The sequence below is a fragment of the Gopherus flavomarginatus genome, chromosome 8 (assembly GCF_025201925.1).
Source record: "Gopherus flavomarginatus isolate rGopFla2 chromosome 8, rGopFla2.mat.asm, whole genome shotgun sequence".
Classification (NCBI taxonomy): Eukaryota; Metazoa; Chordata; order Testudines; family Testudinidae; genus Gopherus; species Gopherus flavomarginatus.
Window position 1 is genome coordinate 41,629,012 of NC_066624.1, and position 51,398 is coordinate 41,680,409.

Consider the following 51,398-nt stretch of genomic DNA (forward strand, 5'->3'; position numbering starts at 1 on the left):
AGTTTGCTGCTCATTTTGGATGAGTGGATGTGGGGCATCCAAAGACTTACTGGCCCAGGACATGCTCTCTGCTGAACTATCAAATGGTCACTATTATAACAATAAACCACATTCAGACTTTCACCAGCAACTGTTAGGCCTAAACTAGTACCTGGTTAGACATCTTATTTCAGTGCATTACAAGCAGTAGACTCTGGGTGTATAGAAAAGAACAAGCTACTATTCAGTGATGCTGCGGCAGGGCAAATGAACTATTTACATGTTTGAAGTAGAAAATTCTAGGACTCAAAGAACCTGCAAGTACTCTACATAAAGAACCACCTTATCATTCTGCCATCAGTGTTGATTCAGCCCTTTGTCTTCCTAAAGTTCCATGTTGTACGTAGTTTGTGACTTTAATCAAGGACTCATCTATTCCACATGGTTCTGTGGCAGTTTGCTGCAGTATCCTTCCCATGTCCCTCTGTTGTACAGTGTGCTCTGTATTGATGGGTTACAGTGCTCTAGCCCAGAGGTGGCTGCATTTCTGTCTATGTATGAAGTTTGTGAAGCACATTTGATTGAAAGATCTTGTATAATTAGTGTAAGGAGGAAATTTACAACCTTCTTGGTAGTCAAATCAGGTTTTTCATGTAGGGAACCACCCCATAGGAAAGTAAGAGGCTTTCAGTACAATAGGGCAGGAGGTGGGGAATCCTAGTGAGCATATGGCTGCGACTTTTGTACCTGGGATGGTTATGCAAATAGTGGGGTGCTGTCTCCAACAGAACTGAAGGGTGGCATGTAAGCAGTGTTATCAGGAAGGCTGTATTTGTGCTGATTTTACGACTTGCATACATGCTCAGCACACCAAGAGTTATTAGCAATGTGCTGCATTTGGCTGGGCTAGAAGGGTCTCTGACCTGCAGAATGATCCAGTTGGAGCGGCTGAGTGGCTGTATCATAAACTGAGATTCAAATGGCCAAAAGTGATGGCCAAATCACAACTTCAGTCCAGAGGTTGGTGGTGGTGTGGGGGGAAGAGTAATTTATGGCTAATGTGCCTACCCTCCCACATCTGGTCCTTGCCTGGTTTCCTGCTGCGATCTGTGTCGTGGTTTGCTGAGTTGTCCTTTGCTGTATGTTCAGTAATGACCAGATCTGTGGTTGATGTTGAAACTGGAGGCATGGCAAATGCACGAGGCTAGAACTAACTTGACTGGGGGAGATTAGATCAGTGAGGGCTGCAGGTAATGAGGGAGGTTTGGCCCTAGTAAATCTGAAGCTCTGTGCCACGGGAGCAGCCATTAAGCTGGTGTACCCATTGTGGGGTGACTTGATTGTATTCACTTAACACAGCAAAGAGGAATAATGCTCTCCACTGCAGCAAATACTAGCGGAAATTCTCTGGCCTGTGTACTGTAAAGGGTCACAGTGGTGCCTTCACTGTCTTTTCAGCCTGGACTCTTAATACCCACCCAGTGTTACTACCTCATATAACCATGCACTCTTTTCCCCAGCAATGGTGTGCAGTCAGGACTGAGCTGCTGGAAGGAGTTTGTCCACTGGAGCACAGTTGTAAAAGTTGGACATTTTGGTTTAGGAGTTGGGAGACCTGAGTTCCATTCCCAGCTCGGACACTGCCTCTCTGTGTGACCTTGGGTGGGTCACACTGTCTCTTTATGCCTCAGTTCCCCCATCTGTAACATCAGATAAGGACAGCTTTCTCCCAGCGGTTTTGTGAGTGTGAATGAATTTCTGTGAAGGACTCTGCCCTCCTCTATGTCCTTCTGCCGGAGGATCACAAAGTGTTGTTGGGTTTAGCATAAAATGGAGTGAGGGAAATGGGTTGAGATGGCCATTGAAGGAGAGGCTTAGTTGTGTAACTGAATCTTTTGGGTTTGTGTTGCCACCATGTGTGGCATTTGAACAAACTTATCTGGGAAAATGCATCTTTCTAAAATACTACAGGAGTTATGCCAAGAGGCAGGGTGACGACTGGGAAGAAGGGGACTCATGCTTTTCTACTTAGTAAAGCGTTTCTACTTAATAAGCAATACTGAGATACTTGTCATGCTGGTGTTCAACTGCCAAGATACAAGTTCAGGGGCAAAAAATCATTTAGAAAAGGCTCATCTAATTATTTTTAAAAAACCCAATGCCTTAGGAAGCAGCCACGCTGACACCACCTTTGTACTGCCAAGGCAGATGGGCAGAGTATTGAAGTATCAGTGCAAAATGATGTATGCTCTGCAGAGACAGGCATTGGAGAATAGATGGCTCTGCTCTGGGACAAAAAAAAAAATCAAGCTCAGCCCAGTTTAGTGGTGCTAGGTCTATCAATGGCTAATAGCCAGGATTGGCAGGGATGTAAAACCATGCTCTCAAGTGTCCCTAGTCTCTGTTGCCAGAAGCTGGGAATGGGTGACAGGATGTATTGTTTGATGATTACCTGTTCTGTTCATTCTCTCTGGGGCACCTGGCATTGGCCACTGTTGGGAAACAGGATACTGGGCTAGATGGACCATTGGTCTGACCCAGTATGGCCGTTCTTATGTTGCTGACTAGCACAGGAAGATGGCATTCAGGAAAACGGAACCTTTCCAACCATTAATGGGAGGTGCTGGGCTATGATGCAACTCAAGGTTGAGATTCACACTTGACACCAAGGGCAATGATGCTTTGTTATTTGGTGACTTCCCTACACGAGCCCAAAGGTTTGCTCATAGGACCGGCCCCCTTTGCTGAACCAGGATGACCCAGACATTGCTATTTGGATGTTTTCCACACAGCTAGAACTTCTTGAAGCACATGCTGGATTTTCTCAGGTGCTTGTTTCCCTGATCTGATGGCTGTGACCTGGTTATCTGCACTGTAACTCGTTATACCACCTTTATCACTGTGGTATCTGAGTAGAGATGTCCATTCATCTTGTAAGCACATGCATATCTTGTGTGTCACAAATAACATTGAATAAAATCCTCCTGGCGTTGCTTTGGAAAGCAGGTAACCTGGCCCAGACAGTGGCTGCCACTCAGGGCTGGTCTACACTAGGGGAGGGGATCAATCTAAGATACTTCGACTTCAGCTATGTTGTTCACCTAGCTGAAGTTGCATATCTTAGATCAAGTTACCTACCGTCCTCATGGCATGGGATCGATGTCTGCAGCGCCCCCTGTCGACTCCGCTACCGCCATTCGTGTTGGTGGAGTTCCGGAGTCGACAGGAGCGCGTTCGGGGATCGATATATCATGTCTAGATGAGACGCGATATATCGATCCCTAAGAAATCGATTGCTACCCGCTGATACAGCCGGTAGTGAAGACGTACCCTCAAAGTTAACTGGTTCAGCCGTTAGCAGTACTTAGGATCATGAGAGCCTGATCTGCCTTAAACAGGATTTTAAATCCCTTAGTGGAATTTGGGGCTTTTAGCCATAGGCTTGTGGTCTGGATCTAGCCAACCTGAGTCTGTAACTAGTTGTTCTCAGTCCAGTTCCTAATGGACAACAGTCTACCTCACAAACAGACTAGTGTGGCCACACCTAGCTGCCTGCTGACCACTTCTTTAGGAGGCAGAGAGAGGCCATGCAGCCAGAATTCTCCCCTAGCAGGGTACTGTTTGGGGCAGGCTTGGGGAAATTTGCCCTGCTGCTGACCATGCTTTGCTTCCATTGTAAGTAAATAGCATCTATCTCCAGTGCTGTGGAGCTGGTTCCTAAATCCACAACCGTTTGTTAATGAAGGGAAGAACATGTCTTTGCTCTTGTATTTTACAAGCACATAGAAAGCAGAAGAAATGAAGGCATTTGTATTTATTTTATGTATTTTAAATCACTTATATAAAGCACCAACTCTATGGGATCTAGGAGACTGGTTAAAATAAATAGAGGTAACAGTTGTCCCCAGTCCTTGCTGGCTGAGTTTAAGGCTGCAGTGGGGAGCTGCTGAAATCCTGTGAGAAATTGAATAAAGCACTGAGAAACTTTGCTGGAGCAGCAGCTACACTGGGAGGCACTGCTAGCATATAGGATGACTTACAGCTAAGGACTCAAGGTGGGGTGGGGTGAGCCCTTTTTAGACAGTAGCATCACCCCTACAGTGTCCAAGGGCCTTTTGTTCTCAACACTGCTTGATGTGGGGGGCAACACACATGCTTCTTGTCAAGCTTTCCCTGCCCCAGAATTACTTGCAAGGTGGATTTAAGCAGGTGATGCCCGGGAGCAAGGTGAAGCTGCTTGGATGGCTCTAAGAGATGAGCTCCAATCCAGGTACAAACCTTCCATTCTTATTTCAGTAGCTTGGAGAAAAATAGGGAGGAAGCAAGTAAATAACTTAGGCTTCTGCTCTACGGGGCTGCTGAAACCTCAAGCCCCGATTGGTCTGAGCTATAACCAATGGAAGGCGTGGCTGCTGAAAGCATCTATGGTGTTGAAAGCATCGCCTGATGGCCTCTGCAGAAGAGCAGTGCTGGTTCCTGTGGCTGGAGACGCACTCAGCAGCAGATGGCTGCTGGAGAGACCATGTGTGTTAGCTTAAGAAGTGCTGCCTGGAAGATGTATGTCTCTCGTTTCTAGTAGTCTCTGCTGAATGGGGATGCGTGCACCTCAGCATCCCGTGAGTGGTGCTTGGCACACTCCCCCTGCTTGTGGCTGTGCTTCTCACAGTGCTTGTTGCAGTTGCCTCGCTTGGATGTGGAGGAAGTGGAGTGTGCAGGTGAGGCGGGTACCACTGGCCTCTCTTGGCTGTTGCAGCGATGAACAAGGATGGGCTCCTTGGGGCTGGCCTTGCTCTTCAGGAGGCGCTGAAGCAGCTGCTTGTCCGACCGCTCCTTCCTGAAGTCATCCTCAAAGATCTTAAGCTGCAGGGAAGGCAAAGGAAAAACAAAAATGAGCAGGGAGAGGCAGGTGAGCCCAGAGGTGGCTCTGGCCAGCTCTGTTCAACTTGAGGCACTAGCTATTGTGCAGCTAAAACCATGAACCAATTTTGAACACAGTTTAAACTGCATGCTGATTTGGGGAGGATTGGCAGGGATGTAAAACTATGCTGATTTGGGGAGGGAATAATTCCCATCCCCTCTCTTCTGATCTGTTTTCCCAAGTGGCTAGTGCTTTCCAAAGATCAGAATAACAATTCCAGCTATTCAACTACCTAGCACTTGGCATAGTGATTGGATTCTATATAAATACATAGGCCAGGCCTGACCCCAGCTCATTCCCCTGCAGCTGTGTTGGTCCACAAAACTGGGTGACTGGGCAACCAAATCACAGATGAAATTCAGTGTTGATAAATGCAGAGGAATGCACATTGAAAAACATAGTCCAAACAATACATGCAAAATGATGGGGTCTAAATTAGCTGTTACCACTCAAGAAAGAGATCTTGGAGTCATGGAGCAGATGTTTTCAGAAAGCTATCCACAATATGCAACAGAAGTCAATAAAGTTAGCAGGGATAGATAGTAAGATAGAAAATATCATAATTCCATTATTTAAATTCAGAGTACACCAACACCTGGAACGTTGTGTACAGTTCTAGTCACCTCATCTCAAAAAAGATATATTAGAAATGGAAAAGGCACAGAGAAGGGCAAGGCAACAAAAATGAATCAGACTATGGAACAGCTTCCATAGGAGGAGAAATTAAAAGGATTGGGACTTTTCAGCTTGGAAAAGAGATGACTAAGGGGAGGGGAGAATATAATTGAGGTCTATAAAATCAGGAATGGTGTGGAGAAGAGGAATAAGGAAATGTTATTTACTCCATCATATAACACAAGAACTAGGGGTCACCCAATGAAATTAATAGGCGGCAGGTTTAAAACAAACATAAGGAAGTGTTTCTTCACAGTCAACTTGTGGAACTTGTTGCCAGGGATGTTGTGAAGGCTGAAGCTATAGCTGAATTCAGAAAATAACTAAAGTTCATGGTGGATAGGTCCATCAATGGCTATTAGCCAAGATGGTCAGGGACGCAACTGCATGCTCTGGGTATCCCTAAACCTCTGACTACCAATGACCAGCCTTTGACATCCATTAAATGCCTACAACCCCATGCTATACAGAGACAACCTCTGCTGGGACTGGGCGACAGGGAACGGGTAACTTATAATTGCCTGTTCTGTTTATTCCCTTTAAAGAATTTGGCATTGGCTGCTGTTGAAAGACAGGATACTGGACTAGATGGACTACTTGTCTGACCCAGTATGACAGTTCTTATGTTCTAGATTGCTAGATCATCAGGGATTAGGAAATAATCCCCTTGTAGCCTCCTCATCCCTGGTTAGTGAGAATCCTCTGGCTTCAAGAGAGTGTTTCAGGACAAGTGGGACAGGCAGCCTTGTGCCATTAAACTGCATGGAGCCTGGCAGTGCACTGCAGCGATGAACGGTTGGTACAGACTCGCTAAACCCTGAAGATTGGGGGAGGTTGCAGACGTAAGAAGAGACTAGCTGGAATGAGTTTCTTACATCGCTTTCAAAAACCAACCCTTTTCATTTTTTAAGTAGCCTGGGGCTGAAAGGACACTCGGACTGTGGCTGGTTCCTCCATTTAACTGCTCACAAGGAAAGGGATGTCTTTCTAACTGCCAGTTCAGCCTTGTGCTGGGATTAGAAAGTCAAGCAGGGTTCTCCTCTGCACCTGTTGTATTTACTGGGAATATTCAGTTCTAAACTGAGGACAGAGCATGTCACTTTAGAGGGACCTTAACTAACAAAGTTGCTGATCCATGAGCCAGACCCAGCCCCAGCTCATTCCCTGGTAGCTGTGTCAGCTCCCCGGTAAAGTTTTGTCATCAAAAGCAGCAGATCTAATCTCTATAGCACCAACTGGTGCTCAGTGGTGGCTCTAAATACACATCAGGAACAGATCTGTTGAGTGGGAAGGTGCTCTTCTATCTTCACTGCACTATAAGAAAATGGAACCTGCTAACAGTTGTAACTTGCAAACCAATAGACAGTATGGAGAATCACATCTCATGCTTAGGGTGGTTCCTTCAGGGTTGAGAAAGGATTCCCCTGCACATACAGCTACACTAACTGGAGGCAGAAAAACTTGCAAGGTATATCAGGGAGAGTCTTCCCCATTTTCTCACGCTTCATGCACTGGTCAATGCCAGAGGAGCCTAAATCAGCAGGATCAGGATCTGATTCAGTATGGCAAGCCCCATGTTCCTAAATCCATTCTGCCCCCATTGAGAGAGCCTCAAATACAGCCTAGTTGCTGGCTGTTGCTGTTCCTTCCCTGCAGCTGAGTTGCATTAACAGGCTGACCAGTGCACTCAGGAGACTCACCTGCTCTTGCAGAAGTGCCATCTGCTGCCTCATCTCCTCCTCCTTCTTCCGTAGTTTCTCATTCTCTGCTTTGATTCGCTCCCGGTCCTTATGTTCTGTCCTGTAATCCGCCTCATAAATTTTTGTCTGTGAAAGCAGGAAGAGAAGCCTGTCAGTAGGGCCTTGGAAGCCGTGTCACGGCCGGGTACCAGGCCAGTACACTAGGGAGGGATGATCATGCTACAGTCTTATGCCAATTGTCATGCAAAAGTCATTGTCACCTTTTGGGGACTGGTCATGTTAATGTCTTCCCTTTGCCACTCCCAATAATACTATCTCATTCTTATATAGCCATCTCAAAGCACTTAGGGATCATTATCCCCAATTTACAGATGGGGAAAGTGAAGCAGAGAGACACAGTGACATGCCCAAGGTTACCCAGCAACCCAGTGGCAGAGCTGGGACTAAAACCCAGGTCTCACAAGTCCTAGTCCAGCATGCTGGCGACTAACCAACACTGTCTGAACTCTAACAAGGTGGTGCTTCCAGGGTTGCTCCAAGCTGGGAGGATGGGGGATTAAAATGATGCAGCGGGGTGGTGTGAGCGGGTGAAGGAGCAGAGCACAGCGCCAATACTCAGTTCCTCCTGCAAAAAGTTGGAGAGGAGTAGTGTACCACTCTTGGATGTTCGCCTGAGACTAGCTCCCCGTCCCACCTGCCTGAGTAAACGTTTCAGTGAGGTCTCTTTTCTCCCCTCCTCCTCACAGCAGTCCCTTTCCCCCTGAGCACCCATCGTTCATGACTGATGCTGAGTTACCTGCAAGGGTCAGTATCGCCATGCTTTGCGATGGACACTTGACAAAATTACGGTATTTAGTGATGGACATTGGCGGTGGGGGGGGGGGTGTTATGTCATTGTCATTCCATTTTTGAAAAATTACCACAGACTTCAAAATTTTTACCACGGACACATTGCTGACCCCTGGTTACCTGGCATTTCAAGGCCTCCAGCTGGTCCTTCAGGTCAGTCACCTCTTTCCCAGGATCCGAGCTATTATTCATCTGGGCCAAGTGTTTGCACTTCCTGGGTTTGTAGGTCTCACCCCCTTGCACTTTCTGACTGGCTTCTTCGTGCTTTTTGGGTGAGCTCTCCTTCAAGCTCTTCCTGGGAAGCGGGAACTGGGCATCTACAAATTCCTCCCAGGGCACAGATGCCAATACCTCAGAGCCCTAAGGAAGGAAAGGCCTAAAGGTCAGCTGCTGGCATCATCCAGCCCACTGGTGACCAGCTTCTTAGAAATGCTAAATGGTCACACTGGGCCCTGGGTGTTTCATTCTCTTCCTGGTCACAATACATTAGGATAAGGGACAGTAGTTTGGTCTCTAGGTGACAATAGGGGGAGGGGCTGGGTGGGGCTGTGTTTGACACTGAATCTGTTGCTTATAGTGAAGTCATTCTTGGGCAGCAGAGCCTCACAAGCCACCCTTCCATTCCTCTAGCACTGCTGCAGGAGCCAGCCTACAGCCTTCAGGGAGCCAGCAAGACAGGCCAGTTCGGAGTGGCTGCATGTGGCACCGTGATATGGAAACAGCTGAGAAGCCCTAAATTAGGTCATGCCCATGGTAGGAGATGGTACCATGCATGAGTCAGCAGGTAAGAAAAGCATGAAATAAATTTAAAGTCTCCAAGTGCCCAGCCTAACAAAGGCGTTCTGTGCTACCAGAGAAGCTTGCTCCAGAAGACCTACATTTACTGTCAGTCTCTCCCGGGAGCTTTGAATCTCCTTTGCATTTTTCAGTTCGTTTCAGATACAATTTTGGATCATTAGCTGTTTCAACAGGAGGGCAACTGAACTGTTCAAGACCACATCTCTCTGCTACCAGCAACTCCATCTAAGAGCCACCTGAAACAATGGGCTTAGCAAAATAAGGCTATTGTATGATATAGGGAAACAGTTGGTCCAGTGGATAGGTGTGGCCTGGAAGTTGGGAGGTGTGGATTCTAGTCTCAGTTCTGCCACTGACCTGCTGCGTGAACGTAGGCAAGTCACTTCCGCACCCTGCCTCAGTTTCCCCTCCTGTTTAGAATGTAAACTCTCTTGTGTATGGCCAGGGCTTAGCAGAACAGGGACACAGCCTGGGGCCCATAGATGTTACTCTAATACAAATAACAACAAAATAAGATGTCTGCACTGGCTCTCAAGCAGTGTTTAAAAGCTTCAGCATGTCTGTAGCTGAAATAATCTAGTACTGTTTGGCTGGCCAATGTGGATGGGGCCAAGCTATAGTGGAGCCTACATCTAGCCTCGATTCCTAGCCAGGTTTGAGCACTGTTGTTTTAACACAGTTGGATCCCTATCCATGCTGGCCAGCCAAACTCTGGAGCACATTTGGGTGCAATTGTACTAGGTGTGAGTTATCTATACTTCAAAGCCAGGACAGATGGAACTGGAGTCCTTCGGAAAGTCAGGAGAAGAAAGAGAAATTATAGGTGCTGACTGGCTGGTGAGGTCACATGATGAGGCATATACATGGTCAATAATTCTTCCACTCTTGTTCTAACCCCACCCAGAGAATGCTGGTGTAGGCTGGGTGTTCTGATCTCCATATCCTCTAAACCCACTCTCAGCACCAGGCCGTCCCCAGTTGTTAGAGGACGGGATTGTGGTGGGAGCTGGACTCTTTGTGCTGCTGAGAATATTTCTTTGCTTCTTTCATTCTAATTTTTGCATCCCGAACCTCAGTAATTTTGGCTGAGTCAAACTTACTTAAGGTAATCAGACAGCAAGTGTGAAAAATCGGGATGGGGGTGGGGGGTAATAGGAGCCTATATAAGAAAAAGCCCCCAAAATCGGGACTGTCCCTTTAAAATCGGGACATCTGGTCACCCTAAACTTGCTTAGTGCATTGTTGTTAATAGAGTTGGCTACATGCTGCAGCAACTTGCATGGCTCTGGGACACCGTCAAAGCCATGGCTGTGCATCAGCACTGACCTGGTGTCTTTCACACCTAGCAATATGACAAATGCCAAGCACAGGTGGCCTTTGAGTCTACAGCTAGGAGCTGGTCTAAAGGGTGTGAGGTTCTCTGCCCTCCCTGAGTGAAAATGGAGGTGGTGGCTGTTTTCTGTGCAATAACAAAGCTGGATTCTTCCAGCCCAATGAATCACTTTCAGTTGTGTTTGTAAAACTGCAGCTTTGGTACAGTCCCCGTTCTTAGACTCCTTTATGGGAGCAGGAGGAGGAGGGTTTACAATTAACTTACAGCCGAGGTCCTCTTCTCCCTGCCGTGGTGCTGTCTGCCTTCTAGCTGCCTCACGTACTCCTGTAAATGCTGGTTCTTCTTGAGCTCCTGGATGAGGGTTTGTTCATAGTACTCCCTCTTGTTCTGCAAGGAGGATGGAACAGTCAGAACAGCATCTAACATTCAAAGGAAGCAGACAGGCCCTGGATGCTACTTGCAGCATCCTAAATTCACATGTGGTAGGAAAGGGGTTTCTGTTCATTGATCTTTCTCCGCTCAGCCTTACTGTGCCACTTCCTGGAAATCTATGCTAAGAAGGGAGCTGCAGTGTGTCTTTCGCAAGCAGCAAACCTATGTTCTTTACCTTCCCACCTCCCTCATAGTCAGCTAACTCGCTGGTGTCTTCGGCGTCACCGAGGGGATAATACACTGGACAAGCCTCTAGCAGTGGCCAGCTTCATGACCTTAGGCAAGTTGCTCTGCTTCTCTGTGCCTCAGTTTCCCTAACAAGGAGATAATGATACTGACTTTCTTTGTAAAGTGTTAAATAAAAAGTGTCTTCCGTGGGCTCTGAATCAGGCTCGCTGGGCTTTTCTCTGTCCCCGTACAGTTCCTCTAGATGGTATGACTCCCTGAGGAATTTGATATTAGATATGAAGAGAGTAGGTTTGGAAAACGAGCTGGGTATTATGTATCCCTTCCTCCTGCCACCAGTATTTTTAGGATTAGGCAAATGCCCATCAGATTCACTTCTCTTGTCATCTAAGACAGAATTGAATCAGGGCTTTTCCCAGTGCAAGAGAAGTGCAGTAACCCAGGGGCTCACCTACCGCTGTAGTTCTGACTGCAGGGGAGGCTGGTGCCTCTACCCCAGTGTCTCATTTCTACACCACGTAGTCTCTCTGCATGAACACAGCATGGCGCTGCTCTGCTTTGAAGGGGCAGTAGGGAAGAGTCCCTGGGGGAGGCAAGAGAATATTGCTACTCAACGGAAAAACTGACCTGCCAAGTAAGACTCGGGGGGAGGAGATTGGCTGACTTGAAGTTCTACACCAAGCCACCGTCTCAGGATTTGCTGCCTTAGTCCCTCCCCTGTGCTGGCATGTGCTCTCAATACAAGCCTAGCCCTAGGTGCTCTGCTGAACGCCCAGAAAGTAACAGGGGCTCCTATGCTCACCTGTTCGTGCTCAAGCTTCATGGAGAGCCTCTCCGTCTGCTGCTTGAGGATATCCACCTCCTGCTGCAGGGCCCCCATCTTCTGCTGCAGCCCCAGGGTAGTGGTATGGTAAATTTGGTCCCACTCCTGATTTAGCTTCATGAGCTGCAAGAATGGGGCAGAAAAGCCATGGGTGAGTTTAATTGCCCTTCTGTCCACACAGGGAGCGAGTGTTCTCTGCGCCAGACTAACCCCTGACAGGTTATGCTGCGCTAATCCATCACAGGTTAACGTCACTCAGCCATTCTGGGCCGAGTGAGAAATAGCTTCTCGTGTTGGAGCTTCTGGGGAGATGATGGGGACAGAAGGGATTGGGGATAGGACCTGCCCAGGACACTTGTCCTAACAACTCTGCTCTGGCTATGGGCTATTTAATTATTATAGATTCTAGCCTCAGGGCACTTCCTAGGCATGTAACAATGGAAGGTCCCGACTCCAAGGGGCTTCCATGGGAGCAGGACGGAGCCTGGGAGATGTAAGTCTAGGGACTTGTCTTCATTAGAGCATTGACTCCTGTTGGTACATGACACTAGGGAGTCACGGTAGCAAACATGATAGTACCTGGTGTAGACTAGGGCGAGCTGTGCTCAGCATTAATTCTGGGGCTTGTGGTTAAGCTCATGCAATTGTAACCCACACATCTCCTGAGTGTGGTGATTTGTCCCCTCTAGTGGCTCTGAGACCACTTAGAGATTAATGAGTCTGCTACAGCCTTAGCTAAGAGCCATGTGGCTTTTCATTCATGCAGTAGAAGCTCATGCATTTAGTTCCACAGGGCCCAGGTTGGATCCTGCCCGCTGACAACTGGGGTCTGTTGGTGTTACACAATGACGAGCTGGCAGACAAGATCCAGCAGGATCACAGCTTGATTTGATACAGGGGAGCTCACCCTCTGCCAGTGCTGCTGCCTTGGACTCTGTACTCTAAGTCCAGTATGTGACTGCATTGTCACCTGGTGCTGACCAGTCAGCTGCATGGTCCCATGGGAGGGAAGATACTAACGATGAAGACGTGGTTCCTATGGGGATGTAATTGCACCCACTACTGTGATAGGCGTGGGGCATGACTTGGAGATCAGAGCACAGCCAGACCCACACAGTGCTACTGGGAAAAGGGGCAGATCTGGAAGGGCTCTTAGTGTGTGAGGAAGACTGTACACCTGCAGGCAGGAGCTATTCTGCCCCCACCCCCACTAGCCAAGGAGATAATGAGAGAGCTGTTCATTTGGACTAGAAGGGACCTTCTGGGTCTTTGAGTCTGGTCCTCACTATCATGGGCAAACCCTGGAAGGATCAACAGTTTCCCTTTGGCTGGCCCTGATTGACATAGCATAGCTCAGTACAGGGCACTGGAGAGGAGGGGCTGAGGGTTGATCACACTGCAGGGGACAGATGGGGTGTGGGTGTGCACCAGCCATGAAGAGAAGGCTCAGAGCACGCCTGTAGCCAGGGGCAGCTCTAGGTATTTTGTCGCCCCAAGCACGGCAGGCAGGCTGCCTTCGGCGGCTTGCCTGCGGGAGGTCATTGGTCCCGCAGATTCAGCGGCATGTCTGCAGGAGGTCTGCCGAAGCTGCGGGACCAGCAGCCTCTCCGCAGGCATGCTGCAGAAGGCAACATGCTTGCCGCCCTCGCGGCGACCGGCAGAGCGCCCCCCGTGGCTTGCCGCCCCAGGCATGTGCTTGGTGTGCTAGTGCCTGGAGCCACCCCTCCCTGTAGCTTGCGTGGCCCAGGGAGCTGAGGCGGAGGGTGCCTGTGCTTTGTTCACCTCCTTGTTGATGCGCCGCAGCTCCGTGTTCTTGTTGAGCAGCAGCAGCTTCTCCTCGTCAGCCGAGGTCACCGTCATGCTCTCTGAGATGTAAGTGACGATCTCCTCCGAGTCGTGCTGGTTGGAGATGACAGGCTCGCTGAGCACTCGCGGGTCGCCCTCCCTGCCAGCATCACCAAGAGAGGAGGAAAGTCAACAAGGGGAAAAGGAAGAAATAGGCACAAGTCCCATTCTTAACTGAGGTGTCTGGCTCCAGACTAGCGGCCCCAGCTGCAGCACCTACTCCTCTCTGGGGCCCTTACCCCAGGGTGCCCTTCTCCACCCACTCCCTGTGCAGGCACCCTGCCAGCACTGCCCTGATGCTCACATCAGCGTCCTCTCCAGGGAGTGACATGAGGGTCCCAGCTGATGCCCTGCTCTTCCCCCACACTGGCTTCCTAGGAGCAGCACCCAAGAAACACAGCAGGGCTAGAGATCTGTGCATGGAAATTTATCTCCTTACCTGGATGTCAACATAAGGGGCTGTGACCCACCCTAGCTTAGCAGGCTCCTCAAAGCCTCCAGCTAGAGAACAAGTTCTCTCTGGGCTGGTCTACACCACGGGGGAAACTCGATCTCAGATACTCAACTTCCGCTACGTGAATAACGTAGCTGAAATCGAAGTATCTAAGATCGAATTACTCACCGTCCTCCCGGCACGGGATCGATGTCCGCGGCTCCTCATGTCAACTCCACAACTCCATTGGGGTTGGTGGAGTTCTGGAATCGATATAAGCGTGTTTGGGCATCGACATATTGCGTCTAGATGAGACGCGATATATCGATCCCCGAGGAATCGATTGCTACCCGCCGATACGGCGGGTAGTGAAGACGTAGCCTCAGATGCATTCCTTGTCCACTAGAACACAGTCACATACTGAGGAGGACTCAGAGTAGTAGAGCTCCATTGATTTCACACAGAAATTGGGGAAGTTCTTAGTAAGTGGTATTTGCATATGTTAGATTTGCATAAACAACTTCATTGAAAAGGGGTTTTGAAGGGGAATTCAGCTAGGGAGAAGTCTGTGAGACTGAGACACTATGAGCCTAGGTTCGCTCCTGCAGGCCTCATTCTGCAAGCTGCTGAGTCCTCACATCTCCCAGGGCCACCCCTCAGCCCTCACACACAACAATGTGTCACCAGAAACTGTCCCTTGGAAGGTTTGCGAGTGGAGCCGTGAGTGGGATCCAACAGGTCACCGCTAATGAGCAAGCTCTACCCACTGTCATCCCGTACAGTAATTCTCAGTGTGTTAACGTCACACTGGCTTTGCGGGTTATCTGATTGAACTATGACTATGTAGATCATCGTTGCTACCACTGTTATATAACTGCAACAAATCTTGTACAAAATGTGGCATGTAAGATGTCTATGGAAAGGCTATGGTTTGCTCAATATGATTGTGCTATTTGTGTGCATGTATCATTCTTGTAGCTGAAGTTAGGAATACTAACTATGTATCTGTATTTTTAAGGTGTTTGCTTCTGGGTGTTTAGCCAACAAGGTGTTTAGCCAGCACATTATGAAGGAACTATTCAAGTAGAATGGCACATTAGAGAACACTTAACTTACAACTGAAGATGCCTATCTACACTTAATGGACTTTTCTGCTATGACTAAGCCAAGTCATGCATGGACATGTGACTTGCCTATGTAACTCCAAACTCCATCTTTTACCTGTAATTTTCCACAGTAAGAACAATGGGATTCCCTTCCCTTGAGAAGAACAGGAGTACTTGTGGCACCTTAGCGACTAACAAATTTATTTCAGCATGAGCTTTCGTGAGCTACAGCTCACTTCTTCAGATGCATAGAATGAAACACACAGACAGGAGATATTTATACATTCAGAGAACATGAAAAGGTGGAAGTATGCATACCAAAGGGAAGAGTCTAATCAATTGAGATGAGCTATCATCAGCAGGAGGAAAAAAACTCTTGAAGTGATAATTAAGATGACCCATAGAGGGTGTGAGGAGAACTTAACATAGGGAAATAGATTCAATTAGTGTAATGACCCAACCATTCCCAGTCTCTGATTAGGCCTGAGTTAATTGGATCTAATTTGCATATTAATTCGAGTTCAGCAGTCTCTCTTTGGAGTCTGTTTTTGAAGTTTTTTTGTTGCAAAATTGCCACCTTCAAGTCTGTCACTGAGTGGATCAGCCACGCCATCAGGGGCTCGTTCACCTGCACAGCTACCAACATGATATATGCCATCATGTGCCAGTAATGCCCCTCTGCCATGTACATTGGCCAAACCGGACAGTCTCTACGCAAAAGAATAAATGGACACAAATCTGACATCAGGAATCATAACATTCAAAAACCAGTGGGAGAACACTTCAACCTCTCTAACCACTCAGTGACAGACCTGAAGGTGGCAATTCTGCAACAAAAAAACTTCAAAAACAGACTCCAAAGAGAGACTGCTGAACTCAAATTAATGTGCAAATTAGATACAATTAACTCAGGCCTAAACAGAGACTGGAAATGGTTGGGTCATTACACTAATTGAATCTATTTCCCTATGTCTCTAAGGTGCCACGAGTACTCCTGTTCTTTTTGCGGATACAGACTAACACGGCTGCTACTCTGAAACCTTCCCTTGAGAGGAGCTATAAAAGGCGCTGGAAATATCTCCATCAAACTTCTGGACTATGGACTTATACTAATGAGAGCATTATAACCAAAGGACTGAGAACCTTCCAATGATTTGGAAGCAACCAGAGACTTGTCAAGCCAGTAGTTTATTCCATCAGGGCTACAAGCCTGATCCAAGAACTTTGCATTTATTGTATGTATTTGATTCCTTTAACCAATGTTAACTCTCACCTTTCTTTTTCTTTTCTTTTCTTTTCTTTTCTTCTTTTTATAAATAAACCTTTAGATTTTAGATGCTAAAGAATTGGCAAAGGCATCATTTTTGGGTTAGATCTGACTTATATATTGACCTGGGTGTGTGGCTTGTCCTTTGGGATCAGAACAACCTTTTATCTGATTAAACTGGTTTTAAAGAACCACTCATCTATAAGGCTAGTGTTTTTGGTGGTGATACAAGGACTGGATTACCTAAGGACACTGCTTTTCTGACTCTTGTTAGTAAGTGTGGTGAAACAGAAAGTTGCTGGTTTGGCATATCTCATGGGAGAATAATCACCAGTTTGAGCGGGGTGGGGGAGGGTCCTGCCCTATTTTTCGGCAGTTTGTCCTGAATTTGGTATTCTCAGTTGTGACCCACTGAGGCACAGTTACACCCAGCCTACCCACCCCACAGCCAAGCACAGTGGTGTAGTGAAATGTCCTCTCACTGACTCCATGTGACTTTTGTAACCTAGACAACACCACGGTGCCTTTGCAGTTATGCTATGGGGGTACTGTAGAGTGCACATGACACAGCTGGAGCATCAGGTTACATTTGGGGGTCAATGGGTGTTGATGACACCTGAGATATTGTTCAAATCTCTATACACACACACACACACACACACACACACACACACACACACACACACACACACACACACACACACACACACACACACACACACACACACACACACCAGCCCTAAGATTTCAAAGGATCCATTTTTAACTTGTTCAGGCTCCTAAACAGTTTTACTTCTAGCCTTCCAAAAAAACAACCCATCTGCTTATGAGTAAGTGGTTCTGTCCAAGAGGTGTTGTCATGTCTGACAAAGGGATTTAAACCTCTCTGTCACTGAGCACACAATAGCTGTGTCCTTTCCCCACGTGCTTCCAAAAGCAGAACTAAAAGAGGATCTGTCTGCAAATTTACCTCTAAGTGGGGGAGGGGAACGGTCACAAAGTTATGAATCAAAGTCAAATCCCTTCTCAGTGCCAGCAGGGCAGCCCCATAGAGTCTTTACCATGAGCTGAGCTAGCTGGGGACCATCAGCAATGGGAGAAAACTGCCCGGTGGAAATCACAGTGTGATCTCTTTTTTCCACTTTATTTCATTATTTCAGCTGCCCTTGATGATTGAAACTGGAACTGCTTAGGACAGCAGCAGCAGCTGCCTCGTGGGACTCAAACAGCCACTCGCAGTTCGCTGGAAGGGGGAATTGGAGCAGAAGTACAAATATTAACATATATTTGCATTTTGTGAAAACACCGAGAGGTTTGAATTTCAGTAATGGGCCAGGGCTTGAGATCATGGCACTAAAACCAAGTCTGAGGGGTAAAGCAAGATGAGAATAAGAATGTTATGGGCTGCTATCTCTTGGCCTGCCAGATCTGGAAAGGATTGCTTTGTACCAGCAGGGAGCTGGATATCCCAAAATCTTGCCAGGCAGATTCACCCATCTTTCCCGCTCCTTCTGGTTTATGTATTGTGAGACCTTGCAACCTTCTTTTGTCTCTTGGACTAGCTGGCCAAATATAGCAAGTGCTAGACCATATTCCAGTGTAATCTTCAATTACTGCTGTCCCAGGCCTTTTGGGATTCATTCAGGTGTTGATGGAAGAATGGCTTAAATTGCAACAGTGTTTTCGTTAGGCACAGCTTCCCCGGTGGTCACTAATGATGGCTGCTCTCTCAGATGAAACACACCTACTAACATCCAGCACAGTGTGTCATCCCAATTTGCCCTTTGGGTCCCAAAAGGTGCAAACTGAGCTGATAAGTGCCCAGACCTTAAGGCACTGCCAAGCTTGTGTGTCTTCCCAGGGAGAAAACCCAGCTCTTGCATTTCTAAGATATGCATTGTGCCTAGCAAAACTGTTCTAGTACCAAAGCAGTATTTCCACCATTGATACCCATGCTCCAGACAGGAATCTCTACTGTGGGCTATTGCTTTTGCCTTCCAGAGGTAGGTGTATTGTGGGCTTGCAAAAGGTAACAGCCCGTTGGTGCAGTGAGCCCATGGCTCTACTAATGTTTCTGGGCTTGTTTCTCACATGTACTGATACAAATCCTCCCTCCTTTGCTTGCAGCCCAGTGAAACCTATATTGCTTCCTTGGCCTAGGCACAATGCCATGCATACAGACCAGGCATGTAGCAAGTGGACAGCGTCGCGACTCTTTCCCTTCATGCCCCTGGGATGGGGATGGCTTGAAATGTCTGTGTTCCATTCCCAACTCCCCTTCAAACCAGCCCAGTCTAACCCAGGTAACTTCACTGGAATAAATCAGCATGGATGAAGTCTCTCCCACTCCAGTTACCAAATGCATGTGTGTATTGGATGCCAGATCAGTCCACGTACCCAAGCTCCTGGGCATGAAACCCACCTTACCCATCACTGAGTTTCTGCATTTGCTAGGAGGCCACCTGGCTGGACAAGATGGGCTATGTGTGTGTTGCACTTAAACACAGATGTGCAGGCTCAACTCTGAGATCTTTACCACCATGTTTATGTTGGATCTCATGTCCAAAGTCTCATTGCCCAATTCTTCAGTCAGCATTTTCTCCTGGGTCCTCTGGTGGGATTGACCATGGGGATGCTTTGCCGGATCTCTCTGAAGCGTTTCTGGTACTGTCTTTTCCATCGAGGCAGTGCTCAGTGCAAGCAGCATTTGTCTCATACACGTCGTAACTCTTAGAAATGAGCCAGGCCTTTCACTTCTTTCCAGGATGGTCCTTAGACCACACACCAGCCAGTCATTAAAGCCTGGGCCAGATCTATCAGAAGAATGGGAAGCGGGGTTTGGGAACTGGAGCTGATCAGAACTGTGATCCTGCAGGTGTGCTGAGGGGTAGCACTGAAGCAGGTTCCCCCGACCCCCCCCCCCCCACTGTTCTCAAAATCAGCAAGCTCTCTGCAAGCAGGTACTCAGATACCTCTCAGACTCCCCCACATGCCCTGTGCCTCCAGCCACCCCTAAAACTCAGAGGTTACATTATTGGCAGCACAGCTTCCTCTGCCCAAGAATCTGTTTCCAAGGCAGCAGCTTCACCAGGCCAGTCTCATGGCGGAAGGAAGTGGTGATGCTGATACAGGATGCACAGGCCTCAGTGACAGGAAACTCTGACACGAGACAGTTAGGACTTGAAAAACCCACCCTGTTCCCAGTTACTTGAGCAACGATGGGGTTCCCCCTGCTGGGTAGAAAGCTCCCCTACTCATCATACTTCCAGTAAGGCACACTCACTACAGATCTTGCCAATGAGCCCAGTAAATGGGCAGGAAAAGTCCACTGGGGTGGAAAGGTTCCTGTGTAAGAGGCCAACCTTTGTTAGTTATGTGGCTAGCCAATACAGCCTTTATTTTCTGGCTTCTAAGCTAACCTAGTGCTGGAGGAAGAGATCCTTTTATCTCCATGGGGACTGCAGACCTCTCCTTATCCGCACAGCAACCTTCTCCCATGCTGCCCTGCCATGATGCCTGTGCCCTGGGATGCTGTCACCTGGTGTAACAATACTGAAATAACAGCGCTGTTAAGAAAAAGCAGCCTGTTTGCTGTTAACAGCATGGGACTGCAAATGGAGGGCAGCCCCTGGGCTTGGATCACTTGCCAGATCATCCCTTGGTGACACAAAGTCTGGCCAGCTTGTGGCCCTCGTGGAGTCCTGCATGGGGAGAGTCCTCGGCAGTAATGATCGGAGGAGATCTTCCAGTAGGGGATCTCAAAGCGCTTTACAGAGGGGGCTTGGTATTGTGACGCCAATGGGAAACAGAAAGGCACAGAGAGTGGCAGGGCCTGACCTCATGCAGGGAGATACGGATAGAAGCCAGGATGCCCAGCCCTCTGCCCTGCCCACAGTAGCATCAGCAGAGCTGGTTCTCCTGCAGGGATGGAGACTGCACTGGGGACATGCCAAAGGCAAAGGAACAGAGCTGTGTTTTGGTTTATTTTGGAGCTGGTGGGTGCTGTCTGTTTTCTCACGCCGCTCGCTGATGTGAGGAACTTGACAAAGGGGATGGGCTGTCATTAGCTGGTACATTCTCATACTCGGTCTTTCAAACCATGGCAATAAGAGAGCAGAGGAGTCTGGGTTCCCAGCAGGTGTAGCAGGCAGAGTCCAGGCAGCTGGCATTGATATCTTGTGCTGGTTTTCCAAGTCCTTATTCCCGGTGGCTGAACCCTGTCCTTCCTTTGTTACTTACACCATGCCAACATGGCTGGCTGGAGGGACGCAGCTTAAGGGAAGAGGCAGAAAATGTGTGGAGGCGGAGGGGAGGGCAATACAGCAAGGAAGGCCAGCAGGGTACTCCAGAGACAGAGGAAGGGGGCCAGTAATACAAGGAAAGACACTTTGTTTTTGGAAACATGGAGTGTGAAATCCAGACCCCATTTCCACGTTCCTACCAAAACTCAAAGGCTTGGCGCTGGTTCTCATGTCATGCAAACCAGCCCTCCCATCCCTAAAACTAGCCTCTCTACTTGAGTCCGTGGGGGGAGTATCACGGTAATGGTGCAAGTGACAATACTTTGACTGGGTACCTGGCTGTGTTGTGCTACAACAACCTGTTGTGTGAGGGAGCTCCAAAGTGCATCTACATTGATCTCCAGCACCCAGGGGGTTGTGAAGTCAGTAAGTACATCAGTTAGAGCTCAATCTTCATTGTGTAATTTGTTCTCACGCAGCCTGTCAGTGGAATACTCAGTGACATACCTGGTGGGAGGAGGTGTGTTACTAACAGGGAACTGGTTATATATATATATGTGTGTGTGTGTGTGTGTGTAGTTTGGCGATCCTACTATCAAACCTGATGGACCAGGGGAATTTCACTCTCTCACTGGCTCTGCGTTGTTCCTGGCTGACTCACCCCAGACACAATGAGCACTCAAGTGCTTGCCTAAGAAAATCTATTTAAAATTTGAGCCAGTTAAATGGGTGCAAACCCCCAATACAGACACATACGAACTGGTTTAACCCCTGCTTATATCGATTTCAGCTTAAATCGGTAATTTGCTGGTCCACCTATATTAGGGAGCTGCCCTAGTTTGTCTAGATTGAGTTTTAAATCCTATATATCTCACTGTCCTAGTATGGACAAGGCCACACGGTTTGTTTCCGCTCAAGGCTGACTGTTCGCTCCTGGCATGTGTGTTCTGGGCACGTTAGTTCAGATGTTTAGAGGGCTGGCAGATTAAGCCCATCTCTAGCTGGGAGCTGTCATGAGACTGCTGTGTGTAGGGAGATGTAACCATGTATAGCTATCTCCCTTTCCTGTGAGTTGCACATGAATGTTCAAGGAGGGCTAGGGTGAGCTAGGTGCTGGCTCTGAACTGAGGGGCAGATAGACACCTAGTGAGTTAGTGACTTTCAATGGGAATTAGGTGCCACACCTGTTATCTGCACCTTGAGGCCCCTAAATCCCTTTGGAAATCTGTCTCTTAGGCACCATTGACACTACCGTAAGCAACCACCCTTTAAAAGGATTTAAACTCCAATGTGGTCAAGTAGGGTTGTAAATGGAGATGGGCCTGAGCCAAATCCACACCCCAACATGCCCAAACGTAGGGGTAAAATGGAATCTGGGTGCCACTTCGGCCCATCTCCCACTCTAATGACAATTTGGCCAGTGTGTTACACCCAGAGAGGCACCATCTGCAGGCTGGGATAAGATAACCAGAGGAAACGAGGGGTGGGTACGGTTAGTACTATCCATGCTGTCTGATACAACTGTATGTTCCCTTCTAGTGGCTGGCTGAATAGAGGATAGTGGCCTACTACTATTACTAACTAGTGGAGTTATTCCTTTAGCACAAGTGGTAGAAGTTTGTGCTTTTGTCAATGAAGATCCCGGAGGATGATCCATGGTGGTGGGGTTCTTATGTGTATTAGACACACCAGGCTTCAACCTGAGGGAGGGTTTAGGATTCTTGAATGATACTCACATAGTGTTAGCCCTTCACACACTACGCTGCCAACCTGTGATCAAGCCCCACTGAACCACAACTGTATTTAAACTGGGCTTCAACTCAGGCTTGTAGTTTGAGACACTTCAGGCTTAATGTTCAACAGTGCGGAGCATCTTCATCTCCCGCTCACTTTAGGTAGAGTTACGAGTGCTCAGCACTTCTTTGGATCAGGCCACAGTGTCTCATGTTGAGCACCCAAAATCACGAGGTCAGTTTTTTTTTTTTATGTGGGCTTAATTCTGTCTGCCTTGTAAAAGCAGCCTGGGTCTCTGCTTGGAAAGAGCATATAACATTCACCCCATCAGTTCCTTAAATATCAGCTACTACTACCATGATGTAATGAGACCAGTCCTGCACACCCTGACTCTTGTGGGTAACCCTCACTCGCACAAATAGACGCACTAAAATAAAGCCAACTCATACTTATAAGAGCTTGCAGGATCTGGCTCTCTCTCTTTCTGTGTAAGTGAAACAGGATTCTAATCAGAATGATGTGATTTTCTCATCTGGCATCTTGTGATCTACTAGGATCAGAGCCACCTTGGTGCTTTGAAGATGTGCAGTAAAGCATGGAGTCAGTGCTGAGCAGTGTTAATACTACCTATGATTTCAGGAACAGTCAAGTCCTTCAAGTATTAGCCCTGGAACCTGTGATTGGAAAGAACTAAATAATTGCTGGTTGCAGGTAAGATTTCACCTGTGCAAAAGAATCTCTGTTGTTGTTCAAATAGTCTTGGACACCACAGCTGGGAAATCCCCTGACAGGTGCCAGAGCTTTAACTGCAATCATGTCATGGTGTCTATTTGTAATTCGGCATATTCTCAGAGGCACTCTAGCTAGCTTCCCCCCAGCACACCCTGCATGAGAGTAGCATGGACTACATCTCTAGCTAGATTAGCATCGCTGTGGGTTATTTGCCCAGGTATAAACCAGTCCAAACTGAGAAGTAGGACCCATGTGAGGGCCTTCAATTTTTGGAGTGGGCTGTGAGGTTCAGTCTCTGCTATGGGCAGAAGGCTTAGACAATGACTCCCCTGTCCACAGGGTTCAGCGAAAAGCTGGAAGGTAAGAAATGTCAATGCATATTAAACAGATCAGTGAGTGCATGTCCAGTGAGCCCTATGATTATGCATTGTCACAGGAGAGGCCTAGATGTGGGCTGGGGTTTTGGGGGGGGGGAAGGGGGTTCTCACCACAATTAGCACTGACCCTTCCTCCACACACACACTGCATACATGCCTTATAGGCAGTCCCAGCAAGGAGGACAAAGATCGAACTGGCTATGAAGACAGAATTCCCCTGTCATTCTCAAAGGGTCTATCCACACCAGGATAAAAGGTGTTTTTAAAATGAGTGGGCTGTTGGCAATAGGGAAAGAACCTAGCATCTCTGGATATACAGGCATGAGCCTCTACTTGCCTGAGCTAAAAGGCCTTGTTGGGCAAGTCAGGGTGTAGCCGGAGATGACCCTGTATGTGACACAGCCACCACTAGGGGGTGACACACACAGTGAAGCCTTGAGTGGGAGTGGCTTACACTAATACTAGCCCATGTGTTCAAATCCTAGTGTAGACAGGATAGAGTAGCAGTTTACCGGGATTGCAATGTGGGTGTCCCCTAAAATCCCTGCTAGGGTTTCCCTCGCCTAGGCACCAACTACCACGTGCCGTGGCTGCACTAGGATTTTATGATGGGTTAGCTATCAGGTTTTACACACACACCTAGTATGGAGAGGCCTAATGGTGCCATTAGGGCAGGAATGATGCACACTAGTGGGGAATCTTAGACACTGCCTGCGTTTGCTGCCCCTGTTCTTGGGATCAATAGGACATCAGTCTCCAGGGCTGCCCAACCGTGCAGCACCTTTTACAAGCACTGCAGTCTCTCCTGCGTCATCTCTTCCAGGCAAGGGGCCATTTTTTGTTACGTGTTTGCACAGCACCCAGTACAATGGCACAGGGGCCTCCAGCTGTGGCTGCAGCACAAGCAGTAACAATAAATACAAATAGGGTTGTCGAATGTTGCACAGCTCACGTGGCAGCTATGCATTAGGCAGCCCTGTCACACATTCCTGCATCTCAGCTGACACCTCTCACATTCTTCTAGGAGGATTTTTCTGCAGTTGCATCTTTTGGCCACTATAGGCTGCTGTAGCACTCACTGAGCAGTCAGCCCCCCACTCCTCCTTCACTTTCAGCTTTGCTGCCCCCCACGCCTCCCTAGCCCCAGCAGCAACCCAGCCAGCTTCTCACTCGGATTCCCACTCCCCTACATCATCAAGCCTCCACCTCAACCACTGCTCAGAGCAGGGTGTGTTGACCATAAAAGCTTATGCATAGTCAAATTCCTTTCAACCACACACATGATCTTGTTAAACCACTTGCATGAAATGTCACAGGTGGAGCAGAACAAAACTTGGCAGGCAGGCTGGCTGGAGACTGGGCATCTTGGAACTGGGAATGTGTCACCACACTGGCCTGAGACAAGAACTAACCTTCCTTCCCAGGGCCTCCTTGAAACTAGAGGGGTGAGGAGCTGGCCACTCGATTTCCTCTCCCCTGCAGTAGCAGCTCCCACTGCCATCCCAGACTGGAGGGGTTGTGGGAGAAATCCTGGTGATGGTGGAATCAATGGGAAAACTCCCATTGAAGTCAATGGAGCCAGGATTTTACACCATGTTTTCTTTTTCTTTCTCCCATGACCTCAGCCTCTTAACATCTGCCTTTGCTGATCCCTACAAATCATGCCCAGCTGGCACTGCTTAGGCAAATGGTCACTTGTGATTACTCCCTGACTACTAACTTATACGTACTCACTTGTCTCTAGTGGAATCTTATTCTCCCAACCTGTCCTCCATGACTGCCCATTCACCTACCACCTTCTGTCTAAATTTCAGATTGTGAGCTGCCTAGGGCAGAGGCTGCTTTTGTGTTGTCTGTCCAGCGCAATTGTCATTTGTATTGCGATAGCGCCAAGGAATCCCAAGCATGCCCCAGGACCCCATCATGTCAGGTGCTGTACACACACACAGTTCTATTCGGGCCCTTGTGCTGCCTTCATCACCGCAGTATCTGACCTTCCAGTCATGTATTAAGCATGTGGTTTGTTCTCTCTCGCATCCTCTCCCCAGGAGAATTGTGGGCACAGTGGAATGGTTGGTTTTGGGAGGAGTTTGGTTTGGGTTTTGTTTTTAAATCCTGATGCTGCTCTGTGTGTGCCAGAGAAGGCAGGTAGGAGTAGTCCAAATCCCAACTCCACCTGGCACTTAAGAGTGGAAGGTAGCTTGTGATGGCCCTTAGTTAGACCAGCCTCTGAGAAAGGTCAGTCTCCCGCATAGACAGATGGTCCCTGCCCACGGGGGCCCTGGTCCCTGCGTGGGAGCCTTACATGCCACTGCAATCGAAATAATGATAATGTAACTCTCTGGTGATTGTGTGGTATTTTGTGTATGAAAGAAAACAGGGTGATGTGTGAATACGGGGCCTGCTTGAGTCTATGAGAACAATGGGCCTCCTAAACAATGCTTGTAGGTCCTGGAGGTTACCACACTCACCAATCATTGGCTCTGTATATACTTCACAGAGGGTTTATGCAAATCACTTCTCATTGATATGAAGAATGTACAGGCTCCATCTGCCCAGAGGCATGTAGATGGTCATTTTTGTTTGACTTTCAGGTCAATAACAAACATTGCATGTGGCAGAAAGCTGCTATTTACTATCTTCAAATACCTGAACAAAAGCATATGTGTGTGTGTGTGTGAGAGAGAGAGAAAGAATAAAATTTTATGGGCCAAATCCTTAGCTGCTGTAAATTGACACAGCTCCATTGAAGTAATTGGAATGACATCGATATATAGCAGCTTAGGAAATGGCTCTATCAATCTATCTAGTGGCGCCCATTGTAAAGTAAACTAAAATGTGAATCTTGGTGTATCTAGTGCAGTATAATGGTCGCCCCAGGTATTTCCAATGCATTGTGATGCCATGTTTGTTATGGGGCCAGATTCTCAAGCCATCAATTCCCATTCTGGCTCCTAAATAAGGATCAGTTCAGCAGCCAGGAACTCCCAGTGTGACTCTAAGGTCAGATTTTCAGACTGAGATTTTCAGAACTCAACATCCACCCAACATGCTTAGCTCTTTAAAAATCTGGTCCTAACTGTGTCCTTAAAATTCCAGCTATAGTGATTTTGACCCAGATTCTCAAAAATATTTAGGTGTCTCATTCCCATGTAAATCACTGGGTACCTACATTCCTTTGGGGATCTGGGTCATTCTGCTCAGAGTGAAGCTGTTGATCAAAAACAATTTACTTCCCTGAAATGTTATCCCAACTTCCAGCAAGCTTCTGTCCATGCTGCATTTGAAGCTATGCTAGGTAGAAGTGTTTGACGGGTGTTTAAGAGCAGGAACATAACTACAGAGAAAAATTACCCTCTAATCCCACAGCACTGTCCTCTGGGTATACTGAGAATCAGATCTGAGAACAGTAATAAATACCTAGATAGATGCCTTTCCTGCAAATGACAGTGTTCTGCTCCTGTCAGCTCAGCCAAGCCACCACAGCGATGGGAAGCTGAGTGAGGTTCTAGTCTGGCTCATCTGTCGTTATTGTTATTAATAACTAAGTTTCGCTCCAAGAATCCTTATTACGGGTGATGATGATGCACAATTTAGAAAGAGCCCAGGGTGATTCCCAGGTTTGTAAGACTGTCAGACAGAAACTCATCTCTTGACTGGGAAACCAAGCCAACTAAGACAAACAGGGATGTGCACAGAACCACTGGTTCAGTTACTTCTCAGAGACGGGCTGCCCTTTAAAACTGGTTACTGGAAACACGGATCTAGCACAGTCTTCCTGATAGATTCATAGGACTGTTTTTTCCTTCAAAGAGCTGGTCTCCAGCTACCCCAGCAACGGTGGGTTTATATTGTGATACTTGGGGAGGCGTGTATGTTGGGGGCCAGCGAGCACAGGAACCATGTTAGCAGCCACTGGGGTTCACCAGTGAGCAGGGAAGCTGCCAAGTCATCCAGAATTGGATTCTGGCTCCCACAGAACAAAACTCCCAGTCCACACCTGTTTCACAGCAGCACTGATGTCACAGCTTTGGCCACAACCACCAACCAGTGCTTGTTGGCATGGTTACATGCCTGTGTGTAGCTATGTATATACACACACGCACACCCCTTCTGCTCTGCATATATGTCACAACCTGGCAGCCTAACTCCCTATGTCTCCCCTTCCCGCACAGCCACCAGCCTCAGCCCTTCTCTCAAACTTCCTGCTGCTCTCAAGGCACCACGAAGCACCCCCTTACAAAGCCCCCCTGGAGGGGGTCTCTGACCCCTCGCACCGAAGACCAGGGCAGGGCGTTAAGAGGTGGTAAAGGCAGCCCCTGGGGCTTGTTTCACTTCCTAGTTCCCTTGCCGGCTTCCAGCTCCTCCCTCCAACAACCGGGGGGAGGGGGTCACAGCTGATGCCTGTCGCTCCCTCCCGGTTAAAGCTCTGATGGGACCTAAGACCCCCCACCACACGCCCCCTCCCAATAGCCCCCAGCCCCGGCGGAGCTTTACCTACCTGTTGAGAGCCAGAGCGTCTTGGGGTCTGGCCAGCCCGGGGCCCTGCTCTAGGCAGAAATCCAGCTGGGGGGCCCCTCTTTGCAGCTCAGGCAGGAGCTCTGCTTTGTCGTGCAGCAGGGCAACGAGGGGGCCCGTCTCCATGCTGGGGCTGAGCCGTCCGGCGCGCTGGAGGGGCGAAGCCGAGTGCCAGGCAAGGAGCCGCCGCGGGGCACGCCCCTAATGTCACGCCCCTAGCGCCCCGCTCTCTCCGGGTCGGTGGTGTCGCACGTGGGTCCCGCTGCGGATCGTAACCAGGAAGCGTCGCTCCTCGCTCGGGGGCGCTGTGGGAGTTTCACCGAGGAAGAGGAGTCATCGTCAGCTGTTGGGTGAGCAGAGAAAGTTACTCACGCCCGCAGCGCCGGTGAATTTCTCAGTGGCAGGGAGCCTGTTCCATTCCCCCTCCCCACATACCTCCGCAAAAAGGGCAGAGGGTGTCTGCCCACGCACTCAGTGTCGCAACAGTGGGAAGTTTGCAAAGAAACTCAAGGTCCCCAAGATGCGCTCACATCCCACCTTTGGCCTTTCCAGGGGTCTGCGAGGGGAGACCCTTGTTACATTTTCCAGGGACGTCATTTCTGGGCTATCTTTGTACCCTGAATATTTTCATTGAGTATTTCCCGACATAACAGTTCACACAGGATGCAGCCACATTCGCCCAATGCAGATGTACACATGTGTGGTAACACACACATTCATACACACAAGTCACACACACATACAATGCATACCTACATGCAGACTCTGACACAATTCATACACACAAACAGTAGTACCTACAACACCCAAAGAGGAACACACAATGCCCACACACACGCACAGACAGAATTCATGCAGAGGTACAATGGCACAAGTGCACATAGTTGATTACACAAATTATACTTGCACACTATAGACTCCACACAATTCATACACCAGGTGCAGACACACAACTCATCCTCATTTCATAGCTGAGCAACATTTTTTAGCTGACGCCAATCTGCAAAAAAAATGCAGATTTGATTACACCAAAACGTCAAGAATTTTTGTTGATTCTACCAAACAGTTCATTTCTGAAAATAAATGCTTCCCAAAATCTGAAATAATTGAAGAGTTTCATGCGGGCATCTTCAAAATGAAGCTTTCATTTTTCAATTTTTCATTTGGAACTAATTTTCATTTCAAATTCTCCTTTAATTTTATTTTTAAGTCAAAAATATTGAAAATTGGTCACAATTGAAGTGAAATGCTTCATTCAACTTGAAATTATTTTTCTTCTTTTTGATTGGCTGAAATTTAAAAAACAAAAACACCATTTGTTTTCAATGCAGCCTGAAACAATTTTTTTTGACGTTTTAAAATTGCCCAGTGAACTGAAAAAGCAGTTAGTTGCCCAGCTCCAGTCACAGACGCAGAAGAGCACATGCAATTCCTATCATAGATGTGGACACAATCGGTGCTTAAAGTGGACAGAGTTGCAAGGGATCCAAGGCCTGAAAAAAACCCAGTCAAGCCGGGTCACTGAAGGGTGCACTGTAAGCCCTGACATACCAACTGCATGAAAATTGATTTCAGCTGAGGTGTGCTAGACCCTCTGCTTTTCTCACACAGTTCATCCGCCACATACTGTAACAAGCAAGCAAACAACTGAAACCAATGATGATGCAAAGAGTTCTGAGTGGAGAAAGCAGCCCAGTTACCCAGTGATAATAATCTCGATGTGGGTAAGAGTGAAATTAACCACAAAGCAGAAAGGGGCGTCAGTGGGTGGCCGAAGAGTGTATATTGACAAGGCATAAAGGTTCGGTTGCCACAAAGGACAATCATACCAACCCCAAGTGATACAACTGCTCAGGATTTTGGTATGAGAAGAAACTCCAGTAAATGACGCATTTTCAGTAAGTTTGGCTGCTCCACGCACACGGCAATCCGTGTGATCCAGGCCATCCCCAGTACCATTTGTATAGCACTCTCCCTCCTCCACAGCAGGGGCTACTTAGTGGAAGCAGCACCCAGGACCATCACACTGAGGCCAGGGTGGGTCCAGTCCAAGGACAACTGAAAGCTAACAAGTAGGCTGGTAAAATCTAGAGATGGGTTCTAGCAGCTGATCCTGGATCCCAATTGTCTTTACGTTCAGGGGCATCTGGTTCTGGGGTTGTGGCTCAGGCCCTCCCTAGGGACTCCCCACCCCACCCCAAGTGTGGGCATTTTCCAGCACTGCCTAGAAGGGGTTAACAGAAGGAGTGGGGGTACACTCACTGGGGAGGGGTATCCTTGTGCTCACTCCACTAGGTGGGGCAGGTGGAGAGGGAAACTGTGCCCCCTCTGCTCCCCCCGCTCCCACCCAATTTAACTGCTGCTGCTTATAGCATTTGCAGAGACATTGCTCCCCTGAGACCCTGTGAGGGACCTTCCATGTCATGAGTGCCTGGTGCCAATAAAGCTTCCTTTAACAGAAACCTGGAACTGCTTAAACGCTGAGGGTACATCCACACTGTACACTAAGCCCAGGCTATGACCCAAGTTTCAGCTCAAGCCCCCATTTGGTCCACACACAGATCAGTCTAACTCGGGTCAGCAAGCACTCAGAACCCCTACAGCCCCGCTGGAAGCGGGGCGGGGAGCAGAGCATAAATCTTGCTATGACTTGGGTCCAAGCCCTGACATTTTGCAGTGTGCACCAGGAACAGCGGAAACCCCCTACAACTGGGATCCTCCAGGATCTGAAATATGGCTCCACCCCCCAGGCTGCTCCTTCCCCTGAGGCCCTGTCCCCACACTGTCTCTTCCTCCAAGGCCCTGCTCTCACACTGCCTCTTCCGCCCATGACCCCACCCGCTGCTTGCTCCTCTCTTCCCCCTCACCATAATACCGGATCCTGCCCCCAATCTTTACAGCTTTGCCCCTGCCCCCAACACCTGTGTGAGGTAGGGCTCCCTGAGGCTCCATGGTCCCTATTGTACAGGTGGGAAACTGAGGCACAGGATGGCTAAGCGACTTGCTGGTAGTAGAGCAGAAAACTGAACCCAGGTTCTCTAATTCTCACCCAACTACCCTAACCACTGGATTATTCTACTTCAGGACAGGAGCTACCAATCACTCACTGTGTGACTGTACAGCACCTGGCACAATGGGACCAGATCTGGGTCAAGCCTCTAAGTGCTACTGGAGCATGAATACTACCAGCACTATCTAGGCAGCAACTAGCCAGGCCATCCATGATGTGGGTCAGTGGTTGCTGGCTTTGCTGCCTTTTGTTCCACTCCCAGCACATGATAGCCGGACAGCCACCAGTTTCTGCTTTTGGGTTCTGCTTTCCTCCCCTGTCCAAGTCACACAGGAGCAACCCAGGGGTTTTGCATCTGATGAGTGGCCGCGGCTGGGAATTTCCAACTCAGCAGCCTCTGAGGTGAGAGGGCGCACACAGCCGAAATGCAGAAGCACCTGCACCATTTCCTGGAGCCCTGCGCTCTGTGATGGCCCTTATTGGTAAATAACTCTTCACGCTGGAGCGGCTGTGGAATCAACGGGGGAGGGAAGGGAAACAAGGTCTCCACCACCCACAAACCCTCCAGGCTTTGGTAGAGTATCAAGGTGAATGAGGCAATTCCCACCAGACCACCCACCCACACATATGCAGCTTATAAATAGATCAGTGTGGCTTGTTCCGCTGAGCTGGGGAGTCACCCTCTCCCCTGTCTTCTAGCAATGCCGCAAAGGGAGGGAGGGGCTGGAAGAGTCTTGGCCTTGTTTTTTATCTGTGTGTAGATATATATAAATACAGACACTTTGTATTCACATTTAACCCTTTCTGTCCTGTTCCTCCAGCTCTGTTTGGGCCCCGCCTCTTAAAGGAGAATGCCATCATTTCTTCTTGGGACGGGACGGACATTCAGGGCACTGCATTCTGTAGAGCTGATTATCAATTACTCCAGTACTGCTTGGGGCAGGGAAGCCACCCTGTATTCTGGGCTGTGCAGGAGCCTACTCAGGCCCTGGTGCAAATTAGAGCAGCCTCAAGGCCGTGCTAACTTACCCACCCTTTCATGGTCCCTATAAGCCCTGGAGAGCTGGGAAAAGCAATAGTCCAGTGCATCCTGGCCATGTCTGCAATCCCCCCACTCCATTATGCCAGGGGCTGGTGCAGAGCCTTCATGCCAACTCTGTGCTGGATGGGGACCTGCACCAGGGGATCCTTAGGGAGCCATCTCTGCCTACCTTACATTCCCTTTACACTTCTGGAGTGGCATAAAGGAGCCTCATATAACTGAGAATGAGTCCCTAGGCTTGTGGGCCCAGAACTGCAAATGTATTTAGGCATCTAACGCCCTTTGATTTCAGTGGGAGTTAGGTGCCTAAATATCGCTTGAGTATCTGAGCCGTGCTCCTTAGCACAATGCCCCTAGGACCATCTCAGCTGCTATTCAGAGCACAGTTCAAATCTCTATTTATCTGTCCCACCTGCTGGAATCTAAGCATCTCATAATCCCAAGTGGGTGTTGCGAGGCTGTATTGTGACAGTGATCATATGAGGGTGGCATGCCGATAAGCGACCAGGCATAGTCTGTATCATAAGATTCCAGGGGTGTTGCTGTGTGTGTCACTCTGAGGCCACGTCCAGACTACCCGCCGTATTGGCGGGTTAAAATCGATTGCTCGGGGATCGATATATCGCGTCTAATCTAGACGCGATATATCGATCCCCGAGCGCGCTTATATCGATTCCGGAACTCCATCAACCCCAATGGAGTTCCGGAATTGACACGGAGAGCCGCGAACATCGATCCCGCGCCGTCTGGACGGGTGAGTAACCCGATCTTAGATATTCGACTTCAGCTACGTTATTCACGTAGCTGAAGTTGCGTATCTAAGATAGATTTACCCCCCCTAGTGTGGACCAGCCCTGAGGCCTAGAATGTCTGTTGAGTCAGTGTGAAGCGATGGAAACAGTTAGCAGAATGGCTGAGAGCAATTTTTGTTCTGAATATCCCCAGGTTCAGTTATCACTGGGATCACAGTCTGGGCTTTCGGCTACAGTACAGCACGAGTCTATGTCTGCTCAGAGTCCTAGAGCATTGTGATATCACAGGTGACTCCACCAGGCACCACACTGACTCTGGAGCTAATTTGGATGCAACACATTTCATTGGTTGTGGGAAGGAGGCTCTCTCAGATGATTGCTTGTCCCAATTGCCACAGTTCCTGCAGCATGGCTTTCGGTTCCTACACTTCAAGCGCTGCACCCAGCTCCATGCAGTGCTAACACTTTGTGCCAATGCAGTTATTTTGTCCACTGTGGGAGAATTACCTCTCTGCAATCCAAGGCACAGAAGCAGCAAGACCTGATTCATAAGCTTCATGGTTGGAACTTGATCCCTAAGTCCCAGAGATCTCTAGGCGAGTCTTTCTGTCCCACAACACATCGTGAAACATTCTCAGAAGGCACTGCACTAGATGGTTGTACATAGCACACTGAGATACCTACTCATGGTGCACCACACTTTGCATTGACACGAGCACTCCTGGTGAGTACACGCAGTACGAAGTGCACAATATGCTAACTGCAGTGGCTGTACACTGACCTTAATTGTGTCACAGTCGGTAGAGTAGATGTGGCCTCAGAGATGCTGAGCAGCTGAAGCTCCAGTGGATTTCAGTGGGAGCTAGAGAGTGCAGCACTCCTGACAATGAGGTCCTTGACTAATGGCAGCTGTCGGTTCCCCACTGCATCCTGCAGCCCAATCCTCCCTACTGCTCTCTCCTCCTATCTTCCACTCTGGATTAGCCTCATCCCACCTGCCTTCGGAATAAGAACCCCAAGGCACAAAGCAGCTGATGGGATCCTGGACTGCAGCGAAGTGAGGTGAAGACTTCCTGGAAGTGGGAATTTCCCAGGGAGATCTAGCTCTGTGCTGAAGGCCAAACCACAGCTCCTCACACAGTTTCAGGCCTTGGCTACACTGGCGCTTTACAGTGCTGCAACTTTCTCGCTTAGGGGTGTGAAAAAACCACACCCCTGAGTGCAGCAAGTTAAAGCACTGTAAAGCGCCAGTGTAAACAGTGCCCCAGCACTGGGAGCACGGCTCCCAGCGCTGCAAGCTAATCCCCAGGGGGAGGTGGAGTACCTGCAGCGCTGGGAGAGCTCTCTCCCAGTGCTGATGCTGCGACCACACTCGCACTTCAAAGCGCTGCCGTGGGAGTGCTCCCGCGGCAGCGCTTTGGAGTTTTGAGTGTAGCCAAGCCCTCAGACAGGGAAGTGGGTAGCTCACCTTGGAGCTGATACTAAATGTCTCTTGCATGCCAGAGCTCAGTAGAAGCCATGCTTTGCCAAAGCAAACTGCTGCCAAGTTTCCCCAACGGCATGTGATCCGGCCTCAATCTGAACAGAAACCAGGCAGGCTTCTCTGGAGTATTTCCAAAGGCAGCGACACAGAGGGGTGATTGTTAGCTGGTGTCGAGATGTTAACGAGTAATTGATGAGGGGTCCTACACTTCATAGCCCGTATAGGCCAAGCTAGTGGCACACACTTTTTCTATCCCTCTGTTACACCTGCACACACTCCCCGTGTGCCATCCTGCTGTCCCCCTCTATTTCAGGGACTCCCTGCAACTCCCCTACCCTTTCCCCCATACCAGGGGCTTTGTGTGTCCCCCATCTCCCCTTCTGTGTGCCCTTCCACCACATGCCAGGGACTCTGTTTTCTCCATGTACCCTTCTCCCATTCTCCTCCCCTGTGAGGGATGCTGTGTGCCCCCCATTTCCCCTTCCTCCCCGCGCCAAGGACTCTGCGTTCCTCCCCTGCCATTAAGGCTTGTCTATGCATGGAATTATTCCAGAATAGCCACTCCTGATTAACTCCATGTGTGGACGCTCTTATTCCAGAATGATGGTGCTTTGTTCCTATTCAGCTTAGCCTGGTTCAGCAGGGGGAGGGAGGCATTCCTCAGTGGGTTATTACTTTGGCGTATAGTCAGTGCTAACTCAGAAGAGAGAGCCCCATTTTCTGGATCACCTGCCAGCCATCATCTGGCATAGAATTTCCCCTGGAGGTCTCCCATACCCATCCAAAATCTGGCTGTGTACAGGGAGAACCTTAAATGAAGGCACTGAGACCTGCTAGGAACTGGCATCCTGGATTAGACCAATAGTTCATCTTGCCCAAGGGCCTGGCTTTGACAGTAGACAGGCCCAGCTGTTTCAGAGGAAGGTGCAAGAAAGCCCCTGAAGGGAGTTATGGGATAACCTGTCCCCAGGGAAAGTTTCTTGCCAACCCCCATTAGTCAGAGGCTGGGGCTTATGCCTTGAAGCAGGCAAGTTTATGTCCCTTCCAAAACAATTACTTTGTTAATCCTTCCAGTTATAACTCTGGATGTTCCTATTAGCCATATAAAAACCCATTCCTTTTTAGAGAGGATTCTGCTAAGCTTTTGGCCTCCAGGAAATCTTGTGGCAATGAGCTCCATTGGCTAATTATGCACCATGTTTAAACATCCATCCTTTGATCAGCTTCCGATTTGTTAGGAGCTTATAGTCTACTGAATATATTCCTCCTATTTGTATGTATATATCTTTCTTGTATCTGGAGCTAGAAATATGAAGTATAACTCTGAGGTCCTATTGTAATTATGCAAAGTGTGGGCCATTAATGGTGGTTTGGAAGCCTGATGGCTCTCATTGACTAGGACAATTGGTTGTAAATGGTCTGTTTACTTGCAAACCTTCCTGGGTATGTGCTGTACAAATAGGAGGAATATATTCAGTAGACTATAAGCTTTGTAATGATGCTTTACAAGAGATCTTTTGCATAAAGCATATTCCAGTTACATCATATTCACACTTGTAAGCATCTTTCCACAAAACTTATGGAGTGCAGTGTCACACTAGGAACCTAGGGAGATAGCCATTGTAATGCTGACCAGCTGTGAACACATCCCAAATGGGTAGGACTGGTTACAGAGGCTAAAGATGTATACGAACTGAAGAGAAAGCAGAGTATACTAACTCCAGGCCCTACCTAACAGCACTCCCAGTCCCTCTGACAACGACCCTGGAGCAACGCAGCAGGTAAAGCCACGCTGGTTCTTCTGCTGGAGGAGATGACCAATACAGTTTGTCGTGGAATGTGCAATCAATATCATTGGATTTAAAAATACCCCTAATTACATAACAGGCTTCAACTATGTGGCTGTGGTTAAATTGGACTGGGAGACAGAAGTAACTTTCTGGGAGATCAAGTCAATCTCTCCTGGGGATTCCCCCAAACTAGGGGATTTTCCATCCCAGCAGTATTGGCTCTAGCAATGACATCATTTTTAAAGCTTCTTCCAGATGCATGAAAAATACTGAATTAGATTAGACAGAAATCATAGGGACGGAACCTCAGCAGACCAATCTGGTCTGGTATCTAGTCTGACCAGGGGGCCATCCAATCTGGAATTCCGCCTCTCACAGTGGCGCTGATATCTTTGGCACAGAACCTCCCAATTTCTCAACCAGGCCTCTGGGATGCTGTGTACTGCTGTGCTGGGAGGACTGGCAAGGGGTTGGACATTCCTTCCTAACCTCCACCCTGGAGGTGATCAGCTGATGGTGCCCTGAAGCATCAGACTCGTTCATCCCATTCTTAACATGAATATCTATAATGTTCTTTTTAGAAAAAAAATCCAGACACAGTATATGGCTCTATCACTTCCTCCAAATGAGCAGACGCTCTTCAGGCCTCGGGCCTTGTCTGTATTGGGAACTACCAGCCATCAATGGTCAGCACTGATATATTTACACCTGTGTCTCTCCAAGCACAGACAAAGAAAACTGTGATTTGAACTGGTGGAGTTCCCTCCTGCTTGGAGCAGAAACAGTGTCTCACTATGTGTCTGTAGAGAGCCTAGTGCAATGCAGCCCTAATGTCAGTTAATAAAGGAGGATGCACTGATGCAGCTATGTCAGTTGCCAATCACTGATTGCTAGACTCAGAGCAAATTCCCAGTGTGGACAAGGCACCTGCTGAGTATGTGCTGCCTGTAGGGGCATGTCCTTGGATTTCTTCTTACTGGTGGCAGATTTTATCTTGGGAAACCTTCCCCCTCCCCTCCCCCCACCAGGCAGCTTGACCAAGGATGCAGCAGAGAGAGGGCCCTGAGAATGGCTTGTTCTTGGTAAGGACTGAACAGACTATTAAGCCAAAGGAAAGACTGGAAAATTAGTTCTGGATTAAATGGTTACATGTTAAAAAAACAGACTCCACGGGGGAGGGTTAAAGCAAAAACCTCACTTGTGGAGCATATGTTTGACTGGGACAGAAGGTAAACTGAGGCAGTAGATGGTCCTGATGCCAAACTGAGTAAACAGTAATGCCCATAACACTCACTGAGAAGCAGGGCTGGTGCAAGGATGTTTTGCGCCCTAGAAGAAACTTCCACCTTGCGCCCTCCCCCGTCCCTGAGCCCCTGCAGCAGCTCCCTACCCCCAACCCTCTGCCCTGAGGCACCTCCCTCCGCCCCAGCTCACCCCTGCTCCGAGCACAAGCACCCTGAGCACGCCATCGCTGCTTCACTTCTCCCGCCTCCCAGGCTTGCAGCGCCTAAGCTGATTGGCGCCACAAGCCTGGGAGGCGGGAGAAGTGAAGCAGCCATGGCGTGCTCGGGGAGGAGGCGGGGCAGGGGTGAGCTGGGGCGGGGAGTTCCCCTGTGTGCCGTCCCCCCACCTTACGTGCTGCAGGCAGCCCTCCCCGTGCTCCCCTGCCCCAGCTCCCTCCGTCTAAATGCCGGCAGCGACCAGGGCAGCTGAAGATCTGGCCGCCGCAGTTGCTGCTGAAGAAAATGCCACCCCCTAAATCCTACTGCTTTAGGCGACCGCCTAGGTCACCTAAATGGTTGCCCCGGCCCTGCTGAGGAGTCTGTTATGGAGACAGTACCCCCCGAACTTGGTGATGTACAAGTGGAGTCTGCACAACTCAGTACAGATGGGCCCCACCGCATGTCTATTGGCATTAGATCAGCATGACAGCTAGATGACAAACAAGTCTTGTCTTGCAATAATCACCTGAAAGAAGACAACCTATGAGTGCGTTTGTTTATAGGGACAGAAGTAGGGACCTCTGGATCTAAAAGCATGATTCTATTTCCATGGGTGGCAGGTGTGTAGAAATTTTAGTGGTGCCCAGAACCCACCGTCCCCCAACTCTGCCCCCCCCAAAAACTCTGCCCCCCACCTGCCTAAGGTTCTGGAAGGGAGTGTGGGTGGGGGGTGGAAGTCTGGGGTGCAGGTTCTGGCCTGGGGATTAGCAGGAGCGGCACCAGGGTTTTTGGCGCCCTAGGCAGGGATCCTTCCACGTTCCCGGTCAGCGGCAATTCGGCGGCGGGGGGGCGGGGGGGCGTCTTCCGCACTCTGGGTCTTCGGGGCACTTCAGCGGCAGGTCCCGGAGTGAGTGAAGGACCCGCCACAGAATTACCACCGCAGACCCAGAGCGCGGAAGGACGCCCCCCACCGCCGAATTGCCGACGACGACCCAGAGCGCGGAAGGACCCCCTACCACCGAATTGCCACCGAGGGCCGCAAAATGGTGCCTTCCCAAATCCTGGTGCCCTCGGCGACCACCTAGGTTGCCTAAATGGAAGCGCCGGCCCTGGGGATTAGGGTGCAGGAGGAGTGCAGGGTGCAGGCTCTGGGATGGAGTTTGGGTGCTGGGTGCTGGGTGCAGGCTCTGGGCTGGGGCAGGGGGTGGGTGTGCAGGAGGTGGGTGAGGGTGCTGGCTCTGGAAGGGAGTTGGGGTCGGAGGGGGTGCAGGCTCTGGGAGGGAGTTTGGGGGCAGGAGGGGGTGTGTGCGAAGGGGAGGGGTGCATGCTCTGGGAGGGAGTTTGAGCATAGGAGCGTGTGCAGGGGTGAGGGCTGTGGGGCTGAGGATGAGGGGTTTGGGATGTGGGAGGGGGCTCAGGGCTAGGGGAGAGGGTTGGGGTGTGGGGTGAGGGCTGTGGGGCTGAGGATGAGAGGTTCATGATGAAGGAGGGGGCTCAGGGCTGGGGCAGAGGATTAGGGTGCAGGGGATGAGGGTTCTAGCTGGGTCTGGGGATGAGGGGTTTGGGGCATTGGAGAGGCTCAGGGCTAGGGCAGAAGGGCAGGGTAAGGGCAGCCTGCCCTGCCATTAGCAGATGGGGTCACTAGGACCCTGGGGCAGCAGACAGCAGTTGATGCCGGGAGCTGGTGTAGCGTAGGACGCTGCTCTGCGTAGGAATGTGCTACACTGGCAGCACAAGCAGGCATGGGAGGGGCGCACGCCACTTTCTTTCAGGCAGGGATGCGGTGGGGCGGGAGAGACGCGTGGAGGGAAGGGTGGCAGGCGGGGGCTGGGGCCCGCTCCAAGCAGGGCCGTGGGAGAGACCCAGCTCCAAATATTGGTGAAGCAGGGCCCTTAGCCCTGAATATTCCGGTAGGCCGGGCACCACAAAAGAATATAACTCGCCACCTATGTCTATTTCTTGTGCTGAAAACCCAGACTCATTAGCTTGGAGGCAGACTTGAGGCTTGTCTAAACAGGACAGGAAAATTAATCTGAATTAAATTTTAAAGTGGATTAGTTAAACTGTATTAAACCACTATGTGGACATTCTTATTTAGAATTTAAAGGGCCATGATTCAGTTTAACTGTATTCACTGAAATAAATTTAACTGAGAAAAAGCCACTTTAATTCTGAAAAAGAGTGTCCACACGGGTGTAATAAGGTTTAACTAATCCACTTAAATTTACACCTTTAGTTAATTTGGATTAATTTTCCTGAATGTCTCTATGTAGACAGTCCTTATAAACCTCTTTATAAAGTCCAGCCACTAAAGGGGAACAAAGACCCACATTGGGTAACAGGGGTCAGATGTTGGAACGCAGTCTCCCAAAGACCCCACCCCAACACCCATAACTGCTGTTGTCTATGCATGGAGGAACAAGTATGCATCTCAAAGCTCCCATGAGCAGCTTTAGCTGATTCCTTTTTCACACAGCTCTTGGAAGTGATCTGCCAAGTAAGTTGTTTAGTTCTGACCATTTCTCCTTCCTGGGAACCCACTCTTATTTCTTGAATTGTGCCCCTGAAAGGTGAGCCAGCAAATGTCTCCCTCTTTGCTCCTCTGAGACAACGTGGTAGCATCACTCTCGGTGTAACTTACACCCTGTTGAGATGATCAGATGTACCCTTGTTTATCCAGCACGCTCCAACAGGCTGTAGATGAGTTGTGTCAGATCCGTCTATCCATCCAAGTAGCCTTCCTGGCCAGCCCTCAACCCCCCACCTCCACCCCTATCTCAAACACCAACTTTTTCTTTTTGAAATCTCTAATTCTGAGTGGTTGTCGGTGATGACCACAAATCTATGTTGTCCGACCTCAGCAGAATTCCCCAGTTACTCTCAGTCTCTGGGCTTGCCATTGGAGGTCCAGCTCATACCACATGTTGGATGATTCATAGATTCATAGATTCATAAACTTAAGGTCAGAAGGGACCATTGTGGTTGTCTAGTCTGACCTCCTGCACAATGCAGGGCACAGAATCTCACCCATCCACTCCTGAAACAAACCCCTAACCTATGTCTCAGTTATTGAAGTCCTCAAATTGTGGTTTAAAGACCTCAAGTTTCAGAGAATCCTCCAGCAAGTGACCCGTGCCCCATGCTGCAGAGGAAGGTGAAAAACCTCCAGGGCCTCTGTCAATCTGCCCTGGAGGAAAATTCCTTCCTGACCCCAAATATGGCGATCAGTTAAGGCCTGAGCATGTGGGCAAGACTCACCAGCCAGCACCCAGGAAAGAATTCTCTGTAGTAACTCAGATCCCACCCCATCTAACATCCCATCACAGACCATTGGTCATATTTACCTGCTAATAATCAAAGATGAATTAATTGCCAAAATTAGGCTATCCCATCATACCATCCCCTCCATAAACTTATTAAGCTCAGTCTTGAAGCCAGATATGTCTTTTGCCTCCACTACTCCCCTTTGAAGGCTGTTCCAGAACTTCACTCCTCTAATGGTTAGAAACCTTCGTCTAATTTCAAGTCTAAACTTCCTAGTGTCCAGTTTGAATCCATTTGTTCTTGTGTCCACATTGGTGCTAAACTTAAATAATTCCTCTCCCTCCCAGATATTTATCCCTCTGATATATTTATAAAGAGCAATCATACCCCCCCTCAACCTTCTTTTGGTTAGGCTAAACAAGACAAGCTCTTTCAGTCTTCTTTCATAAAACAGGTTTTTCATTTCATGGGTCATCCTAGTAGCCCTTCTCTGTACCTGTTCCAGTTTGAATTCATCCTTCTTAAACATGAGAGACCAGAACTGCACACAGTATTCCAGATAAGGTCTCACCAGTGCCTTGTATAACGGTACTAACACTTCCTTATCTTTACTGGAAATGCCTCGTCTGGTGCATCCTAAAACCACATTAGCTTTTTTAACGGCCATATCACATTGGCAGCTCATAGTCATCCTGTGATCAACCAATACTCCAAGGTCCTTCTCCTCTGTTACTTCCAAATGATGTGTCCCCAATTTATAACTAAAATTCTTGTTATTAATAACTAAATGCATGACCTTGCACTTTTCACTATTAAATCTCATCCTATTACTATTACTCCAGTTTACAAGGTCATCCAGATCTTCCTGTATGATATCCCAGTCCTTCTCTATGTTAGCAATACCTCCCACCTTTGTGTCATCTGCAAACTTTATTAGCACATTCCCACTTTTCGTGCCAAGGCCAGTAATAAAAAGATTAAGATTGGTCCCAAAACTGATCCTTGAGGAACTCCACTAGTAACCTTCTTCCAGCCTGACAGTTAACCTTTCAGTATGACCCGTTGTAGTCTCCCCTTTAACCAGTTCCTTATCCACCTTTCAATTTTCATATTGATCCCTATCTTTTCCAATTTAACTAATAATTCCCCATGTGGAACTGTATCAAATGCCTTACTGAAATCGAGATCAATTAGATCCACTGTGTTTCCTTTGTCTAAAAAATCTGTTACCTTCTCAAAGAAGGAGATAGGTTAGTTTGGCACAATGTACCTTTTGCAAAACCATGTTGTATTTTGTCCCAATTACCATTGACCTCAATGTCCTTAATTGCTTTCTCCTTCAAATTTTTTTCCAAGACCTTGCATACTACAGATGTCAAACTAAGAGGCCTATAGTTACTCAGATCACCTTTTTCCCCTTTCTTAAAAATAGGAACTATGTTAGCAATTCTCCAGTCATACGGTACAATCCCTGAGTTTACTGATTCATTAAAAATGCTTGCTAATGGGCTTGCAATTTCATGTGCCAGTTCCTATAATATGCTTGGATGAAGATTATCTGGGCCCTCTGGTTTCGTCCCATTAAGCTGTTCGAGTTTGGCTTCTACCTCGGATGTGGTAATATCTACCTCCATATCCTCATTCCCATTTGTCATCCTACCATTATCGCTAGGCTCCTCATTAGCCTCATTAAAGACTGAGGCAAAGTATTTGTTTAGATATTGGGCCATGCCTAGATTATCCTTAACCTCCACTCCATCCTCAGTGTTTAGCGGTCCCACTTCTTCTTTCTTTGTTTTCTTCTTATTTATATGACTATAGAACCTTTTACTATTGGTTTTAATTCCCTTTGCAAGGTCCAACTCTATATGGCTTTTGGCCTTTCTCACTTTATCCCTACATGTTCTGACCTCAATAAGGTAGCTTTCCTTGCTGATCACTCCCATCTTCCACTCCTTGTAGGCTTTCTGCTTTTTTCTTAATCACCTCTCTTGAGATGCTTGCTCATCCAGCTCGGTCTACAACATCTACCTATGAATTTTTTCCCCTTTCTTGGGATGCAGACTTCTGATAGTTTCTGCAACTTTGACTTGAAGTAATTCCAAGCCTCCTCCGCCTTCAGATCCTCAAGTTCTTCAGTCCAATCCACTTCCCTAACTAATTTCCTTAATTCTTTAGAGTTAGCCCTTTTGAAATAAAAAACTCTAGTCCCAGATCTATTTTTGTTTATCCTTCCATCTAGTTTGAACTGAATTAGCTCATGATCACTCGAACCAAGGTTGTCCCCTACAACCATGTCTTCTGTGAGGTCCTCACTACTCACCAAACCAAATCTAAAATGGCATCCCCTCTTGTTGGTTCAGCAACTACGTGGCGAAGGAATCCATCAGCTATTGCATCCAAAAAAATCTGAGCCCTATTATTATTACTTGCACTTGTTCTCCAGTCTATATCCCATGATCACACAATTCCCATTAGTGTTTATTTCATTAAAAACATTAAAGAGGTCTCTATCTATATCCAAATCAGATCCTGGCGGTTTGTAGCACACCCCAAACACTATCTCAGGGGAGGCTCTAGTTGCTTTCTTTCCCAATGTGATTTTTGCCCAGACAGACTCTGTCTTATCCATTCCATCACTTCTTATTTCTTTACAGTTTACCTCATCATTGATATACAATGCTACTCCACCACCTTTGCCTTTATTTCTATCTTTCCTAAACAGCACATAGCCTTCAATACCTGTACTCCCGATGTCACGCCTTCCTCCACCATCCTAATTAAAATCAGAATTCACAGAACAGAGGAAATGCCTGTCATAGTTTGGGGGGTTTGACATTCCCCTGATTGTTATCTGGACTGGTGATCTATTAGGTCACTCCAATCCTTGACTCTGGGAGCCAGCCTTACACTTCTCTGCTGTGAGAACCCCCACTCCTGGGTTGTTCACACACAGCCTCTAGCATGTAAACTGCTTGGATTGTGCAACCAAATGACACTAGCCAATATCTCCGGACCTAGACACAACCCTAGGAACTTCTGTCTTGCAGTGTCCAGTTATGCCCACTGGATGCTGCAACCTTATATGAGTTCATCAATTTAAGAGAAATTGATATGCACCAGGCTTGTTATCCCAAGGGAAGTCTCTGAAACACTTCAGACTCAATGCACTGTGTGACAGGGTCAGGTCAGATGGCTACAAGAGAGTGGTCAAAGGTAGATACATTAGCTCCAGGTTAAGCAGTTCCCTTTTCCCTGGGTAAGATAACAGGGACTATTCCAGAACACTCAGAAACTTTCTAGAACTAATTAAGGCAGGCAGGCTAATTAGGACACCTGTAGCCAATTGGGAAGTTACTAGAATTAATTTAAGGCTAATCAGGACACCTGGTATAAAAAGGTGCTCACTCCAGGTAGTGATGTGTGCGTAAGGAGCTGGGAGTGAGAGGACGTGCTGCTGGAGGACTGAGGAGTACAAGCATTAACAGACATCAGGAGGAAGGTCCTGTGGTGAGGACAAAGAAGATGTTGGGAGGAGGCTATGGGGAAGTAGCCCAGGGAATTGCAGCTGTTGTGTAGCTGTTCCAGAAAGCACTCTAGACAGCTGCAGTTCACAGGGCCCTGGGCTGGAACCCCGGGTAGAGGGCGGGCCTGGGTTCTCCCCAAAACCTCCCAACTCTGATCCAACACAGAAAGATCTCTGAGGCTAGCAAAATCCACCAATAAGCGCAGGACCCACCAAGATAGAGGAGGAACTTTATCACAACTGCTTCAGGTAAAATAAACAAATAGATTTATTAACTACAAAAGATAGATTTTAAGTGATTATAAGTCAAAGCATAACAAGTCAGATTTGGTCAAATGAAATAAAAGCAAAACACATTCTGAGCTGATCTTAACACTTTCAGTGCCCTTGTAAACTTAGATATATGCGTCCCTGTGGGTACATTCGGGGTATTCTGGGCACTGAGACAGTGACACTTGGCTCTGCCTGTGTCGTCGCAACGAGGTTCTGATCTGGTACTCTTCTCCGGTCTCTGCTTCCCTCACCCTTGCACCTTTGATTTTGGCCAATGACGCCTGTAGAGGTGTGGTTGCTGCATCCTCCCTACCCATTTGCTTTAGCACTGTCACCTCTCCTCAAGGTAGTGGTTGCCACCCTTACTGCCAATCCATATCGCAGGGCTGCAGGGAAACTATTTCTGCTCCAGCTGAAACATCCGTTGCCAAGGAAACGACTTGCTCTGGGTGCTCCTTTCTCAGGAAATATATCCCCGCCAAGCTCTCTGGTTAATTATTTGCCTCAGGAAAAGAAATAGCATCTGCCCAGCTCCAGCTCAGATGCAGACCCTTGGGGGAGGTGAGGGTGGGGGTGCAATTCTGAATTCTTGTCACAAAATGAACCTCAGGTACCTGCCCTGTTTGAGAGGCCATGTTGTCTAGTGGTGACAGCCAGGTGGCCAGCTGTCAAGACTCCTGGGTTCCATTCCCCTGACTCATCATGTGATTTTGGGCAAATCACTCCACCTCTTTGTACCTTAGTGAGCTCGTTGGCAGAATTTCTACATTCATTTAGACCTAGCATTGTAACAATTGGACACACTCATTACAGTAATGCTAACACTGCAGAGGGAATTTAAATGTCCACAGTCGCTTTTCAGCCTCATAGACAGTGGGATCTCCTCACTCGCCCAGAAGCATCCTGGACTCCCTTATGTTCTGAACGACTCTGGTGCCCCCCTGAGAATGGAAGGGCATTGTTGGGGTGGTGGGGGCTGCCCTTGTGGAATGCTCTGTTACCACTTATTCCAGGCCAGCATATGGCACATATCAAGTGTATCATGGGCATTGGCAATGCCTCAGAAACATCCACTGTTGGAGACAGGAGACCAGACTAGAAGAACCACTGTCCTGCTCCAGAACAGCTGTGTGCCTATGCCCATCCTAGGTAAATCTATGTGGTTCAGATTCTAAAGCCAAGGAGGTAAGTCAGTAGCTGAGGACTGGGATAGCCTATGTCATTGTCTGCTAGGCCTGAGGTTACTCTCCTGGGATACGATGTCTGGGATATAGTTTCATTCACTTCTAAAGGTAAACAGAAACCCAAACACATGGTATTACCCTGCCTGGGCCAGACCTCTGCTCTACTAGTGACCGAGGTTGCTGAAAAGCTACCCCAGGCTCGCTCTGTTCTTGAAGCTGTGCTGCTCTCTAGTGGCCATGAGCATTAATGACAGCAGGAGACCTACCCTGTGTGGAGATGGCGTGGTTAAGGACAAGAAGGAAAGAAGCTAAGGCGATGTGCCTTGGTCAGTCATTCCCAGGAGGCACAGGGCACTGCCATGTCTAGCAGCAGAGCTTGCCCATCCTGATCCAACACCATGTGTGGTGTAGAGAAGGGTCCAAACAGCAGATCAGATTTCCCCTCCCCTGAATGTTGGGGAAATCTAGACCTGGATCCGGAACTAGATCTGACCTTTGCATTTCTGGCTATCTGAGCTCCACTGGGTCCAGATCTGCACTCCTTGACTAAGGGCCCATTGGTCCTAGCAGGCACATCTTCAGGAGCTATTACACGGAGGTGTGTGCAAGGCCTTTTCTAGCTAAGGAGGTAGAATACTTCTGCCCTCTCCTGGAGCTGGCAGGTGGCCCAGTAGAACCTGGGGTGAGCTCTGGCGATGAAGGGCAGAAATCCTGACACCCGTGCTGAATGGTTGTGCTGTTTTTGAGGAATAACACCCACTCCCCGCTCATTGTACTGCAGAATGCAAAGGGGCCCGGGTGACAGGTTATAAACTTTCATGGCTAGGTGCTTGGGCTCAGGTGTGCCATTGATCCCATGTGGCTCTCAGTATCTTCCTTTATCCTCACAAAACTACCCTCTAGTTTATCACGGCTTGCTGTTCTGTGCTTTGGACAGGTTTGCTGGGGCAGCTGGGTAGAAGGCCTGGCCTGGAAGGGCAGGATAGAGGCTCCCACAGCCATCCAGCTGCAGATCCAGGGCCGCCCAGAGGGTTCAGGGGGCCTGGGGTCTTCGGTGGCAGGGGACCACGCCGGCACTTAGGTGGCGGGTCCTGGGGCAGAAGAACCCCCCGCCGCCAAATTGCTGCCGAAGACCTGCCCCGGGACCTGCTGCCGAAGTGCCGGAAGGATCCCGCGCTGCGGGTCTTCGGGGCACTTCGGCAGTGGGTCCCAGAGTGGAAGGACCTCCCGCCACCAAATTGCCAATGACGACCAGAGCGGAAGAAGCTCCGAGGGCCTGGGCCCCGCAAGAGTTTTCCCCATGTCGAGTGAAGGACCCCAGGGCGAGTGAAGGACCCCATTCCAGGGGCCCCGAAAAACTCTTGTGGGGGCCTGGGGCAAATTGCCCCTCTTGCCCCCCCGCTCTGGGTGGCCCTGTGCAGAGCTGGAGCAGGCAGGAAGCTGAGAAGGAGTGAGAGGGGAGTACAGGGAAGTGCTGGGGTGGCTCACTGTGGCACATGCAGCTTCTGAACAGCACCTGGGATGTATGGGGATGGTGTGGCCTTCCAGGGGGAGGCTAGTAGGACAGAAGGTCTTAAAGGGAAGCCTAAGGGAGGAAGCCAGAGTTACCCTAGGAAGCGGGATGAGTTTGGACTCTAGTTCAGAGTCTTGTCTCCACAGAGGATGGATAAGGACTCGGGCCCAAATCCTCAAAGGTATTGAGGTGCCTAATTCCCTTTAATTTCAACCTTTGAGGATCTGGGCCTCAGTCTGCTCCGCAGGCCATCAAGCTGCAAGATGGAGCCTTTCATGTGCTTGTGAGCTGCGTGTGAACCGCAGCTTTTGCTGTTTCCTAGTCCATGGCCTCCGCCCCCGGGATCCTGCAGTGAGGTGGCAACGCTGAACTTGTAACAGCACAACCATTTCCATGGCAACACCAGATACAATTGGAGCTCTCTGACTGGCTGTCGGTGATATCACCTATGTGCAGTGCATGAATCTCCACATTTAGAGGGAGGTTTTCCCAAGTTGGCGCAACATGCCCGGCTTCTGCGTGGCACGCACTGATCTGCTAGGGTGTCTGCAGCCCAGTGCGGGTCTCTGTGTCCGGGATGCACTGAGAAGAGGAGGGCATTAGGAAGTGGGAATAAAGATGGTGTGGCAGGAGGAGGCCACAGACCTCTGTATAGAGATGGGCATGAACCTGCACCTGGATCCAAACCCACTGGAACGTCAGGGAAATTCAGATCTGCATGTGAACTGGGAGCTCTGTCTCGTCTCTGGTTTCTGAGACTGATGAAGTGGGTACCTGGGCTCTTCACAAAAACTCCATGCACTGAACCCAGCTCATGTACTGTAACAGGTAGGGATGGGTGAAACAGATCATAAAAAATAGTGCATGCCCCTTCCAGATGCCAGAGCCTGCAAATACAGGGAGGGGAACATGTGGCCTAAGAATTAAATAGGGGGTTTCCGGGGGTTTGTTAGCCCTGGGCCATGGTTACCTTTATTCTCTCCTGGCTAATAATCACAGATGCATTCTCACATTCAGGACTAGTTACCTACAGGGCTGAGCATCAGGGAAGCTGAGGTGCCTATCTGGTCCCCATCACAATAGCATCACTTCATAGTCACCAATGGATTTATCCTTGCAACACTCCTGCCCCATGCTGCACTATTATCCCCATCTTACAGACGGGTAACAGAGAGACTAAGAGACTCGCCCAAGGGCAGAGTAGGGAATTGAACCCAGGTCAGCACCCAAACCACTAGGCCATCCTTCCTCTCTACCTCCCTGTGCCAGGCGAGATGAGCATGCTGCTATATCCATGCAGAGCCCAGAGCTGCAGGGTGCAGAAAGGCAGAGAGCCTGAAATTCCTGCAGGCAATATACAGAGTCTGTTTCCCTAGCATAAAGTGGGGAAATGGGACCTCAGCCCAGGGGTGCCAGAACGGGGAGCCAGGGGGGCATGCCCTCCCACTTTTTATGGGTGGAAGAGTGAGTGATGAGTGGAAAGGAGTGGAGAGGAGTGAGCAGAGGTGGGGTTTTGGGGGAAAAGGCAGTGAGGGAGTGGGTCCTTTGGAGAAGAGGTGGTGTGGGGACGGAATCTTGGCTGAAGAGGCAGTGTAGGGGCGGAGTCTTGGGGGAAGGGGTGGTGTGGAGGCAGGGTAGGGCCCCAGTTCAGGCATCTGTGACTCCCCCGCTTTTAGAGTGCTTCCGCCTCTCCTCCCTCAGCCCTTCCCCTGGGGATATTAAGAGGGCACAGGGACCAGCTCGTCCTATATATCTGTGATGCCCTTAGAGTGAGGAAGGCACAATTGCTGAAACTGGATATTCCTGGCAAGACTATTGACTTTAAAATTGACTCAGGAGCTGATGTCACAGGACTATCACCTTGACCGAAGTCATGTGACTCAGCTCTGACTAGCCATGGAGGTATTCTGAACTGCCTGGGCCGGTGTGCCACAGAAACAGCTTACAAATACTTTGCATTCAGCTATGCATCCAAACCGCTGGCGGATGGAAAATTGGGTTTCTGGCCAAGTGTGGATTTTGGCAGAAGGCATTTGCTTGCCTGGAAACCTTTGGCCTTTCGTGGAAATAAGGTTTTTCCAACAAAAAGCTGACAGTTTGCCCCGGGGAAGCCCACCGTTTTCTGATCAGCCCTCTTTAGCAGTAATGAATTGCACACTGACATGATGGCATGGAGATGGGTACTTTGGGCTTTCTGAGGGAGAGCAAAGGCTGGCTCCTCGGTTGCTGAGAGTCAGAGTAGCTCCATGGGCCTACATGAGTGGAATTCAGCAGCACTATCTGTGGCTTCTCTCTAGATCTGTTTTCCACATCTGTTGAGCTGGTTGGATTTCCCACCCAGTGCCCTCCCTGCAGAAGGCAGAGGCTGGGATTCTCCATGGGGGTTCCCTGAGGGCATGGAGGCTTGGTCATTTGTGTTAAAGCTTCCTCACTCAGGCCTCCAGATCCCATCAACCCTGTCAGCTAGGACAACTGAGTCATCTCCAATTCCATCAGGGTCCTGGGTGGAGACGATGCCCATCCAGCTCTGCTGTAGCCCATCACAAACTATAGGAAAGCAGAGAACCCCGGGGAGCCACCAGATCAGGGTTTTCCCTACTGGTGAGGCTTCTTAAGAAAAGAGATGAAGCCTCTTCACCTGGCCTGAACACCGTGGTTCATTCTCCTTGTTTGTCTCTCTCCTCCATTTTGGATCCTGCCCCTGCCACTCCTCCTCCTTTGCCTTCTTGCTGTCCCACTCTCTGCCTTCAACCCAAAGCTCAACAGCCCCTGCACTCTCTGGCCCTGGTTTAAATCAGGAGTGACTCCCGCTGGTGTAAATGGTAGAGTAAGAGCCCCTCTGCAGGGGAAGACTCTGTCTTTTAGTCCCACCTCTCTTCCCCATTCCCCATGTATTCAGATCGCCAGTAGATTTGTGCCTTTTACCTTTAAACTCTCCTCCCCCATCCAGCCCCAGTGCATTTGCACACGCCTGTGTTTCTCTTGCACTATCTGATCATTAGCGAAAAGAATTTATAGCAACTGAGCAAAGCCAGGTGCTCTCTCTGCCCCTCCCTGCCCCACCCGTGCCCTTCCTCCAACTCCACAGCACCGACTAATCTCACCCTCACCCAGGGTGTGGCGAGCTTGCTAGATAGCACCAGATCCCGGAGCAGCTGCACCGGGCCCAAGGCTAAGTGGCTACAACAGGCTAGGCATGGCTCTGCCACAGCTGCCAGGGCATGAGGCTAGAGTGAGAAGCTTTCACTTCAAGAACAAATGGTAAATCAAGTGGTATAGGGAGGGGACAACAGTCAGAATACTTTTGCCTAGCCTAGGTGGCACAGGCACTGACTTTTGTTTTTGCTGGTGGGTGCTCCTCTCTGCTCTTTTCTCTGCCCCCATGTGAGTTGGGGGGAAGAGGCTGACTGGGAGGCGGGGCAGAGCATGGGCAGGGCCTCGGGGGAAGAGGAGGAATGGAGAGGGGTGGAGTGCAGCTGAGGCCTCGGGTGTAAGGTTGCCAGGTGTCCGGTTTTCGACCGGAACACCTGGTTGAAAAGGGACCCTGGCAGCTCGGCCATTAAAAGTCCAGTTGGTGGCACAGGCAGGCTCCCTACCTAACTCCACATGACTCCTGGGAAGCTGCCGGCATCACGCTCTGGCTCCTAGGCGGCCAATGGGAGCTGAGGGGGCAGTGCCTGCAGGTGCGGGCAGTGCACACAGCTATGCGGTCGCACCTCTGCCTAGTAGCCAGCGGGAGATGTCACTGCTTCCCAGGAGCTGCGTGAGGTAAATGCTGCCTGGAGCCTGTACCCCTCACCCCCTCCTGCACCCCAACCCCCTGCCCCAGCCTTGATCCACCTCCGGTGCCGTGAACCCCGTATTTCTAACCCCACCCCTGAGCCCACACCCTATACTCCCTCCTGCATCCCCACCCCCTGCCTCAGCCTGGAGCCCACTCCCACACCCCTGCCCCAGCTGGAATCCCCTCCCACAGCCTGAACCTCTCATCTCCAGCCCTACTGAAGAGCCTACACCCCCAGCCGGAGCCCTCACCCCCTCCTGCACCCCAACCCCTTGCCCCAGCCTGGTGAAAATGAGCGAGTGAATGAGGGTTGGGCAGAGTGAGCGATGGAGGGAGGGGGGATGGAGTGAGCGGGGGGTGTGGCTTGCAAGAAGGGGTGGTGCAGGGGG

At 49.2% G+C, this 51,398-nt stretch overlaps 1 protein-coding gene and 1 long non-coding RNA gene across 4 annotated transcripts; one reads left to right on the forward strand and one right to left on the reverse strand.

The window, feature by feature from the left end:
* Positions 1-3,176: 3,176 nt before the first annotated feature.
* LOC127056481 (TNFAIP3-interacting protein 3-like) lies at positions 3,177-28,139 on the reverse strand. Of its 2 annotated transcripts, XM_050964367.1 has the most exons (7): positions 27,930-28,139; positions 13,476-13,638; positions 11,673-11,816; positions 10,517-10,639; positions 8,242-8,481; positions 7,273-7,398; positions 3,184-4,839 (listed from the first exon to the last, which is right to left on the reverse strand). In XM_050964367.1, exons 1-7 carry the CDS (start codon positions 28,070-28,072, stop codon positions 4,552-4,554), a joined length of 1,227 nt encoding a protein of 408 aa, XP_050820324.1. In that variant the 5' UTR covers positions 28,073-28,139; the 3' UTR covers positions 3,184-4,551. The 2 variants fall into 2 exon arrangements, with proteins under 2 accessions (XP_050820325.1, XP_050820324.1); XM_050964368.1 differs by lacking the exon at positions 8,242-8,481 and having other exon boundaries at positions 3,177-4,839.
* LOC127056503 (uncharacterized) lies at positions 7,406-15,963 on the forward strand. 2 transcript variants are annotated; one of them, XR_007775832.1, is made up of 3 exons: positions 7,406-8,274; positions 8,752-8,905; positions 14,990-15,963. It is a non-coding gene; the product is annotated as an uncharacterized LOC127056503 (long non-coding RNA). The 2 variants fall into 2 exon arrangements; XR_007775831.1 differs by lacking the exon at positions 14,990-15,963 and adding an exon at positions 9,051-10,510.
* Positions 28,140-51,398: the final 23,259 nt, after the last annotated feature.

Coding starts and splice junctions, on each gene's coding strand:
- LOC127056481 (XM_050964367.1), bottom strand. CDS start 28,072: ATGGAGACGGGCCCCCTCGTTGCCCTGCTGCACGACAAAGCAGAGCTC. Junction 11,817..13,475: donor TGCGGCGCATCAACAAGGAG/GTGAACAAAGCA, acceptor CCATTCTTGCAG/CTCATGAAGCTAAATCAGGA. Junction 8,482..10,516: donor GGGAGAAGAGGACCTCGGCT/GTAAGTTAATTG, acceptor TTCCTTCCTTAG/GGCTCTGAGGTATTGGCATC.